The 57,474-nt window shown below is 48.0% G+C and overlaps 4 protein-coding genes across 5 annotated transcripts; 3 read left to right on the forward strand and 1 right to left on the reverse strand.

Moving 5' to 3' along the window:
- Nucleotides 1-31,511: 31,511 nt before the first annotated feature.
- On the reverse strand, nt 31,512-36,011 carry Psmb9 (proteasome 20S subunit beta 9). The gene is made up of 6 exons (XM_003473937.4): nt 35,691-36,011; nt 34,168-34,235; nt 33,291-33,422; nt 32,586-32,715; nt 32,215-32,356; nt 31,512-31,690 (listed from the first exon to the last, which is right to left on the reverse strand). The coding sequence occupies exons 1-6, from the start codon at nt 35,748-35,750 to the stop codon at nt 31,563-31,565; spliced, it is 660 nt and encodes a 219-aa protein (XP_003473985.1). The 5' UTR covers nt 35,751-36,011; the 3' UTR covers nt 31,512-31,562.
- A 57-nt stretch (nt 36,012-36,068) lies between these two features.
- On the forward strand, nt 36,069-42,898 carry Tap1 (transporter 1, ATP binding cassette subfamily B member). The gene is made up of 11 exons (XM_003473718.5): nt 36,069-36,772; nt 37,176-37,290; nt 37,433-37,563; nt 38,328-38,533; nt 38,849-39,046; nt 39,779-39,907; nt 40,040-40,228; nt 40,729-40,902; nt 41,081-41,243; nt 41,495-41,631; nt 42,302-42,898. Exons 1-11 carry the CDS (start codon nt 36,232-36,234, stop codon nt 42,506-42,508), a joined length of 2,190 nt encoding a protein of 729 aa, XP_003473766.3. The 5' UTR covers nt 36,069-36,231; the 3' UTR covers nt 42,509-42,898.
- A 1,206-nt stretch (nt 42,899-44,104) lies between these two features.
- Nucleotides 44,105-46,953, forward strand: Psmb8 (proteasome 20S subunit beta 8). Of its 2 annotated transcripts, none has more exons than XM_063239092.1 (6): nt 44,105-44,282; nt 44,817-45,118; nt 45,265-45,376; nt 45,783-45,912; nt 46,221-46,425; nt 46,653-46,953. In XM_063239092.1, exons 2-6 carry the CDS (start codon nt 45,028-45,030, stop codon nt 46,739-46,741), a joined length of 627 nt encoding a protein of 208 aa, XP_063095162.1. In that variant the 5' UTR covers nt 44,105-44,282; nt 44,817-45,027; the 3' UTR covers nt 46,742-46,953. The 2 variants fall into 2 exon arrangements, with proteins under 2 accessions (XP_063095162.1, XP_003473768.2); XM_003473720.5 differs by having other exon boundaries at nt 44,134-44,282; nt 44,971-45,118.
- A 1,397-nt stretch (nt 46,954-48,350) lies between these two features.
- Tap2 (transporter 2, ATP binding cassette subfamily B member) lies at nt 48,351-57,229 on the forward strand. The gene is made up of 12 exons (XM_003473721.5): nt 48,351-48,506; nt 48,668-49,172; nt 49,248-49,362; nt 51,145-51,275; nt 51,488-51,693; nt 53,334-53,531; nt 53,678-53,806; nt 54,963-55,151; nt 55,330-55,503; nt 55,677-55,836; nt 56,149-56,285; nt 56,618-57,229. Exons 2-12 carry the CDS (start codon nt 48,680-48,682, stop codon nt 56,795-56,797), a joined length of 2,112 nt encoding a protein of 703 aa, XP_003473769.2. The 5' UTR covers nt 48,351-48,506; nt 48,668-48,679; the 3' UTR covers nt 56,798-57,229.
- The last annotated feature ends 245 nt before the right edge of the window (nt 57,230-57,474 follow it).

Genomic DNA, 57,474 nt, shown 5'->3' on the forward strand with positions numbered 1-57,474 from the left:
CCGGCTTTGAGCTTGTGGCAATCCTGTTGCCTCAGACATCTGAGGTTGCAGATGTGTCCACCATGCCTGGCTATGTGCTTATATTATTTGATCTTTATTACAACCCTGAGGGAGCCCTTCAGAAAGTCAGGATCAAAGGCTTGGGGGTGTATTTCAGCAGTAGAGCACTGGGAAAAAATGAGAAAGGAAGCCAGGATTCAGCAACTGATCTCAGATTTCTGATTCTAGCAGGTTGTTTCTTCCATAGTCTAACTGGGAAGGGGACGTGGCCAGGTGCTTACAGTGGCTCGGCCATGGACCAAGTTGCTTTTATGTTTGCATCATTTTTGTTTTCACGGTGACCCCATAAGAAGCTGATTATTTCCTTTCATATCACAGATTGAAAAGAATAAATTCTTTTTAGGGACTTTTTCTAACTGAGCTGGAGTAAGCAGCATGCAGGTGAGTGACACCTCTCTGAAAGGTCACCTTTCCATCCCCTGCTACCCCAAATCTGAGGGACATCTGCTGTGGGGATAACTTTCACCCACAGAGGAGAGAAAAGCACCTGGTGCCATTTTTTTCCCCAGTGCAGATGACTGCTGGGCACTGAAATTTGGGTTGTGGAATTGCTTTTGGAATTAGAGTTGGGAACTCAATTGCCAGCAAAGAGAAGAAACCAGACATGAGAGAAAAAAGAAAAAGGAAAAGAAAACATGCATTGAATCAACTTGAGACTGAGGAGAGAGAAAAAGGGATGTGGATGGGTTTGTGTGTTTGTGGGTGCTGGAGTGGGAGCAGGTGAGATTAGGAAGTGCGTGGCCGGGGAAGGGATCGGATCGCGTGTAGAACTTCCTGTGGTTCTTACCATGGGAGGTTGGGTAGCAGGGTGTCCACGGGGATGACAGCTTTCAGCCCCTAGACTGTTTCTGTGCCTGCAGGGCCTGGAGGGAGAGTGGGCAAAGCTGTTCATACAAATTGCATTCCGAAGATGTTCAGTGCTTTTCCAGGCAGTGACCTGCTCTCCACCACATCCGTGGTTTCTTTAGCAGGATCTTTCTGATTAGGGCAGCTCTTCTGCAAAGAGTTTGGGAAGAAGTCAGTGTGAGGGAAAATGCTCAAATAGTTATTCTCTGAGCATGGCCAAAGGGCCTAGGAAGAAGCAGAGTGATGTGGGGAAGTTAACTGCTAAACATAGTATCAAAATTAATCCCTGCAAAATTTTCTGGCTCTCTATTACATTCTCTTTCTCTGGTCTTGGTTTTGGATTTGAGAAAGCAAGTTGCTTTTGAACTTCAGGGTAGGGCTTTGTGTCTTGTCTATACCTGGGCAGCTTTGAAGGTGAATCCACACACAAGAAGGGGTCTGGACACAGCCTTGGACATCAAAGGGACAGAATCCTTGGGGGACGAGATAGCTAATTGGACAGCTTCCAGTCCACAGGTGCCATCAGGTCAGCCATGAAGATTATTCTCATGGGGAAATCTTACCCTTGCCTTGGAGGAGAAAGGAGAAAGGGTTCTAGGGGATCAATAGGACAAAGTGCTAGGTAAGTGTCCTGGGACCTAGAAAGCTGGATTTTCTTTAAGTGCAAAAGGGAGCCCCAGCGCCATTCCACAGTGGAAGGAATGCTGGAGAAGGGAGGTGGTAAGGCTGGGCTGACTCCAGGACTGTGTGAGGGGGTGGGATGTGGACCTGAAAGGTGCCCCACAAAGGGGGTGGCTGTGTGTGTGTGCATGAGGAAGAGAGGGAGAAGGTGGGTAGGAAAGAGTGAGAAAGGGGGCAAGCGGAGGGAGGAAAGAGAGAGAGAGAGAGAGAGAGAGAGAGAGAGAGAGAGAAAGAGAGAGAGCGCTTTTGTGTTATACCTAATCCAAGTGGCACAGGAGTGGTTCTCCCCTCTCATGTCTTGTTCACTTAGAAGCTGAACTCTAGATGAGTGGACTTTGAGGTCATCGAGCCCAACTGTCTGTCCATGCGTGAGAGAACTGAGTCTATGCCTGGGCAGGAACTTCCTGTAACTCTTGGGGCAGATAACAGTGCCTTAGAGAAAGGGGTTGATCCCAAGTTTGCGGTTCTCCTTTGACCAACAGGGAAAGTGGAAGGAAAATCCAAATACATGGGAAGGCACAGTCTCTGATATTTTGCTGAAGGAGAACATGATTGTGGGTTCCAGGTTCATGCTGGCCGCCTGCCCATGCTCACATTCATGTGAAAGGAACAGACAAGGATTAACACTTAAGTTCAGCGCAGTTGTTTTCAGACCACTTGTTTGAACAATTCTGTTTCCAAATAAAATTCGGCAAATCAGATGACAGGTGAGGGCAGAGTTGTACCTAACTCCTCTTTGTTTTGGGGAAGAGTGCCTGCCGCTTCTTAGAGCCCCCACGATGCCATGAAGTGAGGCGTAGGATTTCCTCCTCAGAGCTTTCTGCTCTTCTTGGTGGTCCCCAGGGCCACTGAGGTGGAGGACACCTACATCACAGAGAGTGCTCCCAGGCAGGAGCTCTCAGGCCCTGACACTTCCACTTCACGGGAGGCTTTGGAGAGCTCCTGGCCAGCCTGGTATGGGGCGAATGAAGAAAAAGCTTATGACCTGTCTGAGACTTTTACAAAACTAGATGGCAGGCTGGGCATGATGGCACATGCCTGTAATCCCAGCACTCAGGAGGCTGAGGCAGGAGGATCATTGCAAGTTTGAGACCAGCCTGGCTACAAAGTGAGTTCAAGGCCAGCCTGAACTGCATAGTGAGACCCTGTCTCAAAAAGACAAAACAAACAAGCAAACAAAAACAAAACCAGAAAACCCATCAGATGGCACACTCAAGGTAGGACACTTCAAAGAGAATTTATTTACAAGGTAGTATTTACAAGGAAGTGGGTGGAGCACAGTAGCCTGGCACTGGTGCAGCCAAGGTCAGGCTAGGGCCAGAGCTCAAGGGAGAGCAAGTCCTGCATTGTGGGAAACTCACTGGGTGCAGTGCCCTTCTGTGCAGGGACTTCAGACCTGGGGTCAGCACAGACGGGGTCAGCACAGGTGGGAAACCCTGACCTCACCTGCCCTTTGCTCTCTGGCTGAGGCTGAAAGCAAGCAGCACCTGTCCTGGTTGCATGGGCAGCACGGTGGGTGAACAGAAGGTGGACAGCATGAACAGTGGTGTGCAGCAGGTGGGGGCACAGAGCACTCACAAAGGGAAGAAGCTAAGGTTGCTGGGAGCAGAGATGCACTGGGTGGGCTTCCTCAGCCTGCACAGAGACAACAACTAAGCAGGAGGGGAAAGTTCTCGGACTCCTGCTGGGGACCCCGGGAAGACTCTCCCCACCAAGGCGGGTGCAACTCTTCTTGGGTCTTTAATTTTTAATACACATTTACATACTTTGTACACGTTTTACATTTTACATGTGGGATTTTGATTGAGGTTAAACTGAATTTATGAAGCAATTTGGAGAGGATTGATTTCTTTCCACATTAATTCTGCACAAAAGTGGAGACTGTTTTATCATTTATTAAAGGGGTCTTATTTGCTCAGTATTATGGCTTTTAAAATATACTTTTTCACGGTGGTTCTTTGTAGGCTCAGCTAATTCTTAGACACGTTATAGATTTTGCTGGTATGGCATGTTATTGTAATTTTATTTTTGAATCTTTTTCTAGTAAAGGGAAAAATAACCAATTTTTAAAAAATTCTGGTAAAGCCATAACAAATGTACCATTTAACCATTAAAGTGCACAGTTCAGCAGTACGAAGTGTGTTCAGATTTCCATGCAATCCATCTCCACAGCCTTTCATTTTGCAGAACTGGAACTCTCAGTAAATGACTTCCTATGTTCTCTTCAGCCCAGCCCCTGGCGTCACCTTTCTGCCTTCTGTTTCTGTGAATTTGACTACTTCAGTACCTCATGTAACTGTGAAGTTTTTGTTTCCTTGAGACTGAGTTATTCTGCTTAGCACGATACCTTAAAGTTCATCCGTGTGCAGAATGAGAGGGTACTTCCATCTCTGAAAGGCTAACTCATATCCCGTGGTAGGGAGCGTGTGTACTCTGCCTGCCCCCTCGGATAGCTTCATCTGCAAACTGCAGTGTCAGAGCGAGGGAGCCTCGGTGCGGTCAGGATCCAGAGTCCCGTCACCAGGTGGATTTCTCGTGCTGCCCTCTCCCTGCGTTGCCAATCTGCTCTCCAATCTTTAACTGCGTCATTTCAAGGCAAGATGTTACCATTTCAAGGTAACATATTTCTAAATGAGACCACACAGTTTGTAACTTTTTAGGACTGTCTGTTTTTCTTCTCTGAATGCTTCCCTGAGGATCACACAGACGGTGCACATCTCTAATACCACGTTACTGAGCTGCACTGCTCGGCCCAGCTAGAGCACTGTTGATTTAGGAGCTCACGCACTATTTAACCAGCTGGCTCCGGTTTTTGACTGAAATCAGTAAAGCTGCTATGCACACATGTATACAGGTTTCATGTGGACAGAAATTCTTTTTCCTCTGGGACAGATGTCCTGTTGACTTTTTCTGCGTCACTGCTGATTTTCTGTTCTATCAGCAGTCACGAGAACCGCGTGGAAGTCTCCACTTGTAACTGTGGGTTTGTCTATTTCTTCTTTCGGTTCTCCATACTTCAGGTGTTTTGCAGCTTGGCACAGAGCATAGGCACGTGTGCCTGCCATAATTCTTGGTAGATTGACCCTTTTATTACTGTAGAGTGTCCCTGGCTTTCTCTGATAACTTTCTTTGCTCTGACATTTACTCTGATAGTTGTATATGAAGTCTTATTTCCCCTTAATCATTGCATGCTTTTCCACCCTTTTGCTTTAACTCTGCCTATTTTTGACCTGCAGTTGCTTATCTTTGTAGACAGCGTATCTTTATTTCACCTTTTAAAAATACACTGCCAACCTCTATCTTTTAATTGTTGTACTCAGGCCATCTGCATTTAATGTAATTATTGATAAATGTGTTAGTTTGCTCGGTTGCTGTATCAGATACCACAGACCAGGTTATTTCAACAAGAGGAATTTATTTTCTCACGGTTCTGGGGGCCAGAAGTCTGTGACCCAGGCACCAACATGCTGGGCTCCTGCTGAGGGCTTTCCTGGCTCGCTGAGCTGCTGCCTTCTCACTGTCTTCATGTGAGGGGGCGAGAGACACCCTGTCTTCCTTCGGTTCATAAAGGACACTAATCCTATCAGGGTCATAATCTCAGGACTTTCACCTGGGTTACTTCTGAAAAGGTTGTGCAATTGCTCCAAAGAAAACCCCATTGAAGGTTAGGGTTTCAATGTGTAACTCTCTGAGACTAGTTAAATCTGTAGCAGTAGGGTAGAGCTTAATTTTCTCATGTTGTCATCATTGTTATTATTCTTTTAGGTTTTTGAGATAGGGTCTCTTCATAGTCCAGGCTGGCTTTGAACTTGGGAGCCTCCTGCCTCAGCCTCCCAAGTTCTTATATTACAAGCATATGCCATCACATCTCACAAATTTTCTTTTTTGCATGCCCTACTTATAGTCTATATTTTTTCATGTCTTTGTGCTTTGTATTTATCTATGACTTACTTCAACTTTTTTTCACCTAAACTTTTATAATTCCATTTTAACATTTGTGCATTTTGTATATGTGTGTGTGTGTGTATATATATATATATATATATATATATGTATATATATATATATATTTTTTTTTTTTGCTTGTCACTATCTCTGGTGTCATTATTTACTATTACCCTGTAGAAAACTTACCTCTCTTTACATCTCATTCCTTTACTCCACTTAAAATGTACATACCTTAAGTATTTCTTCTGTGTACATATATTTTTATTTTGTGATTGGTTGAATCAGTAGCCCAGGCTGGCCTCAGACTTGCCCCCCTCCTCCTGGGCTCCCTGCATGTGGGGTGGACAGACGTGAGCTTTCGTCCCAGCCAGTGTTGGGATTTCTGCTTTCACCGTCAAAAAAAGATTAGAAAACAGAAGCATAAGAAACACTTACTGCACTTACCCTACATTGCTTACCTTGTGCTCTGCTCTGCGTTCATGAGCCACACTATGGTTGTATCACTGCTGTTTTGTTTAGAGAACTCCTGTGCCATTTCAGTGTTGCAGGGTGGGTGCCCTTCCCCGTTTCCATGGACACCCCGAAGACAGGGGCCTCGTTACTGGTTTGCAAAAACCAAACTCTGGGGTTTCTCGCTGGTCTTGGGCACCCCTGTAGGTGAGTTTGGGGCCCTGGGTACAGCTCGAGGGGTGGAAGTCCAGGCTTCGCATTTGGTCTTTGTGGCGGGAGTAGGAGCCGGGTCACAGTTACACGGGGTGTTGCCTGGAGCCCCGCAGCTGCTTCCTTCAGTTTCGTCTCTGTGCTGCTCTGTCCTGGTCTCGGCCTGTGATATCAGGGTTTTTGCTCCAGCTGTGGTAGCTTTTCCTGTGTGTGCTGCTTGTCCAACTTTCCAGCTTCTTCAGCCCCCAGTCTGGGAGATACTGAGGCAAAAGAACGCCCGAAGCGTTCAGCATCGCTTCATGCCCCCGTGCAGAGGTCTAAGCTCCCCATCCCCAGCTTGTGGTCTTCTTTTTAATTTTGAGAAAGTGTCTTGCTAAGTCATCGGTTCTCCAGGCTGGGCTTGAACTCTCCATTCTCCGGCCTCAGCCTTCCAGAGTGCTGGGATTACAGTGTGCACCACCATGCTGGTCTATGCGTTTCTCTTTTACTGGCATAAAATAACTGTCCGTATTTATGGAGTGCAGTATGATAACTTGATGTTTGTATACAACATATAATGATCCAACCAGGTAACTAGCATTTCATTCATTAAACACCTTTTCCTTGTGTTGAGAAACTTTTGACTTCTCTTTTCTAGTTCTTTATAAAATATATGTCAGTCGTTGTGAACCGTAATCCCCTACAGTGCTGTGGAAGGGTTGAACTAATTCCTCGTTGCAATGTATCTTCACAACCTTTATTCACATTTGAAAAAAGGGAAAACATACATAGGTGTTGAAATATAACAAAAATAGCTTTCTAGCATTGATTTATTTTATGGTATCTAATTTGCCTTCTTCAAGTCCTAATATGATGGATTATATTGAGATGTTTTTCATGTGAACACCTTTGCATTCCTAGGCTAAATTCTATTTGAGCATTCTATGGTTACCTATTACTGTTAGTTTTGTACAGTTAATTTTTTACCTACAGTGTCGTATATACTTTTGTGAAGCATAGATATAAAACTTGTTTTTCTAGTATTTCCTTGTTTGTTTTTGTAATAAAAATTCCCCGATGCAGCAAGCATATTTTGTTTTTGATTCTATTTTTTTTTGGAACAACATAGGTAAAGGTCTTTTTAAAGTGCAACTTTTGTTTTCATTTAATCTCTTTTATTACTTTTAGTTCTCTATTTTATTGATCTCTATTTTTATCATTATTATTTCCTTCTTTGAGTTTGCTCTGTTCCTCTTTACGAGCTAAATGCCTAGCTCATCTAACTTTCTTTTTTGTTTCCTGTTAAGTGTATTAAAGGTAAAAAAATTTCCCACTGAGTTCTGCTTTAATCAGATCTACTACTCTTTCACACAGTGTTTTAATTTTCATTTAGTTCTAAATATCCTGAATTTTTAAAAAAATATCTTTCTTTTAGCTCAATGGTGATGGCATTTAAAAAACTTTTCATTTTGAAACATTTCAAAGTTGCAGAACAGTTACAGTAGTACCAAGAATTCTTACTACACTTTACCCAAATATGTTACCTTTTTGCATTACTTGATTTCTTTTCCTTTCCACACCTTAGAGTTAGGTGCGTTGCGCCTGTTTGCTGTTTGTATCCAAGAACAGGGACACACTGTCCGACACAAACACAGGAGAAGGATCGGGTTCAGAAGGTTTCATTTGGACTCACTACTACTATCCAGTTCACAATATTCAAATTGCATGAATTTCCCCAACAGAGATTGTCATTTCCGCCCTACCCCAGCCCTGCTTCCCTGCAATCCAGAATCATGCATTCCAGAATTCCCTAGTAATTTTTAATCTGAAACAGTTTATCAGTTTCTTATTTATTAATAAACTTGAAATTAAATAATTTTGCTGCTGTTAACTTTGGGATCTCTGCTTTCTTGGTCTGGACTATGTACAATGTTTAAATCATTTGCAGTTTTTTTTTTTTTTTTTAAGAAAATCAACCTCTATCTGTAGTTTTTCGGTTGTTCATTGTGATCATTACTTGTAACAAATTATCAATCTGTTGTTGAGTCTCCATGTCTTCATGATTACTACATCTTTTAGCTTTGTTGCTTCTTTTTTAGTTTTATAAATCTCTTCTTTTATGTGCTCTATTTTTAACCTTAAGTTCTATTTTGTTTTTCAGTCTTTATACGTTTTTCTGATGTCAAATTATTTGTTGAAAAGCACCTAGTTTGCTTCTTTCATTTCTCCTCCTTTGGAGGCTCTGTCTTTTAACTAGATGCTGATGATGAATTAAGACTTATTTATGTAATTAATCTTACATTTTGTTTTGTCTTTTTTTTTTTTTTCAGTGTCAGAAATAGTACTTACAACCTTGCGCTTACCAGGCAGGCGCTGTGACACTGAGCTAAATCCCCGGCCCCTCACATTCTGCTTTGAATGTACATTTTTTTCCTTTTCCTTGCTTTCTATTTGATAAATAAATTTTTTTCAACAGATTAAAAATTGTATATACTGATTCTTTTCTTATGATGATTGCCTTTAATTTTTAAGTTTTAATTGGCTCATGCTGATTAGATATATTTTTAGGGTATAATGTGATATTTTCTTATGTTTGCATAATGTGTAATGATCAGACCAAACTGATAATGACATATCCCTTGTCTCAAACTCTGGGTTGGTATAATCAAAATTGTTCCAAAGGGACGAGCGGAGAGTGCTTGTCTAGCTTGTAGAAGGCCTTGGGTTTGATCCCTGGTATTGTAAAAACAAAAAACAAGTAAATGAAAACCCCTATCACCTATATGAATGAAATACATTACTAACGGCTTCCTGGGATGTTACTTGCTGTGCTATAAAACACTTGAAGTCCTTCTCCCTGTCTGCATCCCGAGTCTGCTGGCTGTCTCCTTTCCCTCTCCCTTCCACCCACCCTTCCCAAACAGCTGGCTTGGAGACACACACACCTTTGTTTATTTATCCTTTACAAGTGTCTTAAATACTTTAATATTTATTTATATCTTGCTCCCAAGTTTTTAAAAATACTCTTAGGTTTTTTTAGTGTTGTCTTTCCCTTACCAAATACTACCAATTCTCTCTCTCTGTGTCTCTCTCTCTCTGTCTCTGTCCTGTCTCTGTCCTGTCTCTGTCTCTCTGTCTCTCTGTCTGTCTGTCTCTCTCTCTGTGAGTAATAATGAGGATTGACCCGGGGCCTCATGCATACTGAGCATACACCTAAGTCACACTCTCAACCCCAGTGTATATTTTTAGGTCTAGAGATACATTTACACCCTTAAAAAATACATATGGTCCTGAATTTGATGTCACCCATATTTCTGTATTTCTGTTGTAATGTCCTTGATTTGACTCCTCTTTTATTTAAATACTTCCTCCAAGAGTATCTCTAGTATGAATCTCTCCATTGTAGGACTTTATTATTCCATCTTCTTTGAACAAGTGTGATAAAAATATGGTGTAACTTCTGCCATCAGAAGGCTTGCCTCCCAAGGGCAGACAGTGTGAGCAGGGAGAAACAGCCAGACCTGCCCCTGTGCACCCACAGCCATCTGGATGCTTGCTTCCCTCAGGTAACCAGCATGGGCAGGGAGAGGCAGCCAGGTATTCACTGTACACCTGCAGGCCATCAAAGATTCTTGCTTCCCAGAGGCAGCCATTGTGGGCTGGGAGGATCACACAGGCACACCCTTATGTGCCCGACACCATCAGTGGAGTTTCTGTGTAGCTACACAGGCTGAGAGAGGAAGCAGAGCCACCGTCACACACTGGGAAAGCTCAGTGTGGTGTTATGGGTCTGGAGAAGCCTGCCTCATAGCCCACTGCCTCCCTGGGAACCGGGGTCAGAGAAAACCAGGTGCCTGGCCCATTCCCCTACACTGCAGGGGGCAGCCAGCATGGGAGATGCCTGGGACCTGGCTTGTTGGGAAGAACCAAAGAAAATGCCAAGATGAAGGCATGAAAGGCAACCTCAAACCTCCAGCCCACACAGAACAAGTCTGGGAGATAGAGACATGGAAGAAAGTGGAAGTCACACACCGGAAATCTCCAAGAGGACGGCAACTGAAGTAAAGAAACAACTTCATGAGGTGTTAAAGTAATAAAATCAGAAGTAATGTCTCAGATAAAAGAAAAAATCACAAACATAATGAAAAAACTGCTGAGCATTTTTTAAAAAATATAGATAAAAAAGAGGAGCGTAGGAAAATGATGGAAACCTTGAATGAACAATATAGGAACGAATTACAATGCATGAAACAGACTCAAAGAGATTCAGGAAATTAAAAACTCCACTGAAAGCTGGCAAAACTGCTTGAAGAAAAGTGAAGATAGACTTTCAGGCCTTGAAGACACAATTGCAGCTAGCAATTGTGAAAGAAAACCTGTTAAAAATGACAAGGAACCAGGAAATAACAATCCAATGGGGGATGATGCAAAGAAAAATAATTTAAGAGTGATAAGTGTCAGTGAAAAGGTGGGAACCAACATAAATGACATAAAAAGCCTGATTACAGAAGTAACAGCTGAAAACTTCCCAAGGAGGGAAAAGGACCCAACTTACAGATAAGTGAGGGATATGGAACCCAATTAGCCATGACCTAATTAAATCTACACCCAGACGTGTAATAATCAAGATCCCAGAAATTCAGCACAAGAACAGAATGAATTAAAGGCTGTTAGAGAAAAAAACATATCACCTATAAAGGAAAACTCATCAGAATCATGACAGACTTCTCAACACAAACCATCAAATCAAGAAGAGCTTGGAGTGAAGTGTTTCCAGTCCTGAAAGAAAACAAATTTCAACCCACACTGATGTATGCTGCAAAATTATATTTCAAAGTTAATGGAGAAACAAGATACTTTCATGATAAAGGACAACTGAAGGAATAAATGATCACCAAACCAACCCTACAAAGAGTGTTAAAGGATGTTCTAGAGAGAGATAAAGATGACCATCGTTCCAGGAACAGGAAAAGAGGGGCAACAAGCAGAGGGAAATGTGGGGGCCCAGCGGCAGGAGGATAGCATGACAGAGATGAGCCAGTGCATGTTGTCAGTAGCTATTAACATAGACGGCCTCAATTCACCACTAATAGAAACACAGGGAGAGTGGATCAAGAAACAAGATCCATTAATATGCTATATACTATAAGAAATATATTTTACTTGAAAAAATGCATAGACTGAAGTCAAAAGGAGAAAAAACAATGTTCCATGAGACAGAGAAATGGCAAAAAAGCAGGGATAGTTGCCTATCAACCAAAGCTTTCATACAGTGGAGAGCTACTTGGCTGTAAAGAAGGATAATCTCGAGGCTCTTGTAGGTAAATGGATGCAACTGGAGATCGTGCTCATGGGTGAAATGGTTTGGACTCGTGGGTGAATACCAAGTTATCTCTGTAGCATAAAAAACAGAAGGAGTTAGTGGGATCCAAAAAGCACAGTCGATATTATAAAAGTGATAGAGGAGGAAATGTCTAAAAAGGGAAGGTGGTGACCATTGTTAATTTCCTAATATCTTGTTTTGAATTCCTGTATTGTTTTCATAGTTTTTTAGGTTTGGTTTTATTCTGTCTTGTTCTGTTTGACGGCATGGGCAGCTATTTTGAAGATAATGAAATGCGTTATGGTAGCCATTGTTGATTTTCTATTATCTTCTTGTGAAGTCGTGTATTGTTTTCATTCTTTCGTTTTGGTTAGTTTTCCTCTGTTTGTTCTGTGTGACTTTATTATATTATGTCTGATGGCATGGACAGCTATTTTGAAGGAAACAAGAGACATGGTGGTACTCATTGTTGATTTCCTATTTTGTTTTGAAGTCCTGTATAACTTTCATTTTTCTGTGTTGATTAGCTTTATTCTGTTTTGTTTTGATTGGGTTTATTCTCTTTAAAATAAAAATGGTATATGTTTCATATTTTTAAAAAATTATGACAGAAGACACATTACTATAACCTTTCACTCAGGACACACTTGTTCTTACCACCTATGATGCAGCTCTGGGAGTCCTCTCTCCTGAATGTGTTGAGTTGTACTCTTATGGCTGTCCTGAATCAATTCAAAACATTTTCCTGTGTAGAACTTGTATGGGAACATAGGCCCTGGATTCTGTGCCTGCGGCCTGAAACTGAATGCACCACTGAGCTTATGATTTGCAAGATTCTCAGGCTTTTAAAAGATGTGGCTCCTGTCATGTGTGAGGGTTTCCTGTTCTAGGATGGCTCCCATCCACCCCCGAGGTCTTGTCTTACAACAAGGGATATACTCCTTAGAAGCAGCACTAGACTTTTGTGAAGAGCCCCTATGAAGATGTTTCTGGTGCTATTAGGCTGCTAAGCTGTGTAGCATACACTACAATCTTCTATATTACCTCTTGTTAGGTAAACCAGCTGCCAGGTTCCAGCTGATTAGGCCTTTGAGTGTGTTTGTTAATCTGGAATCAAGATATGGTTGATTCGTAGAGTGGGCATTGAAGTTTTTGTTCTTTTTACAAACTAGCCCCCTCTTGTTTGCTGAAACTTTATTACAAATAAATAAATAGTAACTAGAAGATCATGTAATGTTCTTTGAAGCAAGCCTCAAAGTTCTGAAATAGCATCCAAATTTACCAGAAGGAATTGGAACCAAAATGATAGAAATAAAATGGTTTGAATTCTCAAAATATTTGATTCTGTTTTTCTTCTCTCTGCTGACTAATTCATCACGATTTCTCTTGCATACCTACCAAAAGATGCCTTCAGATTCCACTTCTCTGGTGTTGAGCGCATGACTGTCCTCATTACCCACATATGTCGCTATTCAAAAAAGAATAAAGCAAATGAAATGACTCAGATGAAATCAACAAGATGGAAATCAACAAAATGAACTTTGGAGTACGCTTGATGGGATCTGAAGGCTGATTAGAGCAAGTTTTCCGGCTCACGCAGTTGAGTGGACAGTGCTGAAATTCACTGCAAGAGCAAGTTCAGGGGAGGGCGTGTGGGGTGAGACCTGGGCGTTCCTTGTCAAAGATCTGGGGAGATGAGTCTCAGCTGTTGTCACACCAGGGTGCCTCACCTTGCCCTGTGATGCCTCCTGTTTTATCTGTTAGGGAAGGAAGACAGGAGAGGCAGCGATGTCTGCTCATGGGTAAAGAAGGAGCAACCAGGTTATGTGGAGTAGCTCAGGGTTCAGGAGGCTCAGGCCTGGCCATGTGTTTACAAGCAAACACAATGCTCCACTGACATAGTGATGGCCCGGGTGTGGCTGAGAGTCTGGTCTTGGCAGAGAGCTCGTCACCTCCTCTGTACTCTCCTCACAGCTGTTCAGAGTTACGGACCGGAGGGTGGGGTTTTAGGTCAACTTTGACCAAATTTCACAACTTTGGGCAAGATAGAACATGTCCTCCAGGAAATTCATTTCAAATTTTGTTACAGCCCACATTAGAATCTTCTGAAATTCTTAATGAAAATGTGACTTTCTAGACCTGCTGAATCAGCTGGAAGCCTAAGAATTTATATTAAATCCCTCATGATTGGTAGTTATACTAAAGCTTAAGATGCACAGCCAAACTGGTTGCGTTGTGAATTTTTTTTATTAATGACAAATTATAGCAACTATGAACATGGGGAAAGTGGACGGCTCTCTGGTTTGAGGACGCGGGTGACTTCAGTATTTTTAATTGCTTTAATACTTTTAGTATTACCTTTATATTTACTATGGAAGGTTTTTCTCCCATTAAATCTGCTGGCACAAAGAAAAATAGCTTTTGTCCTCTTTTAGGTTTATTTTTAATAAAAAGTTTCTGACATAGCCTTAGTTTTAGTGAATATATCTTTAGAGCATATTCAAAAGATGGTCACTAATTGATGGCTGGAAAATGAAGTATTTTATCAATGGAGTTCAACAACTATTTAGTGTCATTTTTCTGTACAGGTCCGGTGGACAGAGGAATAGAATAGCATTGTTCCCTGGATGAACATGCATTCTAGTTACGCAGATACTTATTCTGGGATTCTGAAGCTTTTAGGGAAGTCTAAAGTTTTCTCAGCTAAAAAAAGTGAATACTTATCTGTGTATGTTTATTTATAATTACTCACATGTACCAGTGTATGACTTGATCATATCCCCTTAGTACACATAACAAATAGAAAAATTTAAAGTGACTCAATAAATAAAAATGAAAATTCTAATACTTGCTTCCTGTACTCCAAAAAATCATTTGTGCATTTCCCGCAGTTGGCCCACCACTCTTTGGAAACCAGTTCTTTAGCAAACAACACATGTGCTTGTAAGTCTAATAGTCCAAGAGACTGAGGCAGGAGAACTGCAAGTTCAAGTCCAGCTTGGGTGACTTAGAGACCCTGTCTCAAAATAAAAAAAATTTTTTTAAAAATTTATATCTTGTTCAATTCTCAGTACTGCCAACCAGCAAAAACAGACAACAACAACTACAAACCATGGGCCTGTCTATGACCAAAGAATATTTTAGAGAGAAACAAGAACAAAATGAGACTCCCAGGCATCAATAAATTGAATAAAATTCGGGAAACAAGATATATTCAATAAATAGGGCAAGCAGTAGAAAACATTTGCTTTGGATTTGTGTTACAGATTTTTAAGACAGAGATACAGGGAATGCAAGATGAAAACAGGTATGCAGAGGGGAAAGGAACAGAAATGACTAAACGCCGTTTCCTTCTGGTGAAACGTTTTCCTGCCCTTCGTAAGTATTTGCTGACACCTACAGGCTGCAGTTTGCCAGTGATTTTCTTTGAGCTCATGCAGTGAATGCTTATTATTTTTATTAAAAAAAAGTAAATAAAAGAGAGAAAACGGTAAAATGCTTGTTTCAAATTTCGCTGTTTCATTGATTTATGCATTTATTCATTTTTGTTTAACAGTCCCTTTTGATATTGGAAGTGCCTCTTGGCACTGTGTTAGTGGATTAGTCATGTTCCTGAGAAACTTGAATTACACTTAAAGCTGGCTGTGAGCTTCGTGAAGCACGTATATGTCTGTCTCATCTCTCCAGGGCCACACCTGGTGCTGGGCTTGCCCGTCATAAGACACATGTAAGATGATCTTCTAAATGGATGAAATACACTCAGAAATCTCATTTAAAGAATCTCTGTGAGGAGTCACTTAATATAGTTTAAAACCAAGGAACATTTGGTAAATAATAACGTTGATAAAACAGTACTGTTCATAAATAGAGAAAATTCTTTTAAAAATTTGAAAATAGACAAAATTATCTTCTGTGTAAATCGGTGGGGATGTCTAAGCTGGATAGTTCAGTACAAATTTATATCCGGGAGACAGCTCCAATATGGTCTGGGGCCTGTTGTCACAGATAAGGAAAACCCAGAGCTCAGAGAAACTGAACAAAGAGCCCAAGGTCACACCACCACTTAGGGGTGGTTATTTTCTTTCTTTTTCTTATTAAAAATTTTTTTAAAAAGGAAGGAGATTAAGATAAAAGAGGACATAACAACATTATAACAAAGGTCAGGACAGAACAATTTAAGCAACATAGTGTTTCACCACAAGATAACCTGACATAACAGTAGCTACCATAGTGTGTCTTTCCTTGAAATATTTGAGTATAACTTCATATATTATAGCACCAAACACAACATGACAGTGTAAAACCATTCCAGAGAATAAAAGTATTACAGGGTATTTAGAACCAACTAACAGAAAATGAACAATGGTTTCTATATTATCTCTTTGTCTATAAAAATTTTTGTTTGTACTCTCACATATAATAAAATCCAATAAGATACAACATGATAAACCGATGGAGACAGAAGAACAAAAGATGATATTAAATAAGCACTAGCTATTATATTGTCTTGTTTTCTTCAAAATAACTGTTCATACCATCACAGACAATAAAATCAAACACCCCAAAATAAAACCATTCCAATTAATGAATGAAAACATTATAAGGCTTCAAAGCAATATAATGGGGAATCATGATTACCACATACTTTTATGTATTCTTACCATTTCTTACACTAGGGAAACTATTTCGTATTTATACATGTGAGATTGATTTATTTCGCTTATGGGGTGTTTATTTTAACAGCCATGCACGATTATCCTCTCAACAAGGGTTATTCTAGGTTGTTCCAAAGTAACCGTCTTTGCGTTCTCTAAAGACTATGCAAGCTCTTGGTTGCTTTCAGTAAGAAGAAAGCACACCTATAGCTAGTTAGCATTTTTTAAATTTTAAAGGGAATAAAACAGAACAGTAAAATGCAACAAAACAGTAACAGAACAGTAGGAAATCCAGTCCTGACTACACTGTGTATTGTTATCCTCTAGATAGTTACCAAACCGCCAGCCCCAGGCCTGCCAAGTCAATCAAACAGCATAAATGTCAGGTTGCTTCTCTCCTTTAGTTACTTCATCTCAGCCTGTGATGCCTCTCGTTGCTCATCGGTGGGGCTGGGCCAGGCAGGGGCGGCATCTACGCTGGTTCTCCCCAGCCATTAGTCAGGGCCTCCGGCATACAGGGAGTCTACAGTGATTCCGTGCTGCTTCTCCCCGGCCATCAGGGCTTCCACCGGTGCACGGAGGGTGGCGGCTGTACTGCTTCCTTGCTGGTCTCCCTGCTGCCAGCAGGACCTCTGTTGGTGCACGGGGTGGGGGGCACATTGGCTAGGGAACATTCTATAAAACTTAAAACTCTACATTTACTTTATAAGAAGCCATCAGAATTTAGTAAAAATATTAAAAAGATTCTACAGTTTGGATCTCAGGTGTCCCCAAAGGCCCATGTGGAAAGGTTTGGTCCCAGCTTGGAGCTCTTGGGAAGTGGAGGGCAATTTAAGACGTGGTCCCTGCTGGAAGGCCCCACTGGAGGTGGCTGTCTGGGGCTTGTGAGGTCCCAAACCTTCCTATCCCTTTGGCTTTCTGGCCATGAACTGAGTGGTTCTGCTCTTCCATAGGCCCCAAGCAAGGGGGTCACTGCTCATGGACTGAAACTTTTAAAACTGTGAACTAAAATAGACCTTTTCTCTTCTTAAGCTGAATATGTCAGATACTTGTTATGGTAGAAAGCTGACAGTCTGGTGGTCAGGTAATTCTAGCCTTTCCTTTGCTTTAGTTTTGGTTTCTATTTGTTGCCTTTTTTATCTGTCTTCACTCAGTTTGAGCCTTTCCTGGTTCTTCATAGCACAGATGTTTTTCATTTGAAACCAGAACATGGCACTGTGTTGTGAGACTGTGACTTTGTTTAAGCTCTTTGTGTCCGCTGGTCACTACTGACCACTCCACCACAGTGGCGGGCCACCTCCATCACGTCCTGCACTCAGCTTCCACGGTACCCAGAGGGCCCTCATGTGGGGATGGGAGTTTGGGCTCATCATGAAGTATCCATCGACCTCTCCCTAGTGTGTGTGGGTGGGAGCATCATTACTGTTCCTCACCGGACCCTGCTGGCAGCAGGATGGAGGGTGGGTGGAGGGGTGAGGAGTAGGAGTCTGGGGCCGCTGCCCGACTAGCTCTGGGTGCTGGTGGAAATCCCGGGTGTCCCCCTAGTCTTGGTAGCTTCACCTCTGAGGGGTACATTTTATTGAGGCCAGAAGGGGTGAAGCCTTGGTCTGCACCTACACTACAGGGAGCAGGACTGGGGACTCCTTTGTTCTGAGAGGGGATGAGCATGCTTGCCCCTCGGTCCCTTTCTCCAATTGCTGTGTGTGTGTGTGTGTGTGTGTGTGTCGAGCAGGGTTGGTTCCCTCATTATACACTGGTGAGGATGAAAAGCTAGAAGTTTTGCTTTCTCTGGTGGGGATGGAGTCAGTTTTTTCTGTGGTATTTGGAATGCAGCCGTTTCTGGATTGCTGGCTTCTTTTGGTTTCAAATCTGAGATTCACAAGGCAAAAAGAATACCAAAGAACTCACCGTTCTCTGTGGGCCCCGAAGTCTCCAGCCAGTCTGTCTTCTCTACCCCTTCCAGAGTCTTCTGATGCTTGTTTTATATAAAATGCTCAGGGTTTTTAATTATACTAAGTAGGGAGAATAGAGAAGGATTCCTATGGTATCTCTTGGAATCAGAAGTCTTCTCAGATATTTTGGAGTTAAGGGCAAATTTTTATCATAAGTTGAAATACACAGAAGTTTGTGGTCAATACTGGAATTTGAAACCAAACCATTCCATCGTTTAAACAAATGTGTGCCGGATTTTATGCTCTCCACCATCTGTTTCATAAATGTAAGTTTCATTTTGTCTTGTTCCTCTTTTCTAAATTCTATGTGTAACTGGTCTACCAGAATTACATCCTAAATCTATACTTGCAAAAATATTTTTGGCCAATCATTGTATCAGTTAATTTTTCTGTTGCAGGGATAAAATACCAGACAAACACAACTTACAGTGGGAAGAGTATGTTTTGGGTCACGGTTTCAGTCCACAATCTGCTGGCTCCAAGACAGAAACATCACAGTGGAGGGCTAGGGAGGAAACCCTCAACCCACCCCAGCCAGGAGGGGGCGTCAGGGACTGGACTGCACCCTTCCAGGTCACCCACTACCCCAGGGACCCACCTACTCCGGCCACGCTCCACCTCCAGCACACTGGGCTGTGAAACCATCCTTGGGTTACTCTATCACTGGCAGTACCCACGACCTCATCATCTTTCAAAAGTGCCACCTCTGAACACCTCTAAAGGAATGCTTTTATTCCCCCATACTGAGGATTGAAGCTAAGCCCTTTGCCCTGAGCTACATTCCCAAGTCTTATTTATTTTTATTACAATATCTTGTTAAGTTGCTAAGTGCCCAAGTGGGCATGAACTGGGATCCTCCTGCGCAGTCTCCTGAGTGCTGGGGTTACAGGTGTGCACCATTGTGGCTGCGTGAGGAGCATTTGTGATACAAATGGTAACAATTTATCATACTTCTCTGCAACAGTGTAGTCAGTATACAATTAAAATTTCTGGGGCCATAAAGTTCTAAGAGCTAACGTGCTTTCTTTGATCTGTTATTGCATTTAAGGAGAGTTTACAATAGATTAATTTATTATAAATTTTGATAAATAATTGCTATAGAAAGTAAAACTATATTGACAATGGAGATACATTGGGATTTTCTCAATTAATTTAATGTGTCTGTGGATGAAAATACTTTTAAAATTGGTGTAATAATTTTATTTGTTCATTAGGACAATTTTGTTCTATATATTTAAGGTATACAACCTGAGGCTTTGGGATGCATAGAGATGGGGAAATGGTTATTATAATGAAACAAGTTAGCAAATCCACCATCTCACATAACTGCACTTTTCAAACTGTGGTAAGAGTAGCTAAAATCTACTCATGTAGCAGTCATTTGTGATTTAGCTTGAATTTTCCTTTTGTAAGCACTTGGAAACTGTGCATATAAGGAGACAGTACTGAATAGAATTGTGTCATTACAATTTCGCTTAATAATTTAAATTTCTGCAGAATTCTATTTCCTAAATCATAGTGAATTATAATAAAAATTATTTTGAATGATGACCTAGGTGACAATTTGAATAGATGCTCCTATTTTTGTCAGAAGTAGAGAATTGTAGATCTAAATGCAAATGTGTGTGTTTTAATCTAATTAAACTATCATGAAATGCCTATGGCAAGCTATTGGGTCTTTGAATTTGAGAAAGTGCTGAAAGTCACTTGATTTAGTTACTTTCTTTTCAATTTTTTTGGGGGGATATGGGGGATCAAATTCATGACCTTGCACTTGCCAGGCAGGCACTTATGCCACGGAGCTAAATCTCCAGCCCCTTCTCAAACTTTTGAAATTTTCTCTCTCTCACCTTTAAAAAAATGTTTGGACAGGTCTCCCTTTGTAGTTCAGGGTGGCCTTGACCTCACCTCATAACCCAGACTGGCCTTGACCTCCTTGTGAGTCTCCTGCTTCAGCCCCCTGAGTGCACCATGGTGCTCGGCAGCATGCTACGTTTAAAAGGAAATGGAAAAAGGAGGATTTTCCCACTAGTGTCAACTGACAGCAGATGATTCTTACAGAACTCACTTAGTATCTTGCATTGTTCGTCTTAAATTGTTTTACAAAGCAAATAAAAGCCTTTTAAAAAAATCTTCAGAGTCCTAAAGTTTCTGATAGTTGCCCCCTTCTTTAAAAAAATGTCTCCTCACTTTAGTTATTGAGATAGCAAAAGGTCACACACCTGTGCCCTTATTTTAATTAAGTGATCAGTTTCTCTTGGTGCATGTGTGCATGCATGCATGTGTATATGTGTGTGTGTGCGTGTGCATGTGCATGTGTGTGTGTGTGGCTACTTACTGCCTTCCTCAAACGTACATGTGGAATTCAGGATACAACCGTCAAGAAATTATTTTTTACACCCCCATATCTTACATGTGATCTCTTACACCCCTAGATCTTACTAGCCACTTCACCCGTAGGTGGCGCCAAAGGTTTACGCTGTCATTTAGAAGGGCACCCCAGACAATCAAGCGGGTTAGGCGTGTGGCACACATTTTAGCTAACTTCTACATTATCACAAGGGCTATCTTGCATATCAGACCCACAGTGTGGAAAAACATGATCAAATAATGGGAGATTAGCCTTCCGGATTTGTTTTTACTGGGTAAACTATATTTTAGTGATTGTATATGATTCAGGAAAGATAAAAGCATACTTTTCTTTATTACATGCCATGTCTGCCATGGTGACAGTTAATATATTTATTTTTTGGAATATTTCGTTTCTGGTCATAAAATCCCCTCGTCAGTGGGTGTGAACCCTAAGATGCCCTTCACAGGCTGAATCAGGAGACCATGAAAGGCGGGCAGCGCCCTCACCAGCTGGGTGTTATTTCTGAAGCAGTGACCTGAGAGGTTTGTAAAACAGCGGCGTGTGAAAGGCTGCTGTTCATTCTGACGTTATTGGCTACTGCAGTGAACTAAACAGACCTGTGCTATCTTGCCGAAAACAGATGCTTTCTGCTTTTTCCCTCCCTGACCAGAGACTTCCTCTGTAAACTACTCATAAAACGCTGGATCTCTGAGGGAAACGGCAGGAAGGCCCACCTCAGAGGCTCCATGGAGGAGCCCCACCAGGTGTTCCTGACTCTGGGTGTGTGGGAAATAGAATAACAAGAGCAAACCTATGAGTTTAAACTGGTGCTGATCAGATCGCACTAGGGGACTCAATAACTGGAAATTGTAGGATTACTTTAATACAAAGATGAATTTATTAATTTGCAAGCCTGCAAGAAATAAGGATGGGTGAAACTGTTAATAAGTGTTTAATTATAGTGACTTATTGTAGATATTATTTAAAATGTCGAGATTATGATTTTCTGATGAGAATGTGAGATCACTGTTGTATTTTCTTCTTGCTGTATCCAACACTTGACTTTAGCCTACACTTGTGGAAACTGAGTCAAATGTTCTTTGAATGCCTTTTTCCAGTGGAACTTGTTTTTAGGAAAAAATATCCTTAGTAAATCTTGGAATAGATGATAACATTTAAATATTTCAGAGAAATTAGGGATGATAATGATGTGATCAATTGAGATTTTGTAATTTCAGCTCAGGAAAATCTCACCTATTCTTTTAAAGGGACCTAGGTAAAATTCTGCTTTTTTCTAACCTCCCTAGGTCCACAAACAAATATTTTTGATGGAATAAAAGATGGATGTTCAGAAAATCTATTGTATACTTTCTGCAAATACCATGCAAAGTGGCTCTTATGAGTTGCTTTACATTTTTGTGGCAATGGTAATATTTCCACTTACAAACCAAAGACCATGATAGCACTAGCGAATCTTTTTTACTTTAAAATTATTGAATAAATTCAGTTGCATAAATACAGAATTTTCCCCAAGGGAATATGAACACAATACACATAGTCAATAAACAAGTTAAAAGCTCAGAAAACATATTGATCAAGTATCTCCCAGACAAAGGCCTAATTTGCTTAATATTAAATGACTCTTGCAAAACAGTAAGAGGATCACTAACCCAACATAAAGGTGAAATGGAAATAAACATCCACCAAACAGGAACTGTAAGTGGTTCCTGAAACATGAACAGATGCTCCACTTTATCCTGAGTAACAGAAATGCAAGTTAAGACTCCAGCAAGACACCATTTTTACCTGCAAGTGGCAAGAATCAGTAATAGCTGCTACATCAAAGTCTTGCCCCGCTCACACCTGAGTTCCTCTAGCTCCAAAGACAGCAATTGACAATATCCACCCAGATTTTACCTAGATGCTCTCTGTGACCCAGAAATCACACTTCTAAGAGTTTCTCTTATGGACACATTCTCACACTTGTCAAGAAATCTGAACAAGAATATTCTTGAAGCATTGTTTCTGTGGATTGAAAATGATCTAAACAGTGATGCTTACACGATGAAATCCCACCTTACCCCTGAAAGAAGCTGAGGAGGACCCAAGGCACCTCAGCCCATCGTGCTAGCATGCTAGCCACCGTAGACTTACAAAGGGGACTTGAAGAAAGGAGCCAAGAGAGCTGGAGGGAGCTGTTCAGCTGCTGGATGCCCACCACCATGCACCGACACCTACAGCTACAGGTACAGTGCGGCCAAGGAGCCCAGAGCAGCAGGGCCTTTCTTGCGGGGACCTCTGCCGAGGCCCTGGGAGGGACGCCAGCCGTGTGCTCAGAGAGTCTCACGCTTTTATAAAATTTTTGTAAGGCTGTGATGTCTTTCCCTTCTGACATCCCCTCGGCCCCGCTTCTCCTGTGTCTGGAGGCCCCGGGGCAGCCGTGGGTATTCTGGGGATTCCGCTGAGGGGAAGGTGAGCTGAGCCGCAGGCATCACAGGCTCAGTGGAATGTACTCACGGGCTCACGGCAACCTGTATGCACAGGTGAGTTACTGCTTGCCGTGCTTGTGCTGACATGCCTTCCAGAAACAGAGAATTGTCCTATTTAACAGAAAATTTCATGTACTTGGGCATTAAGTTATGAGAGAGGATTGTAGTTCACGTGTAGAATACGGGGTTCCCACCCGACAGTAGGAAAATATGTTCCTTCCAACACGCCAGCACTATGGGTGGGCTGGGCATCTCAGAGATCACAGGATTTCCTCTGTTAAGTAGAGACTGCAAGCAAAATTCAGAACATCATAGGAGAGTTTTCAGAATGACTAAGCTGATAAGTGGCAACAAAAGAGATTCCTGTGGGCAGAGGCTGTAGCTCCTGTTGAAATCGTGAGGCCCTGGCTTCACCCCCAGCCTCCAAGAAAAAAATCTTGGCTATGTCAGAAATGACTGAAATTATGTTTCTGCAGGCTAAGTCCTTCTAGATGGATGTGAACTCTGCCTTTAATATTCTGAGACCTCTGCTCTAGCTGCTGTACAACAGGGAAGTCTTGTAAATACCCAAAGGGGCCAAATATGGGATACTATCACATTAATGACCCTGGATTAGAACACTTCTCAAAACTATTATATGCTCAACTCTGTGCTTTAAAGATTCAGTTATATGGGGAAAATGTTCCAAATTAGAAGGTAAAATGGTTTTTGCTCGATTATTTAATAGCATCTGGGGACATTTTCTCAGGATCCTGCCTGGTCCACATCTTGGTGTCCAGGGAGTGTAACCTGCCTCAAAGGAGCCCATTCCCATGGCCCTGCGCCCTCTAGAATTACAACTTGGCAGGACTCTGGTAGGCAATGGAGCTAACACCAGGGCTGTGATTTTATTATCTGATGGTACCTCAACCATTTCCAACGTGGCCCATTTATCTCTGTTTTGCAAATACTCTTTGACTCCAGTCTGTCATATTCCCTCAGCTCCCTCATTACTGAGTCTGGTACAACACTGAAAAGTCTAACAAATGTTTCTCTCCAAATTAGGCTTTTGGAGCAGAAATGCTGGGACAAGCAACTAGAGGCTCCTTTGCAGTAGGTGAAGCCCCGAACCTCGGCAGAGCGGCCGAGGAATGCACCCCACCGTGCCTGAGGCTCTAGATGCCTGGCCTGCTGTTCGGTGGCACAGGACTCTCCCGCCCACACACCTGCTAAGCCACTTCTGCTCCGGAACTTCGCCTTTTTACCACGGCTTCCCCAGAGCCAGGGGCTGCTTCTTCCTCTTCCCACTAGCGTCGCCAGCAAAGGACCTCAGCTTGGATCCCGTTTCCTCCCGTTGCTCGCTTTTGAACTGGACTCTCAGGTGGATGAATCTGACTGACAGAACTCAGTTCCTGTATTCCAGCCCTAACTTCAAAGATGACCAGGGGAAGTGAGCTTTGTGAGCTCCCCTCTAGAAGGGAGGGGAAGCTCCACAGTACCCTAAAGGTATCCAAATCTATGGAAACCCCCAAAACGTGACCCATGTCCCCACACCAGGCACTGTCGGAGCGGCCGCTCTGACTAAGGCGTCATGGGATAGAACACTGCTGCTTACAGCCTGGCCAAACCCACAGACTTAAAAGAGCTAATTAAATGGATGCTTTTGTTTTAAGCCACTAAGTCTGGGAGTGGTTTGCTGATGGCAATAGATAACTAAAATATATACACCATACGTTGTGTGTGTGTGCACATGTGTGTCTGGCCTCTTCACTGAGTGTTTTTTCTGAGCCTCCCTCTGCTGTATTGAGTGGATCATTAGTTTTCACTGCTTATATGTATTCTGTTGAATGATTACATTACATTTGACTTGTTCACTTACTGTTGGGGAACTTTTCTGTGGAACTGTTGAGAATAATCTGTGAACAGTGTGACACTTCACCTCTAAATTCCTCGTGACATGCATTTTAAGGCTAAGGACACTTTTCCTGTGTGATCACAATGCCACTGGCCCTCCCTGGATGGTTAAAATTGATAATGTCTTATCAAATGCCAGTCCATATTAAAACTTTCCCTTTGACCTCAATAGTGCCAAACAGAAAATGCGTGCAATGCTGAGCTGCTGAGTTCCATTTGTTACACAGCTGTGGATAACTGATATTGGGGTCTCCTCCCAGTGAGGACGTGCAGGGAGTTGCTCATTTGTGATTCCAGACTTCCCTGTGTCTGCTCCTGTGTTCCTGTGTTCCTGTCTCGTATCTCAGGGCCCAGGCCTGTGGGAGCAGTGGTCTCCCCACTTTTTCCACAGTCCTTGGTTCCCCGTGTGTGCATTTAATGCACTTTTTTTAGTTCTCCAGATTGTGTTCACACTCCTTCCCTGCTCTCTCTGGGTGTAGAAGAGGATCACCTTGATTTCCTCCCTCTAGAAAGGAAGCATGTGCTCACACAGGTCTCCTTAGGGACCTATAGGACAGTGAGAGGGAGAGGGACACATAGCCAGGAGCGTAGGGTGTTTGTGAACACATTCTGATCAAGATGCTCAGAATTCTCTCCAGAACGGCTGCGTCACTTCCGTTTTCACTGGCAGTGGTGGGGGTTGTTTTACCCCTGCTTCCTCACCAACAGTTTGCAGCATGAGATGTGAGGTTATAGTTTTTCATTATGCACATTGCCGTAGATATTTCTGGACTATAACTCTTACAAAATATTTTTAAAAAAATGTTTTGATTCCTGGGTCCAAGATTTATGAATAGATACCATGTGAAATACCTTTAATAATCAATTGAGAAAAGCAAATGAATTCCTTGTCAGTCTATAAATATAGTGCATTTTGGGAACACACTTTATTATTCTGGCTTATCTGCATTTCAGGATTTCCTCTTTGATCCTGATATATTATTGACACTATTGAACTCAATGCATAACTACGCTCTCTATCTGTGTGCAGGGTAAAACAGGCCCATTCTACTCTTCCCATGAATTTTCCATCCTCAATTTAGAATCAAGATTATACAAGCCTGATAAGGTTGGCTTGGCAGCTTTTAATGTTTTACTGTTTTCTGGAAACAGTGAGAGGCACTGCATGTTCCTTGAACGTTTGATATGACTCATCTGTGAGACCACGTGGACACCTTAAAAAATAACTGTGTATTACAGGACGCTGACAACTTCTCCTGTTTTTTCAATATTTATTGATATAGTAAAGTTATGCATATGAATATGTAAGTTATGATGTATGTTTTATATATACATTTATATACATATATGTAAGATTTTGGTAAACTAGTGCAGTTTACCTACCTCACGTAAGTTTTCCAATCTATTACTATATACTTACTCATATTGGTTATGTTTGTACCTCTGTTTTACCTGCAGCTATTCTGTCTTTTCTGCTCTGTACGCTGAGTATTACTAGGAATGGAATGCAGGGCCTTACATTGAGATACACCTTCAGCCCTTTTTAATTTTTAAATTTTGAGACTGAGTCTCGTTAGTTGTCCAGGCTGGGCTCAAGCTGGGATCATCCTGCTTCGGCCTCTGAGGTGCGGGATCCAGGCACCTCCCTGCCAGGTTTTCTTTTTTCATTATTTTGCTTTTTCAATTTTCCTTTTATTCGTGATCAATATTGTAAGTTTGCATGTCATAAGAAATTTTTAGGAAGTAGCTTTTGAATCTTCTCTGTCTAGTTTTTGTTCTCTTATTTGTCACTACTTTTATATCTATAATTTCTCTAAATTTCTGCAATGACTCTTTTTCTCCAAAGTTTTTGAGGATAATTTTAGGTAATTTATTTTTAACTTTCTTATTCTAGCAAATGTATTTGAGGCCATACAATTCTTTCAAACTACCTGCTTTACTTGTATTCAACAAAATTTGACACACAACATTTTTATCACCTGCCACCAAATGAGTTAATTTCTTTTATGGTTCTCTTTTAAAGTTACATCAATATCTTGTTAATTTATAAGTCATGAGAGTTTTAGATATCATTTCATTACCAAACTCTAATTTTATTATGGTGTAGCTGCAGAATATAAATGCAGAATCTGCCAAAGAATGTATACACATTTCAGGAAAAGAAAAGTAATATGATGTTTTTTCAGCACATGCTGTTACTCCCGTAGGGGGACCCTCAAGGATGCTGTATATCACAGAAATCCCACTGCATTGCTGGCCCTTAGAGAAGAAACTGACCATGCATGTGCAGCAATCTCAGCGACCAAGGTTACCAAAACAGCAGTTTGCTGTACTAATAAGTGTCTGGAATTTCATCCACCACTTTGAGCACCTCTTGTAATTGTAGAGGACAAAGGTAACTTCTATTAACCTTGTGATGTCTTAGTAAATTTAGGGTTAAAATATTTGTGCGGTGGGCCCACTGACCACCATTGCCAGTGGGGGCCAGTATCCAGTGGGCTGGGTAAACCAGATAGCAATGCCCCCGCATGCCTACTGCCATCAGGAGTGTAGCTTCATGTGTCTGGAGAAGCCCACCCTGCACCCCACTGTCTCCTCAGGAACTTAGGTCAGGAGCGAGTGCCTAGCCCGTTCCCCTCCACCACAGATGAGCTGCCAATGAGGGAAGTACCTGGGACTCCACAACCGACTTGTCCAGAGGAACCCAGGAAAATGTCAAGATGAAAGAGCAAAAGGCAATCTCAGACCTCCAGCCCACACAGAACAAGTCTAGGAGACACAGCCATGGAAGACTTCCACAGCCGTGGAAGCTGCACACTTGAAATTTCTGAAAGGATAGCAACTGAAGAAACTTCATGAGGCCGTAAAAGTAATCAGATCAGAAATAATATCTCAGATAAAAGAAGAAATAAAGCTGAGGGTTTAGCTTAGCAGCATAAGCGCCTGCCTGGAAGGCACAAGGTTGTGAGTTCGATCCCTAGTAAAAAACAAAACAAAGCAAAAACATAATGAAAGAATTTTTAAGCATATCTAAAGAAGACATAGATGAAAAATGAAGCAAACCTTCAATGAACAATATTGAAAAGAATTACAATGCATGAAACAGACTCAAAGCGATCCAGGAAATTAAAAACTCCATTGAGAGCTGGCAAAACTGCTTGAAGGAAACTAAAGATAGACTTTCAGACTTTGAAGACAGCATTGCAGCTAGCGATTGTGAAAGGGAAGATTTCTTAAAAATAACAAGGAACCAGGAAATAATTCAATGGCTGCAAGATGACACAACGGAATATAATGTAAGACTGATAGATGTCAGCAAAGAAGCAGGGTCAACACAAATGACATAAAAAGACTGTTTACAGAAGTAACAGCAGAAAACTTCCCAAGCATGGGAAAAGGACCCAACTTACAGATAAGTGAGGCATATGGACGTTTAATAATTAAGATCCCAGAAATTCAGCACAAGAACAGAATATTAAAAGCTGTCAGAGAAAAGCAACAGATCACCTATAAAGGAAAGCCCATCAGAATCATGACAGACTTCTCAACACAAACCATCAAGTCAAGAAGAGCTTGGAGTGAAGTTTTTCAGGTCCTGAAAGAAAACAACTTCCAATCCACACTGATGTATGCTGCAAAACTATCTTTCAAAATTAATGGAGAAAAAAGAAATTAATGGAGAAATAAGATACTTTCATGATAAAGAACAACTGAAGGAATTCATGATCACCAAACCAACCCTACAAAGAGTGTTAAAGGATGTTCTAGAGAGAGAGAAAGATGACCGTGATTCTAGGAACAGCAGTAGAGGGGGATTACTGAGCAGGGCAGGCAACTGAACAGAGGGGAAAAGTGGGGCCCAGTGGCAGGAGGATAGCATGGCAGAGACGAACCAGAGCATGTTGGTCATGACCATTAATGTAGGTGGCCTCCATTCACCAATAAAATGAAACATGGGCAGAGTGGGTTGGGAGGCAGGATCCATCAACATGAAATACATACAAGAAATACATTTGTCTCAAAAGAAAATTCATGGACTAAAGGTCAGAGGAGAGAAGACAATGCTCCATGTGATGGGGACTCAGAAACAAAGCAGGGGTAGCTTGCAGAACGGATGAGAAAGACAAGGTATTTTTTTTTTAAAATTATTGGTACCGGGGATTGAACTCACGACCACATGCTTGCAAGGCAGACGCTTATGCCACTGAGCTAAATCCCAGCTCTAAGACAAGGTATTTTTATACAATGGAAAGCTACTTAGCTATAAAGGATAACTTACAGATTAATGGATGCAATTTGAGATCATGCTCATGGGTGCAAGGTTTGGACTCACATGGGTGAACATCATGAGGTCTTTCTAGTATAAATAAGTGAAGGAGTTAGTGGATCCCAATGTGTAATAGATACTATGAAAGCAAAAGGGGAGGAGATGTCTAAAAAGGGAAGGTGGTAGCCACTGTTAACTTCCTACTATCTTGTTTTGAAGTCTTGTATTGTTTTCATTAGGTTTTTTTGTTTTGTTTTGCTAGATTTCATGGTATATTGTTGACTTCCTATTATCTTAGTTTGAAGACTTTGTATCACTTTGTTTTGTTTTGATTGGCTTCATTCTGTTTCATTTAGTTTGATTTTATTCTCTTTAAAGTAAAAAAAAAAAAAAGAAACAATTTGTACAAGTTTTTCTTTTCCTAAAGTGTGCATACTTTTTTTTTTTTGGCAGATTCTGTAGTTTCCAAAATATTGATACTTTGACATTTAGTAGAGTTTGCTTCAGGCAATAAAGCAGTAAATGCTCTGTGTGACTTAAGAATCTGTTACATGCTAGGCATGGTGGTGCACACCTGCAATCCCAGCACTTGGGAGGCTGAGGACAGAAGATCATTGAGAGTCTGAGACCAACCTGGGCTACACAGTGAGCTCAAGGCCAGCCCAAACTGCATAATGAGACCATTTCAAAAAAAAAAAAAGAAAACTCCATTATATGTATTTTTATGTGCATATGTGTGTATGTGTATGTTTTGGGGGTCATAGTTTTGGATGGTTTTTTGCACCTCATTTTATTCCCTTCTTAACTTTCACTATTTTGTGGCTGCTGCCTGGGTTTTCTCATTGGCAGCTGTCAGGTGGCCTGACCAGGGAAAACACAAGTACTGACTCGTGGCCTTGCTGACTCCCACGGTCAGTCCTGAGTGTGGCTCGGCGGCCTTGCCTAATTCCTGCATATTTCTGATCTGATCTTATAAGCCAGCACATCATTTCTTTTAGGACACTTGCATTCTGTATTAGTTTTAGTATTTGGATTCACGTACTTTCTTATGTCATACTAAATTTTGTGGGTACAGATAAGGTGGTACTTTAAAAGAATTTTATGGTTTCAAATACATTTCAAATACTTCAAAGGTAACTGACCTAAAATTACCCTTTAAAAAGTTGGAGGAAAAGAGCAACTGAACAAAATAATGGGAAAAATTACAAAGACAAACATAGCAATGTGATAGAGAACAAATTGGCCAATTAAAAAAACTGAAGCTTTCCAACTTTCATAGCTTTAAACAGTGTTAAATCTCGGTTTCAGTTCTCCAAGTCTTTTCTGTGCTACTTAGGGTGGGTCTCACAGATGTGTGTCACATGTGTACAGTTCTAGGGTGACAGAGTCTTTGTGAGGTGCTCCTAGAATCAGGGAGTCCCTGGGCTCTCGTTTCGGAGATTCCCTTACATCCTCTTGCCCCTGGACACCCATTTTTGTCTGCTTCTCCCCTGAGTGCTGGCTTTGTGAATTTAGGGCCTGCACTGAGTTGCAGGGCCGCTCTGCACCTGGGGCTGACCTTAGGACAGAGCTGTGGGACGCCACACCTGGGGACTGGTGTCTTTCGGTTTTGACCATCTGCTCTTGTTTACTTCCAGAGTCCTCTGAATATTCAGGTTTCTACCCATGATCAGCAGGAGAGATTGGCTTTTAAGCTATTATTTTAAAATTCAAAATAAATAGCAAGGCTAGAAAAATATCTTGAGACTTTTGTGCGTAGATTTTTCTCTGGCACTCCCAAGGGCATAGGGAACTACAAAGTTCTCGGGAACTTTGTAGATTTGGCCTGAGATCCTACGCACATCTCTCTTGAATGGTTCACTTATTAGCAAGAGTTCACTTGCTGAGAGTTCGCTTATTAGCAAAGGCACTGACTCCCAGAGCTGTAAGCTATCTAGGAAATCTCTCAACGCTTTGACAGAGACACAGCTGGGTCTCACAGGAAGTACGTGGCATAGGCCCGGAACAGCTTTTTTTGACACAGTTCCTTGGCTTCTGCAACAACTTCCTGCCAAACAGCAAATGCGCAGGGCTGCTTTCCTACACCCTCGTCCTTGAGCCTCAGGATGAGTTTTTGTTAGTTTTTCAGTGCTAGGGTTGAATCAAGGGCATGGACTCTCCTGCTAAGCTACATAGAATCCCTGAGAATTCATATGGCTCACAACATTTAAAAGTCACTCAGTACTGGGTGACCTATCACGCACAGGGCTGTTTCTAATCCTAGTGCTGCCCTCTCTCCTTTCTCTGGGAAAGATGTTTCAGACCTGGGGCAAAAAATGAAAATATGCCCGCTGACCTCTGGGAGGGAAGAATTCCCCTCCCCTGAGCCTCACTTCCCTGACACCCTTCCCATCGACCATACCGACTTCTTGTCCCAGCGAGTTTATTACAAACAGGAAGGAAAGGTGGAGAAAGAGTCACTCGTCATAGAATTTGGGCAGCTCGTTCCCCAAGATTACTCGATGGTCCACACCAGCAGCCGTAATAGTGACCAGATAGATGACACCCCCGCTGGAGCAATCCCGGTTCATGGCCAGAGCAATAGCTGCAGGGTGTTCCAAGTTGTAGAGAAGAGGAGAGAATGGCTTAGCTTCAAAGCTTGTTACCTTCCCTTCCTGTCCTCATGCGGACTAACACTCTCCCCCTGAAGCCCATCTTCTAGAGAGGCAAACTTAATGGTGTGCTCAAAAAGCAAAGCCTCCGTACGTGGCGTCTGCTTGTGTCTGTGGTATGAGCACTGCTGTGGTGGATTTCAAGTCACTGACAGTGGAGTAAGCAGATCCCAGTGCTTGATTTTTAACAGGCCTCTCTCATGAGCTGACTCAAGGAAGCCCAGCACACCACGGTTCTTATGGGGACCACGGGCTTACTCAGACAGTCCTGATTCATCCCCGTGGTCCCAGAGTCCCTGCTAGTCTAGCACTTATCCTGTCCCCCTGTCACTCACAAAGGTGTCCCAGTTTGGACACTAAGTGAAATGGTGACCCACATAGCTCTCCTCCTGTTTCTCCTAGTCCATTTCCTTCCCACATGGAAAGACCCTCCGAGGAGATGCCTGGGGTTAGTTACCATCCGTGGTGAAGCGCCTGCACTCCTCGGGGGACATGCCTGGTTTGTACGCCGCGTCCACGTAACCGTGGATGTAGGTGCTGCCGGAGCCCCCGATGATGAAGGGCTGTCGGGTCAGCATCCCTCCTATGGTCCCGTAGACCTTGGGGAGGCATCTTTTGTCAGTCTGGAGAACCACCCAGCTGCTCTTTCCCTCAGTTAAGCTGGCGGTGTCTGCCCCCCAGGCAGCGAAGTCCTACTCTCTTATCTCCTTAACAGAGGAGACTGTGGCATGCTTTTGGAGCAACTCATTGCTAGCATGACACATGGCCTCTACCCCTGCAGAGGGAAGCGGGGAAACCCCAAGGAGGGGCTGCCTGAGAGGGACTCACCTGGCCCCCTGCACGTTGGTCCCAGCCAGCTACAATGAGATGGGCTGACAACTCCTCCCGGTATTTGTAGGAAACGTTCTTCACCACGTTGGCTGCAGCCAGAACAAGGGGTGACTCTTCCAGCTCCATCCTGGAGGACATGTTAGGAGTAATGGTCCACAGAATTTTCTTATCCTCCTGCCTGCCACGTGGCACTTGAACCTGCAGCTGCAGTAATTCCCACTTCCGGGTCCCTCCCACAGGCACAGGGGAAGTACAGTCCACCCCTCCCAACCAGTAAGAAGCTTCACTCGTTGGGCTTATTTCTCTCTGCCCCCCACACCCACCTCCTAACGACACAGCCCTCTCCTGGCTGCAAGGACCTACTTCTCTGCCCTGACCTGGTGGGTGAGGCAGATAAGCGACCTTAGCACTGCATGTGACAACTGCCTGATAGTACGGTGGCCACACCATCACTTTCTCCCTGATTATTTATATTAGGGTAGTGATTTACAATTTCTGAATGTATCATTGGACTTTCAAGACAGCCACCTGGCAAGGGAGGGTAGGTACAGTTATTGTACTTTGCAATGCAGAAAGCAGCTTACTGAGATCCAAGTTCGAGTTCAAGGCTAATGAATGCAGAAGCCCAAACAGTGCCCCTGGGATGAAACACTGCAGGGCTCTGTGGCTGGGGAGCTGGAGTCAGGACCCCAAGCTTCGTACCCATGCAGCTCCAGCTGGTAGGCAGCCAAGTCAACCATGGCCTGGGCGTCAGCGGCTGACCCAGAGAGGGCGCAGTAGATGTGCTTGTGTAGCGGAGACAGCTTGTCAAACACTCGGTTCACCACGGCCTGCCTGTGGGAAGGAGCCGACAGTCATGGACATGGAATGGTGGGCATGCTTGAGGTTAATCACACCAAGCTGCCCAAGTTTATTGAACAAGAGAATAGCAGGAAATTTAATGCTTGGAGGAAGGTGGAAAGCAAACGTCTCGGATAAACTAATCACTCCATTAATGCAAGTTAGACTTTCAGACCCAGACCTTTTCAGGCTTAGATTTTCAAACAAAACCAAAAGCATGGAGTTAAGAGAAATGTGCTTCTTAATCAATCAATCTTTCATTGCCATTGGTCATCCTGAATTATGTTATAGTCTATGGAACATAGTGTAACACTGACCTAATCCCACACACTCTTTTATATGTGAGGAACCTGGCTAGAGAGCAAGAAGACACAAAGCTGGTTCAAAATGTGGTAAGTGAGAAGCAAGATATCTGCTTGATGGAAACTTTTTTAAAAAAGAATCTCTAAACAGGTGGAAGCAAAAATCCACCTCCAGTGCCACTTCCAGAACCTGCTCCTTGCACCCAGCCCCGCTCACAACGGGGACGGGTTACACCAGCCCCCAGACCCAGGTCCTTCTCCATGAATGCAGACACCAAGTGTCTCCCAAAATCATATTACACTTGCTCCTCTGAAGGGTCAACTGCACGTCCTGAAAGGTCCAGTGTAACCAATATTTCATAATTTTCATAAGAAAAGTTTGTGCTGGGGGCCATCAGCATGATCCCCCAGGGGCACCCATCTTTGCTGGTACTCACCCCGCAGATACCCGGGAGTCAGAACCCAGCACGACGCCTCCGTCAAACTCCACCGCCATGATGGTGGTCTGCAGAGACAGAGTATGACCTGTCTGCTCAAGAAGGGCCTTGAGCCTTCATGTCACAGAACAGGAAACATTCTCAGAGCGCCCACACTTGGGTGACCAGCTCCAGGACATAGTCATGCAGGCTGGAGCTAACTCCGGTACAGTTTTTTCCCCCCTCTATCTTTTCCCTTTATTGTATGATACAGCTGCAGGGGAATGTCCCAGCCCGCTGTGATGTGACACAGAAAGAATATTCCTAAACTCCAGCTTTGCACTCTAAAGAGGGTTCACATATGGTCTCCACTACTACGGTGGCTGTGTGTGCCCAGGAAGCGCAGCCCTGATGCCACACAACTTCCCAAGGACACGGAAACAAGATCAGCTCTCTTCTAGGCCTGGAATCCTCCACCTGAGCCCCAATTGAATCAGAAGGGAGCTCCCAGATTTTGCAGAGCAATGGAACTCATCAGGGAGATCAGTGCTGAGCATGGACAGGGGTCAGAGCAGCAGGAGGGCAGCAAGCAACACAGGACTATTGAAATGCACCTCTCTCTGAAGGAATTCTTGCGAGGTTAACAGAGGCCTGCAGCCAGGGGAAGAACGCTCTGGCATGTGAAGGTTTGACTGTGGAGTCCGAGCTGACTTTTTCAGGCCAGGAAAGGATTTAAGGAAGAGTGGTGGGAGAATAAGGCTGCACCCCTTCCACTCCTGTGGAGCGGAAGGCCTTAAAGTTCCTACGGTCCTTTGCCGAGGCACAGCCAGGAAATGACTTATTCTGCGGGGCACAGAATTAGTAGCAGAGCTGAGACTAAAACTCAGGTCTAACCCCTCTGCCTGCTTTCCACCGGGCAGGGAGGGAAGGTTTTCTTCGCCAGCCCCTCCCCATGGCACACTGTCCGCCCCAGGATCCAGTCCAGAGTGCAGAAGGGAACGCTCAAAATTTACAGAGGCAGCCGGGGCTGCCCCTGGGAGAGGCTCCATCTGCCCCTGGGAGAGGCCGGGAAAGAAGGGCACACCTGGGCCCAGCAGGAACCTCCGGGTTCCCCCTGGAATGGCGTCGAGGATGCGCCCCAACCCACTGTCAGCGAGGGCGGGAGCTCCGCAGGGCGAGTCCAGGAGGGTCGCATGTTGGGCAGTCGGTCCCATAACCCTCTCCCAGGGCTGCCCGGTCCCCCGGGGCTCTGTCCTTGTCCCCGGGGTCCCCCACCTCTTCTGGCTGACAGCCCCCCTGCCCCATTAGAGCGAAAGCGAAAGCGCCCAGGCTGCTTCTCTTGGCGCTCGCATCTGGAAGCCCGGACTGGCTTCCCGTCCCATGCGCCTATTTCCCACACGGACCCCTCAGCCTCCAGCTTCCCGGAACTGGGGACCCCACGCTTCCATTGTCTCCGCATTTTCCTATCCCCATCATCTCGTGGGGGTCCCGGCCACCCCTCCCTCCGCCTTCACTCCGCTGCAGACCCCAGACCCGCACCGTACCCCCGTGTGGACTTGGCCGGCGCCGGGCAGGTCCCGGGCAAGCTCTCCGGCCTGCAGCATCTCGCTCCCGACTGGGGCTCGGTCAGTGCGCGCAGCACCTGCAGCTGTGGTGTCCCCGCGCCCGCCAGGGGGCGCCGTGGCCCCGCCCCCGCTGACCCGAGAGCCGAGCTGCCCGGAGACCTGGGACGCGGCGTGGGAAAAGCGGGGAAGAGCGGAGCGGGCGAGGCGCGGGCGCGCGGGCACCGGAAGGCGCCGATGGAGACGGCGCAGCCCGCGGAGGTCTCCGTGCGCCCCTCGCCGGGACGGGCCCGGGCGGGGCTCTGGCGACGGGGAGGGGCCCGGGAGCGCGGCCGCTTTCGATTTCCCTTTCCCGTAAAGGGCAGCGCTTCTAGGCAGCGCGGCTGACTGGCTGGGGCTTTCCGGGGGTGCTGGCCGCCTGCCCGCTGCGCCCGGCTCCTCCTCTGCCGCGGCCCCGCCCCGGGGCCACTCCCGGTCCGTCGCCAGCCCCGGCGCGCAGTCCCGGGCCCCAGCAGCCCTCGCCATGCACCCCGCTCGCTGGGCCTGGCTGGGCGCCGCGCTGCTGCTCCTGGCCGACTGGGCACTGCTCCGGCCCGCGCTGCCCGCTGCGCTCTCGCTGCTGCCGCCCGGTGCACCCCCGCTGCTCCGGGTCTGGGTGCTGGGCTTGTGCCGCTGGGCTGTGCTGGGGCTGGGAGTCCGCGGTGTCCTGCGGGCAGCGGTCGACGCCCCCATCCGCGGATGGCTGGGTGCCCTGGAGCCCTTGGCAGTCGCGCTGGGGCTGGCCTTGCCTGCCCTGGCGTCGTTGCGACAGCAAGTGTCCTGGGGAGCCGGTGGGGACGCCGACGGCACTCGAGCGCTGCACTGGGGAAGCCGCCCCGACGCCTTTGTCCTCAGCTATGCTGCGGCCCTGCCGGCTGCTGCCCTGTGGCACAAGCTTGGCAGCCTCTGGGTGCCCAGTGGGTCTGGCGGCACCTGGAGCAAGTTGCGCAGGTTTCTAGGCCTCCTGGGCCCTGAGCGTCGCCGCCTCCCGCTGATCCTGGCCTTGCTGACCCTCTCCTGTCTGGGTAACAAAACGCCGGGTGCAGGGGGAGGACACAGGTGTTCGGGAACCCAGGGCCAAGATCAGAGAGGAAGAGTGGTGTGGGTCCTGGGAAGTGGGGATCCGGAGAAAGCCAGGGAGCCCAGGTCCGAGGGCCCATTTCCGGGTCAGAGTCGGGGAGTCCTGGGCTCCTGTGCTGCCTGGGCTGGGGGGAAGAGCATCCCCTCACTAGGAGTTACACTGCACCTGCTGTCTCTCCTTAAGCCCCTGTGAAGTCTGGTAGGGCCCATGCAGGGCTGAGTCCCCTGGGCTTCTCAGGCCTGGCAGTCTTGCTTTGTTTCTTGCCTCTGGCTCCCAGGGTAATGGAGGTGGCAGTGGGGCCCATTTCAGGCTAGGTCATGTCCGACCAGCCTGTCCTATCTCCCCAGGGGAGATGGCCATTCCGTTCTTCACTGGCTACCTCACCGACTCGATGCTACAAGACACGACAGCCTCTGCCTTCACTTGGAGTATCACCTTCATGGCTGTCATCACCGTAGCCAGGTCTGGGCTCAAGCTCGGGAGCCCTGGGGCTTGCACTTTGGGGGCTGAGGGTGGAGGTGCGCTCCTGCTGGGAGGGTGCCTGGCACTTTCCTCCCTCCCCTGAGTGCACCGTAATCCCCCCATCCTGACTGTCTCTCTCCAGTGGGCTGATGGAGCTCGTCTGTGATGCCATGTACCAGAGCACCATGGGCTGCATAGTCAGCCAGTTACATGCAGAGGTGTTTCAGGCCGTGCTGCGCCAGGAGACGGAGTTCTTCCAGAAGAACCAAGCAGGTTTCCCGCGCAGCTCTTTCATTTTATCACCCTGTGTGCTCCTTCCATACAGCCCCCCTCAGTCCCTCCCTCCGTCCCGCCCACATTCACTACACACAGGCCTTGTGACTTAATCTCAATATACCTTAGGAGCAAAAACACTGTCTTCTTTCCAGTACTGTAGCCTACTGTTTTTTGTCCAGGATTCCCCATTGAAGGTAAGGCCTGTGTCTTCTTAGAAACTACAGAATTTTAAAACTGGGTGTTTTGAGTTCACAAAGTCCGAATGCCTCATTTCCTTAGAAGGAAACTAAGCAGAGACCTAAACTGCTGAAATCTGCATGGTCACACATGGCTGGAGACAGACTTTAGGTTACACTCTGGCATCCTGGGTCCCCATGCAGGGTTCATTCTGGACTCCTCACAGCCCTGACCAGCACCCCATTCTGACCCGTGCCCAAGATTGCTGGTTCGAATTCTCTCTACCTAGCGTACCTCAGGGGACATGCAGGTTTTTAAAGGAAAACAAGAAGTTCCGACAAATGGAAATTACACATAGGTTAATTTCTTCAGGCTTAAGACAGAGGATTTTGGTGAGGCTTTTCCTCTCTGACACTTCTTTTCCTGTATGGAGGTCCCCACACCACCCCACCCCCCAGCCTTATGTGTCCCTGTGCCTGAGAACTCCAGGCTGACGGCCCCACCCTGGCATCATGGCTCGCCAGCTCCTCGAATCACCCCAAAGCCATCTGATTCCTTCTACTTCTTTCCCCCAACCCTGCCAGGTGTCATCACATCCCGGGTGACAAGTGACACGGCCACTGTGTGTGAGTCTCTGAGCTCCGAGCTGTCCATCCTGATGTGGTACCTGATGCGAGGGCTGTGGCCCTTGGTGTTCATGCTCTGGAAGTCACTGACTCTCACCGTGGTCAACCTGGCTGCCCTGCCTCTGCTGTTCCTTTTGCCCAGGAAGCTGGGAAAGTGGAACAAGGTGCGTCCTGGAGCCCCAATGCCTGGATTCGTGGTTCCTTTCAGCTCGGCTTCCTTGGACCTTCCCGGTTCCCTGTCTTCACAGAGCGCCCTGTCTGTGTAGTCTGAGCCCCCGCATGGCTCAGCATTAATCTCCACACTGGTTTCTGCCGTCTGCCCATAGCCATCCTAAGCCTTCTCCTTCTCCTTGCTTCTCTTTCGTGTCCAGGGGCAGAAGTGTCCTGCCCTATCCACCTTTTATCACCTGGAATGTCCAGCTATGTGGCTCCGCTGTTAGTATCCCTGTGGCTGTCAGCTCACGTCCCTGTCTCCACAGTCCCTGGAGGTACAGGACCGCCAGTTTCTGGCAGAGTCCAACCAGGTGGCCATGGAGGCCCTGTCAGCTATGCCTACGGTCCGGAGCTTTGCCAGCGAGGAGGGCGAGGACCAGAAGTTCACAAAGAAGCTGGAAGAAATAAGGATGATTAACCAGAAGCAAGCTATGGCCTATGTTGTTGACTTCATGACCACTAGAGTGAGTGCCCAGATGTGGATGTCCAAGGCCTTGTCCCTGGGATTCCGCAACTCCATTCCCTTCCCCAGTCCTGCTCCTCAGTGCAGAGTGGCTGGTTTCGTGTCTCTGTCCTAGAAGGCTGAGGTTCAGGGACTCTATTCAGTGTCTTTAGCCACCTTCCTCTGTGTGGGGATGTTGGTGGCTTTCACTGTGGCACATAAAGGCCACCCAGCCTTGTGGATTAGAGATGCCCCATCTCCATTCTTTGCCCCTCCCATGAAGTCCTGCTTCACGCTGATACAGGGTGGGTGTGCAAGGAGCTGTGGGAATAACGGGAACCGGGGACGGGGGATGAGAACCATTCTCAGTGCTGCCCTTTATTAGCTCTGTGTGTGCAGCGGTATCATGGAGGACCCTTGGCTGAGACTTTCCCTCGTTTTAAGAGGAGAATTACAGCACCTCCTTTAAAGGGCCCTTTTAATATGAATATCAGCTGCTGACACGTTCCCGAAAGCTGTTTGTGAAGAGTCTGTGTCCCTCCCAGCAAGATGGTAATGGTGTTGGTGATGGGGACACAGAGGACCTGTGTCTCCTCGTGGCCCATTCTTCCTTCTGCTGCCGAGCGAGCCTGCTCCGGGTATTTGGGAGAACAGGACTTTGTATGTCTTTAATGCTAATCACTCTGAGTCTCCTCTGGACTTGTTTTTTTTTTCTTAACCACGATCCTTTTTTTCTTTGTTGGCCTCTTTCTAGGTCTCGGGCTTGCTGCTGAATGTGGGCATCCTGTACATTGGTGGGAAGCTGGTGACAGGCGGGGCCATCAGCAGTGGAAGTCTGGTCACATTTGTTCTCTACCAGAAGCAGTTCACCTCAGCCGTTGAGGTGAGGTCCCTCCCCGCGGTGCTCTCTCTTCCCGTCCTATCCTTGCCAGCGTTACCTTCCTGCTGGACGGTGCCTTCTCATTCACATAATCTGACTGGCCCGCTAAATCTCTCCCTTCGCTGCTTCCCCCAGGTACTGCTGAGTTACTATCCCCGGATGCAGAAGGCGGTGGGCTCCTCCGCAGAAATATTTGAATACCTGGATCGGACTCCTCGGTGCCCACCCAGCGGTTTCCTGAGTCCCTTAAGCCTGGAGGGCCATGTCCAGTTCCAAGATGTATCCTTTGCTTACTCAAACAATCCGGATGTCTTGGTGCTGCAGGTACAGTTTAGCAATCCCTGTGTTCTCCCCACCCCTGACACCCTAAGCTTCCTGCTTCTGCTCTGACACCAAGTCTGGGTACTCATTAACCTCATGTGTTTCATTAATGTCATCCAAATTCAAGCTTGGGTTTCTAAGCGACAGGAATAGAGGGTTGAATGTGATAGCTGTCTCATCCCAAGGGGTTGCCACAAAGAAATCTGTGTCCCCAAGTGTCTCTCGCATCTTTGTGATTTAAGGATGTAGTTTTTTGAGCTTTGAGTTGGTAACGCACCAAGCACGTGGCACAGCGGTGCCTGACTCTGCCCTTGCTTGCCTGCTTCTCACCTTTCTTCGTGAGGAGGCATCAGACTAGGGGTCTGTGTGTGGTGGGGGATGCTGTGTTTCTCCATCCCTCCTTGATGTGCTGGGGAGTGACGCCATTCTGTGCAACAGAACAGGAAAATGTGGAGGGTGGAGGCCTCCAGTGGCCTCTTGTTTTGTGATTCTCTGGCATCCAGGCATTGACATTCACCGTACAACCTGGAGAGGTGACAGCCCTGGTGGGACCCAATGGCTCTGGGAAGAGCACGGTGGCTGCGCTGCTGCAGAATCTGTACCAGCCCACGGAGGGCCAGGTGCTGCTGGACGGGAAGCCCCTTCCCCAGTACGAGCACCACTATCTGCACAGACAGGTGAGCGGTAAGGTAGTGGGGAAGGGACCTTCAGGCAGGACAGTGTCCTGCTGTGAAAGGAGGGCTGGGGATGTGGGAGACGTGGGGTGGAGGTGGAGCAGGGTCAGGGGAGCACGTGGGGATTTTTGAGGTAACTGTACCTTGCATCCCTTGTTCTGCTCCTCGTACCTAATGGCAGGTGGCTGCTGTAGGGCAAGAGCCTCAGCTGTTTGGAAGAAGCCTTCGGGAGAACATCGCCTATGGCCTGACCCAGGAGCCAACGCTGGAAGAAGTCGAAACTGCAGCACGGAGTTCTGGCGCCCACGGTTTCATCTCTGAGCTCCCACAGGGCTACGACACAGGTATTCACCCCCGCGCCCAGGCAGCTGCGCTCTACTGAAACCCCACAGCTGTGCCTCTACTATTCCACGGGCACCACTGGAAGCTTCTGCACCCACATCCCCAGAGCTCTGCATCCTCCTTCCTATGACCTCCTCGACACTGTGGCATCCATCAGCCTTGGTGTGTGTGTGCACTTGTATGTGTGCATGTGTGTTCACACCAGAGCCCATGCGTGGCTCTCCAGGTCTCATCTGGGCTCTTGTCTCTGCAGATGCAGGTGAGTGTGGGAACCAGCTGTCAGGAGGTCAGCGCCAGGCAGTGGCTTTGGCCCGAGCATTGATCAGGAAACCCCGGGTCCTCATCCTGGATGATGCCACCAGCGCCCTGGATGGGAGCAGTCGGTTACGGGTGAGTAAGAGGTCGTCCTCTTAATGTCTGGATCCTGCCGAATCTATTTTTCCTGATCCTGCGTAGTTACATCAATATTATAATTATCCCAGCTGGTCCTTGGAATTTTCAGTGCCCATTAATATTTCCCCAAAAGACCCCAAACTGGGTGACAGAGTCTTAAGTATTGATTCTCAGCCTTCGAAGCCAAAAATAAAGTGGGCTGTTCTAACGCTGTTAATGTGGAGTAAGGCTATGCGTGTGCTATACACATGCCCCCGGGGCCCTTCCCATGTGTGTTCCACGCCCTCTCTGTGAAGTGGGTCCTGTCACCCTTGCTCTTTGGATGACCGTGGAGACTGAAATCTGCTCCAGTGTGGAGTGGCAGAGCTTCACCCCCACTGCAGGTCTGCAGAGTTCAATGTTGGTGGTGTCACTCCTAGGAAATTACGTTCTCTTAAAATCCTCCTTGGCGAGGCTGGGGATTTAGCTCAGTGGCATAAGTGTCTGCCTTGCAAGCAGGCAGTTGTGAGTTCGATCCCCGGTACCGATAAAAAGAAAAAAAGAAAAAAAAGAAAAAGAAAAAGAAAAAAAAATCCCCCTTGGCAAGAGAGCTCGGCAGCAGGGCACAGGGAATGGGCCTCTCCGCTGTGCCCGGTGGGTGCTGACTGGCGTGTGTGTCTTTCCACAGCTGCAGCAGCTCCTCTACCACGGCCCCGAGCGCCACTCACGCGCGGTGCTCCTCATCACCCAGCAGCTGAGCTTGGTGGAGCAGGCTCACCACATCCTGTTTCTGAAGGATGGCACCATCTGTGAGCAGGGGACCCACCAGCAGCTCATGGAGAAGAAAGGGTGCTACTGGGACATGGTGCAGGCCCCTGTGCGCGCTCCAGAATGAGAGGCCTCTGGGATCTGCACCCCACCTTCCTCCCTTCCGTCCACGTCTCCAGCTCTCTGTGATGCTGAGCTCAGCCCTGGAGCAGGAGTAGGAGCAGGAAGCTACCTGCTGCCCAGCTGTCAGCTGAGCTGGAACCCAACTGCTGGTGTGGTTGAAGTTTGCCAAGTGTTAACGCCCTGTCTCAGCTTCTTGTGATGGTTCAGGCTTCAGTGTAACTGTTCTGTGGCCAGGGTGGATGCTTTGGTTTGAGACGCACTCTGAGAAGCAGAAGAAATATCCAGGGCACAGAGAGGGGAAGACCCGATGCCCTCAGTGTGACCAAAGGTCTGAGCTGGCTGGTGAATGTCCTGCCAGGGTTCCTGATATTTATAATAAAATGGCTGTTTTGCACTGCGGTTTCTCCTGTTTCCGGCAGCTCCCAGTCCCCCAGTGTTTCACAGCCAAGGCCTTATGGCCAGACCTGCCCTTCTCCACCCTACCGGGCCAGCTCTAAGGCTCAGGGCGGACCACAGAGCCCCGGCGCCTGCAGCTGGGTGTCCCTGCCGTGGCCCACCGGCGAAGGGAGCTGGAGAAAGTAAATGCGTGGACTGAGAAGTTGCTCGGATCCCTGTCACGCAGCTCCCGCGTGTCCCAGTCCGGTCCTCTCAGGGAAACGGGTGGGGCTATCTGCACATTTCGGCCATTCAGGGAGGGCCAGGGTTGTGTGACGTCAACAGTTGCTGGGCAGATGGGGACACTACAGGTTGCAGGGAGCCAGAGGCGGGGTTTAGAGTCATTCATCAGCGCTCGCGGGAGCCGGGCGAGAAGGGGCAGGCAGGAAGGCGGGTTCTTGTGGTTGGCTGCGGTTTGGGGAGACCGTTGCACCGCGAGAGGCCCCGCAAAAATAAAAACGAAAAAGACAAAAAAAAAAAAAAAAAAGCCAAGTGGAAGGATTCAGAGCCTGCGCCCTCTCCTTGGCGCCCCGCTCCTCCCAGGCTGGGGCGTGCTGCTCTTCAATTATCCCAGAAGCGTTTTGGGGGGCGGGGTGGGGCTGGGGTGGTCCCATCCTTCTTATCTGTCCCAGATTTTATAAAAGGCTTCCGAGCCAGCGCAGAGGCACAGGCCTATCATTCCAGCATTTGGGAGGTTAAGGCAGGAGGATGGCTGCGAGTTCAAGATCGGCTTGGGTTACAAATTGAGTTCAAGGCCAGCCTGAACTGCATAGTGAGACCCTGTCTCAAAAAGACAGTAAATAAATAAATTAAATAAATAAGTGGGTCCCGATGCCAAGACTGTCCCCGTCCACAGCGCCCACTGCTCTGTGAAATTGGCCCTGTCCCTGGCCCCTGCCCCTTGCCCGCCTTCTGGCTGAGGCTGCTCTGGGGCCCGCTCCTAGCACTGTCTGGAGGGTCCCCGAAGCGGCCCGGACGGGGGCTCCCTCGCTGTCCTCCAGGCGGCCTGGTCCCCGAGGACACAGAGCGGGCAGAGCAGGGCGGCCTCCCCGTAGGACACTGCAGGCTGGGACACCCTCCAGCCTCTTCTCGGGAAGGGCAGGGGGATGCGGAAAAATTTTTGGGTCCCTCCCCTCGGGTGCCGGAGCTTTCGCTTTCGCTTCCTCCTGCGAGAGCAACCGGCAGGCGGGTGGCGCTGCGAGACCATGGCGCTGCTGGACGTGTGCGGGGCCGCGCGGGGACAGCTGCCGGCCTGGGCCGGGGGGAGCGCGCGGGGCTCGGACCTGGGGCACTACAGCTTCTCCGAGCGCGCTCCGGAGCTCGCCGTCCCCAGGGGCATGCAGGTGAGGGCAGAGGGAGCAGGGGGACGAGGGTCGGAGGCTGGAGAAAAGAGGTCCACTTTGAGCCTGCCGTTCCTGAGGCTGGGGTGTCCGCAGTGCAGGGACCCCTGTGACCTTGGAGGGTCAGGATGGTGCTGATGAAGACAAGCGATTAGAGGTGGGGGGGGGGAGGAGAGGGCTTCCATGTGTCACCTGCCCAGGTGATCTCAGGGAAGCAGGTGGGGTTACTAATACAAGACAGCCCTTTCTCCACCACGTACAAATCAGAGCCCCACTCCCTGGGGTCATCGTAAAGACCCTGAGGTGTTTGGGGAGACCCACCTCCTCCTGCCCCCAGCAATTCAGTGCTGTGACCCAAACAGGTCCCGCGGTATCTATCTCCAGTCCCTTCGGTAAAATCAGTGTAGGTGAATTAGCAAACTGGTGAGTGTTGGATGATTATCAATGAACAAACCCTTAAAAGCAGTTAGACTTTTCTTTTGGTGGGGTTGTTTGTTTTCTAGACACTGGTGCCATGTGCTCTTCCTTCCTCCTCAGAGCACCGTCCCTCCTAGAAGTCCTTAGGAACTGTTCTGGGCATGAGCGGTCAGAGAGCTGTGGCCCATCTCCTCGCCTGCCTAAACCCTTCCCTGCGGAGATCCCGCTACACAAGTGTTCATGGCTCTTCCCCTGCCTCTTCAACTCTCCTCAGCCCACGGAATTCCTACAGTCCCTGGGTAGGGACCAGGAGAGGAATGTTCAGATAGAGATGGCGCACGGCACAACCACGCTGGCCTTCAAGTTCCAGCATGGAGTGATTGTGGCAGTGGACTCTCGGGCCACAGCGGGGAACTACATTAGTGAGTGTGTGGGACCCGGTGGTCAGACCCTGGGGCGCCGGGCTGTCCTTCCAGTAGGATATCAATGTCCCCACCAGAGCCTAAGATTTAGGGAACACGGGGAGAACTGTGGGTCTGTTGCTCTTATCTCAAAACTCTTCTTCCAGGCACCATACGAATTAACAAGGTGATCGAGATTAACCCTTACCTGCTGGGCACCATGTCTGGCTGTGCTGCAGACTGTCAGTACTGGGAGCGTCTGCTGGCCAAGGAGTGTAGGTGGGTGAGGCCTCTCGGGTCCTATTCTCAGCCTTCTGCTTGATTCTTGGGTCTCCCAAGTCTCCGTACCTCGCCTTTGTGCCTTATGGGTCCAGCTCAGTGCTAACAATATTTCACAAAGCAGCCCTTGGGTAATAGATCCCTGCCCCAAATCTTGGTCTGTGCTCCTGCCCTCAAACCAGTCCCTCAGCATGGACCCCATCAGGTCAGCGCTGGTGGGATAATCCCATTTACTAGGCTTTCTCTGTGTGTTTTAGGTAGTTCAAATTCTAAATCTTTTCCTGCTCCTTAGAGTCTATAAAACAATGCCTTCCAATGCTTATCTCTCCCGTCATGTCCTGTCCCTGGGCGTGGGATAACTGACCATCTCCAGCCCCTAAGTCTTCCTCTGCCCCTCCTCACCCAGGCTGTACTACTTGCGGAATGGGGAACGGATCTCTGTGTCGGCTGCCTCCAAGCTGCTCGCCAACATGATGTCCCAGTACAGGGGCATGGGCCTCTCTATGGGCAGCATGATCATCGGCTGGGACAAGAAGGTGGGTGTGCCCCTTCTCCCTCCGCCTTTTCTAGTGTGTGTGTGTGTGTGTGTGTGTGATTTCTCAGTCCAGTTACAGACCCTTGTATGCCGTCCACAAGCTGACTGTTTTGTTTAGATAGCTGAATCCATTTGGTTTCTCTTCTTATATTTAAATTTCTAGATTTTTCCCAAAATGCTGTCCTAATTCCAATGTGTCTGTGGTAGTTTTCACTCTTTTGTCCGCTTTTTGTGATCCACACTTGAACCTCTTAGGCCACCAGTAAAATCTCCTTCCAAATCTAACCTGGAGCCTCCTTTGCCTCCCAGGGCCCAGGACTCTACTACGTGAATGAGGATGGGACTCGGCTCCCGGGACACATGTTCTCCTCTGGCAGTGGGAACACCTATGCCTATGGGGTCCTGGACAGCGGCTATCGGCCAGACCTCAGCCCTGAAGAGGCCTATGACCTTGGCCGCAGGGCTATTGTTCAGGCCACTCACAGGGACAACTATTCTGGAGGCGTTGTCAACAGTAAGACGCCAACCACCCTATCGTGCCTGGGAGGAGGAGAGGGAGATGTGGGATGCAGGCACAGGGGAGGCTGAGGGGCTGGGAGGAGGTTCTTTAGGGTCAGAAGACATTGCAGAAGTCCCAGCAGTGAGGGTTTGGAGTGTGTGCCTGTGTCTGGGTGCACCGTCGCTGCCTGCAGTGGAACCCGGGTCACGGGACCTTGGTGCTGTTGTCTCATTTGCCTGCAGTGTACCACATGAAGGAAGATGGCTGGGTAAAAGTGGAAAGTACAGATGTCAGTGACCTGCTGCACCAGTACCAGGAGGCCAAGCAGTAACAGTGGCATTGGCTGTGCAGGCCTCTTCTGGTGGCAGAAAAGGCCTCCAGACGCAGAGACCTGGACCACTTTCCATCTCTGCCAAGACACAGGGTGGCCTGGCGGCGGGTGTCGGTGGGCCACGTTCACCCATTTTCATGCTCTTCTTTCAGAGAGCTTGTCTCCTAGGAGCCCTCGGGTGCTCCCTAAGAATAAAGGAAAACGGTTATGAATGCTTCTGGTGTGGCTAAGTGCGTTTGGGGGCTGTAAGGGCTGTTTGTGGAGTAGGGGCAGGAAATCAAGAGAAATAACTCAGGCTTCTATATGCCCAGTGAGCCCCTCCCAGCCTCTCCCCGGCCTGTGATCCTTAGCACTTGGGAGTCTGAAGCAAAGGTCAGAAGTTCCAGGCCAGCCTGGGCTACATAGTGAGATTCTTTTTCAAACCAAATAAAAGAACAACTAGCCTTACTAAATGTTTCTTCCACACTCATCTCTCCAGAACCTCAGGGGGACTGATCCTACTTGTCTCTGGACAGTATCTGTAATTTCACTCAATCTGGAGACTCCCATGTGATCCACTGTTCATGGTTAGCATGAGTTGGAGTGCACCACCACCACCACCAGCTATCTTTGACTTTGTAGAGTGGATGGAACAGCTTCCATTTCACTGCGTAACACTGTCCTGTTTACCCCAAACCACACCTTGAATATATGGGATATGGAATGTGAAGATGGTCAGGGTTAGATCCTGGGTCAGGTTAGTCCCAGGGTCAGGACTCCCAGACAAGGAGAATAAGAGGAAAAAATAAAAGATCTACATTAGAAAAAAGATGATAAGATTCTCTGAATCACGAAGCAGGTACAGGAAGGAATGTGGACTGCGTCATCTCTCGGTGATGTCTGAGAGTTGGAAGCAGCTGAGCCTAGAGCTTTGCTCCTTAGAGAGAGATTCTTAACATCCCAAAAGGATGGAGCTGGACACATTTTAGTCCTCCACGAACCCTCTACCTCAGTCCCCCTACTACTGTTCAACGTGGAGTGACTCTTCGAGAGTCACACCAGTGACATTTGGAAAGGGCCATGTGAAATTCAAGCAATGAGCCCTCTGGAGGTTTTGTTTTAAAGGCAATTTTATCTGGAAGTCATTTCTGAAATAACTTTGCAAATTCCTAGGGCAGGCTGTCGCCCAGGGCGATCTGAACTGTCAGCTGTTCCTTCAGGGTTAAATTAGACCAGTCCCGGGCATTTCCTACAAGTGCCAGGGGATTCCCAGGGTGAGCCCAGCGCACACAGAGGCCCCATTGGGGTGGACACGTGGATCCAGGCTCGGGGCCTCCAGATCCTGTGGGTTTCTCACCCAGCACTCAGCACCTTTACCTGGAAACCCTAAACCTGAATCTTGCCTAAGGGAAGAAGGTGGGTAAAACAGATAGTAATAGAAAATCCAGGTTCCGTTACCTGGCATCTCCGTCCTTGAAATCCTCTGCAGTCTCCTATCACCGAGTAACCGAGTAACCGACCGCCAGGAGGGCGAGCGGGAGCTTGTTTGGGGCCCCAGGGCGCGCGGGCGGATTTGGGGTTCAGTGTTTGCCAGCCGCAGGTCTCGGGCGCCCCCTTCCGGCTGCCACGCGCAGCTCCGGCGTGGGCTGGGAAGCGAAAGCGAAACGGGCGAGGCCAGGACCGCCCCGTGGGGCGATCTCCCCGGAGGACGCGGGACGCGAGGAGGAGCCAGTGGGGCTCGCGGTGCGGCCCTGGACCGGGAGCCCTGCGCAGTGGTCCCGGGCGGGTGAGTTCCGAGCGCACACAGGAGGCAGCCTCCCCGCGCCCCGCACTGCGCGGCCCTTTGCTCCCGGGCAGTGGAAGCTGCGGGCTGGGTGTGCCCGGCTCCCCGGAGATCTGGGGGTGGGGACCGGGCTCCATCCTCATTTCTCATATTCTGCCCCCCAGATCCAGAGCGCCATGCGGCTTCCCAACCTGAGGCCCTGGGCCTCGCTGCTGCTGCTGGACTTGGCCTTGCTCTGGCTGCTGCGGGGGACTCTGGGGGCGCTGCTCCCCCCGGGGCTTCCAGGACTGTGGCTAGAGGGGACCCTGCGACTTGGAGGGCTATGGGGGCTGCTGAGGCTGGGAGGGCTGCTGGGGTTCGGGGGCGCCTCGCTGCCCCTGCTCTGCCTGGCCACCCCCCTGTTTCTCTCCCTGAGGGCCCTGGTGGGAGGGACCCTGAGTGCCCCCCCTGTCAGGCTGGCCTGGGCCTCTTGGAGCTGGCTGCTGGCGGGCTACGCGGCTGCAGGGCTGGGCTGGGCTGTGTGGGCTGTGCTGAGCCCCTCAGGCACCCCGGAGAGGGAGCCAGGCCAGGAGAAAAACAGAACCTTGATGTGGCGGCTGCTGCAGCTGTCCAGGCCTGACCTGCCCTGGCTCCTGTGCGCCTTCTTCTTCCTGGCGGCAGCAGTGTGGGGTGAGTGTGGAGGGGGCCTGGCAGAGGATGGGGAGGAGGAGGTGCGGCTCCTGCTGACCTTCCTGCCTCTTTCAGGGGAGACGTTGATCCCACACTATTTTGGCCGCGTCATTGACATCCTGGGCGGCGATTTTGACCCCGACGCCTTTGTCAGCGCCATCGTCCTCATGTGCCTGTTCTCTGTCGGGAGGTAGGTGACGGGCAGGTGGGGTCCTTCCCGAGCCCCAGGCCTCTAGCGAGCCCTCAGCTTCCTAGGTCCGCTGTTGGACACTGAAACAGAAGTGTGTGTGTTTATTGCTCGCTGTGTTTCCCCTGACAGTTCATTTCCTTGTGCACATTTACGCCTCCTCTTAGAGTTTGTAGCGTGTATCGTGTGTCAAATGCACAGTGAGTCGCCTCTAGTCATTTCTGTCTCTATGAAAATCCACATCTTGCTGCTGGCCCCCAACCCTGTGGCCTACAGCAACTCTCGGTCCTCTCTTTTCCCTGAGTCTTTCCACCTTGCCAGTTGCCAAAGCTCTTACTCAGAGGTTGCAACCCACGACCCTTGTTCTGGAAGTCACTCTTGAACTCCATTTGCGCCCGGTGCTCAGGGGCCTGCTGCCAGGCTGCACTGGGACCAGGATGGGGCACATGCTGCAGCTGGGGTGTAGAGTTGAAGGGGATCCTCGCTCCTGGCCTCAGGGGGGCTCTCTGCTGGACACCGAGTCTTCAACAGACTTACTTCGATTCCAATATCCTGGAGAACCAGGGCCTGTGATCTGTCTCAGCACTCAGGAGGCTGAGCCAGGAGGATCAGATGTTAGAGCCCAGCCTGGGCAGTTTAGTGACTTAGGCAGACTCTGTTTAAAAAGGAAAAAACCCAGAAATCAAAAAAACCCAAAACATAACAAGGTCAGGGGACATATCTCGGCGGGAAAGCCACGCGTTCAATAGCAGCACTGCAAACAGAAAACAAAACCAAAGGAAAATCTGGGTGCTCTCGTGCCTGCCTTCCATGCTTGCTTCTTTCCATTGAAACTCACTCCTCAGACAGCAACTTTTTACTAAGCAAACCACCTGTTGGGCTCAGCTCAGCTCTGTGGGTGATTCCTGGATCCGCGTGTGCACACCCAGTGCTGATCTTGTGATCCCAGTTGTCTCCATGGTGTTCCTGTCACACAGCCCACTCTCACCTCATGTGCTGGGACCCCAGACTCCCAAGTCAATTTCACCCCGTCCTGGGCGTCCTGAGGTGGAGAGCGCCTTCCTCTGCTCTGATTCCTGAGACCTCAGTATTTGGGGCTCCATCTCCCCCACACTCAAACACCAGCCCTGCTGTTCCCTACTTTAAAAACGTTTCTCTGCTTGGCTCCTCCATTCTGCTGTGATTGCCAGAATCCAGAACTCTCATGATTTCATGTGTGATTATCACAAACACCTTTTGAATATGCTGACTGAATTTGCATTAGAATCTCATGTTATGCAAAGGGATGGCTCATGCTTTGTATATTTTTATCTTTAAGTTTTATAAAACATTGGTTTGTCTGGGAAGAATTGTCCAGGGATGAAAGAAGGGAGCATTGTGTCTCTGAAGTTCTGGAGAATGGGAGGTCAGGGAGTTTTTCCTGGTTCCCATAGTGAAATATCTGTGACTACACAGGAGGGCTTTGCTTCCGGGAGGAAAAGAGACCAAGACAAGAGGAGGGACCCGAGAGGGAAAACCCATGGGGAGGCCAGGCCGGCAGTGAGCCCCTTGGTGCCAGATTACTCTCCCCGTGTCTGTCACAGGAGCTCCATGAGTCTCATCACCACGTCTACTGTTTCTTCTCTCGCTGTGTCTGCCTGTCTCTCCCCCGCTTCCCTTTATTCATGGTTTGCATTCTCCACTTTGCTGTTTTATTGAATTCTGGCGTCTCCTCTGCTTCTCTGACCTCCTCCTGTGTGTCTCACTGCCGGCTTCCTCCTCCTCCTCTCTCCTCCTGGCCCACAGCTGCTTGTCCGGAGGCTGCCGCGGAGGCTCCTTTACGCTCGTCAAGTCCAGGATCCACCAGCGGGTCCGACAGAAGCTGTTCTCCTCCCTGCTGCGTCAGGACCTTGGTTTCTTCCAGGAGGTTAAGACAGGTGGGTCTGGGGTCCAGGTCTGGGATTCCCCTGGCCATCCCTGTCCCTCCTTACCTGTCCATTCTCCATGTTCTCTCCTGGGACTCTGTACTCTTACAGACAAAGCGCCCACGGCTCTGTAAGCGATGGTGGAGATTTAGAGCCAGGGCCAGGAGGACCCTGTGGGCCTCTGCCGTGCAGTGCGCAGTTCCTCATCTGCTCTGTCCTTGCAGGCGAGCTGCATTCCCGGCTGAACTCGGACACCTCCTTCATGAGTAACTGGCTTCCTCTAAATGCCAATATAATCCTGCGGAGCCTGGTGAAAGTGCTGGGGCTGTACGTCTTCATGTTTAGCGTGTCACCACGACTCACCCTCCTGTCTCTGTTCGACCTGCCCGTGATGCTCGCTGCTGAGAAATTGTACAACACTCGCCGTCAGGTAGTCATGGACCTCAGGGACCCTGAAAAGGAATAAAACTTAGGGGCAAGGAGACCTGCATGTTCCTAGCTCTAGGATACCTTAAAGACGGGTTCCTGGTTCCGGCCCATGACATCTCTGTACATGGACTACTACTGTCTATCTTTGAAACTTTTCTTCCTAAAATGAAACTGTCCCCACGCCACAGTAACTGCCACCGCACTCACATTCTCTGTCCTATGTCTACTTCTATGAATTCCATTTTTCCAGTTTCCACGCCTGCGTGGGAGCTTACGGCCTTTGTCTTACTGATCAGCTTATTCCACTGGCCGAAGGTCTCTGAACTGCCTGCATCTGGGTTATAGGATGCATCAGAATTTCCTTCTAATCCAGAATGATGTGTGTGTGTACTACAGTTTGCTTTTTTTTTTTTTTTTTTTTTTTTTTTTTTTTTTTTTTTGAGACAGGGTCTCGCTGTGCAGTTCAGGCTGGCCTTGAACTCGCTTTGTAACCCAGGCTGGTCTCGAACTCGCAACGATCCTCCCACCTCAGCCTCCCAAGTGCTGGGATTACAGGCATGAGCCACCATGCCCGGCTTGCAGTTTGCTCTTGTAGCTGATGGACATTTGAGAGGTTTCCAGCTCTGGCTACACACAGATATCTGTCTGGGGCCCGGCTTTCAGTCCCCCTGGGTGTGCAGTATCATGAGAAGTATCATGCTGGGTGGGTCTGTTTGTAACATTTGGAGGAACTGCTCGGTGGCAGGTGCCTCAGTGACTCCACCGGCAACACACAGGCTCTGCAGTTTTTTCACTCGCCTGTCGCCACGCATTGTTTCTGTTGTTTTTCCATAAATATGAGTCCCTCTAATGCTTGCAAAAAGTTTATTGTGGTTTTTATTGCATTTCCCCAATAATCAGTGGTGTCATGCAGGATATCTTTTTTCCAGCACTGGGGATTGAACCCAGGGCCCCATGGGCAAGAGCTCTGCCACGTAGCTGCCCCACAGCCCCTTATGGGACACCTTGTTATTTATTTGGACAATTGTGGACTGATTTTCCAGGCCCACTTTAGAATTAGGTTTCTTTATGTTGAATTGTAGGAGTTCTCCATATATTTTGAATACTAATCCCTTACCAGAATTTTAATCCCTTATGATTAAAACAATTTCCTTTTTTGTATTTTGTGGCAATCTCTCCACTGTTGATAGAGGGCTTCGAGAGCCCAAAACTTTTAACTTTGATGAAGTCTGGTTTATTTAGCTTTTTATTGTCTGTATTTTTGGCATCATAGCCAAGAAATCACTGCCAAGTGTCTCACAAAACTTTTCTGCTAGGATGGTTTTGATGTGTTTTGAGTTACATCTCGCTGCAGCTGGCTGTCCGTCCTCCTCCCGAGACTCTGGGGCGGGAGCATTACCTTAAACGAAGGTTGGACAGAAAAAAAGCATTTATCGCCTCCACTGCCTCACAGCTTAGTAACATGTTCCTTCCTTGCTTTTGTTCTTCTTCCTTCTGGTAAGCAAAGGAGGAACAGCAGGATAAGAGATCTGTGTGCTGCTCCTAGGTGGGGCGGGGGCGTCCCAGGGCCGGCTCCCTTCTGCTGCGTCACCGTCACCGTCACCGTCACCGTGGTGGACATCCGCCTCCCCACTCTTGCAGGCCTTGCTGCTGGAGATCCAGGACACGGTGGCGAAGGCAGGGCAGGTGGTGCGGGAGGCAGTCGGCGGGCTGCAGACCGTGCGCAGTTTTGGGGCGGAGGAACAAGAAGTCCACCGCTATAGGGAGGTCCTGGAGCGATGCCGGCAGCTGTGGTGGCGTCGAGACCTGGAACACGGCCTGTATGATCTTTTCCACAAGGTGAGAGCCACGTGGTGGCGGATGGCCGGCAGGGGAGGGCAAGGATGGGGAGCGACTGCCAGTTCTGGGGTCCCGTGCGCTCAGTCTTAGGCAGGGAGGGGAAAGGATGGGAAGACCCCCAGCCTCACCACTTCCTGCCCCCACAGCTGCTGCCCCTGGGCGTGAAGGTGATGATCCTGAGCTGCGGGCGGCAGCAGATCCTGGCGGGCGAGCTGACCAACGGCTCGCTGCTGTCCTTTCTGCTCTACCAGGTGGACGTGTGGCACCATGTGCGCGTGAGTGAGGGGCCCACGCCAGCTCCTGCCTTGCCCTCCTGTTCTGTCTCTGGGTCCTGGGGTTTACTTATTTCCCTTAATGGTGCAGGGCGAAATGTAAGATGCCACCTAATTTTGTCAAACGTAATTCAAATTCAAGAGTATGTAGTAGCTGTAAAATAAAATCACCCAGCATAATGTGTGATATCATAGTCATCATAACCCCTAAAAATTGACAACAGTTCCCCAAAACTGACCAAATACAGTCATTGCTGTTTTCCGTCTGCCTTGGCCATGGTGCATTAGCTCACATCAGGATCCAGTGAGGTCCGTGTGTTATGATTAGCTGCCACCTCTCTGAAGTCTCTTAGATTTTCTACTTGTATTTATTTGGTGAGGAAGTAGGTTGCTGTCCTGTAGGCTTTTTGACCTGTTGGAGTTTTTTGGTCAAATGCTGGTGGTATTAATATGTTCCTCTATTTTAAGAATATTTCCTGTCTACTGATAGGTAAATTGGGGAGTTTGTGGGAGTCAAACTTTTCCTCCTTTTTTGGCAAGTGACTCCCTAGATGATGGGGTGTCCTTTGGGCAGGAGGTACCCCGTGTCTTTTTGGTGGCAGCAGCCATTGGTGCTCAGTGCCCAGGCCTTTAAATTGTGACAGCTCCATGTGCAATGGTCTGGCATTTGCCATGAGGTAGCTAGAACACTTCACCCAAGGCAGACTTGTCCTCCTCTCCCCTCGGGTTCCCTGGGGAACTTTGATGAGAGGTAGAATGCATACTTGTTCTTTCCCTGAATTTCCAGTCATTTCCGAGATCCTGATTCACCATCTTTTATGTGTGAAGAGCTCAGGCAGGCAATCTGGTGGCTGTAAAAGTGAGTCATGCACGCTGCCCGCTTTGTAGGCCTTGCCCGTCTAGTCCCGGGCTGTGCAGCACTGCAAAGGTCTCCAAGGGTAGTGTTAGTGCCGTGTGGTCTGAGTTTGGACCTCACCTTTTTCCACCATGAACTGGGGCACTGAGGACTTGTTGGCACTTTAAAGCTCTGCCCAGGTTGCACATCGAAAGGCAGAGAGTGCTGCTTTGGGTCAGGAGGAGAGATGCGTGGTTGTAAATGGTGTGGAGTTGCTTCTGGGGAGACATTTGTTCAGCCGACCTGTCCGGTCCTGTCTTCCAGAGCCTGATGTACATGTATGGGGACATGATAAGCAACGTTGGAGCTGCCGAGAAGGTGTTCTGCTACCTGGACAGAAAGCCCAGGCTGCCTCAGTCTGGCACACTGGCCCCTGCCACGATGCGGGGGCTCGTGGAGTTTAGAGATGTCACCTTTGCATATCCCAGTCGCCCTGATCAGCCAGTGCTCAAGGTGCCTGGGAGAGGCCTGCGGGTGGAACCTGGGTCCCCATGCTCTGCTGCAAATAGGCAATCAGGCCTTGCATCTCCTAGATCACTTGCCTTAGAGAAGGTCTTGCTTCAGCTGGGTAGCAAAGAGAGGCATCCTGTAAGCAAAGTCTCATGGCCTTAATTCCTTCCCGTTTCTCCAGGGGGTAACGTTTACTCTGCATCCCGGGAAGGTGACGGCCCTGGTGGGACCCAATGGCTCTGGGAAGAGCACGGTGGCTGCGCTGCTGCAGAATCTGTACCAGCCCACGGAGGGCCAGGTGCTGCTGGACGGAAAACCCGTCTCTGAATATGAGCATCACTACCTGCACAGACAGGTGGGCTCAAGGGAGCTGGCAGTGGGTCCGAGGGAGGGAAGGGGTGTGCAGAGGTGGAGGATGTGGGTCCATGGGGAGGCAGGGCAGTCCGCGTGTGGGAAGGCAGTCGAGGAGGAACAGGGTCTCTGCCCTGCGGGTCACACTCTGCCCTCCACCCCTTCCCCGCTCTGCAGGTGTCTGTGGTTGCCCAGGAGCCTGTGCTGTTCTCCGGCTCTGTGAGGGACAACATTGCCTACGGGTTGCAGAGCTGCGAGGATGACAAGGTGGTGGCCGCTGCCCAGGAGGCTCTTGCCTATGACTTCATAAAGGAGATGCCGGATGGAATACAGACAGGTATCTGCTGCAGACCGGACCTCAGCCCTGCCCTCAGACGAGGACATGGGGCTTCCCTGTGGGTCCCTGTGCCCCCTTGTGAGCTTTGCTCTTCTTCCCTTTGCTCCCCACTCCCTGTGCTCCCCTGCTCCAAGCACTCCTCAGCCTGCACCTAGCTGCAGGGTCTTTGTTCCCAGAGGGCAGCATGGAGGCTGAGTTTCCTCCTCCATGGCAGCTGCAGTGCCCGCAGCCCTCCTGACCGCTGGCATAGGAGATGGGGCCGCAGTGGTTGTGAAGCTGTGTCTGAGCAGGCATTTCCCCCGGTTTCCTCAGTGGTAGGTGAGAAAGGAAGCCAGTTGGCTGTAGGACTGAAACAGCGTCTGGCCATCGCCCGGGCCCTGGTGCGGGACCCCCGCATCCTCATCCTGGACGAGGCCACCAGTGCCCTGGACGTCCACTGTGAGCAGGCGGTGAGTAGCGGGCAGTGAGGAGCGAGGGACAATGGGGTCTGAGATCAGTTTGCAGCATCATTGGGTGTGGAACTGGGAGGAGGACAAAGGCCCCTTAGTGGAATGATGACTGCCCTTGCAGAACTGGGAGTGGGATGGACAACAGGCGGAGGAGGCCGCCTTGACTGCTCCCAAGCTGCTTCCCATCCTGGTGAGGAGCAGTTCAGCCCAGAGGGAGCAGCAGGGCTGACGGTCACTCCTGCTCTTGGCCACTTCATGCCTTCTTCACCGCCTGTTGGGTTTTGGTGCCCTCCAGCCCCCTCTTACATTCTGAGGCCCTGTGATCCCTTCAGCTGCAGGCCTGGAGATCCCGCGGGGACCGAACCGTGCTGGTGATCGCTCACAGGGACCACGCAGTTCAGATCGCTGACCAGAAACTGGAGCTCCAGCAGGGCCAGCTTGTGGACCTCATCCCGAACAGGGAGGGGTCAGGACCTCCTACCTCGCCTGTTGCAAGTCAGCTGGAGGGCTGAGACCTCCGGACAGGGGCCCTGCTCAGGGCCGTCTCCCAAACGCCAGCCCCAAGCACCTCATGCTCCTGAGTTTCTCTGGGGCTGGGCCCTGGGTACTTGTTCCTGGGGCTGGAGGTGTGATGGCGACTGGAGCACAGGGGCTTTGGATGTGCTGAACTGTGTTGGAATGAGGGGTGGGGCGTGGCCTTTGGGGTGGGTCGGTGTCCTCTGGGCTTACAAAGCTCATCACTTAGGTGAGTAGTGCTTGTGGTGTGATAAACACCTGCAGCAGGCTTTGCTTGGCCGTGTATGTGCGCGTCCATGTGCAAATTTGGAAAATACAGAGAAGTTCAAAGAAGAAAAGTAAAACTGCTTGTGTTAAACTTCCCAGAGACAACCGTTTGTCCCATTTGTTGAGATGCTGATTAACCAATATGATACAAAAACTTACAAGGTTGCCTTTCTGTGTCCTTCCACATTGCCACCAGCGCCTGGTGCTTCGGGGGAAGATGGGGTACCACCAGACAGAACACAGCGCCCTGGTAACGATGTTCATAACAGCATCACTAATAGCGACCCTTTAGGGAGTTTAAATACGAACAGGAACTATGCTTAGTGGTTCTTAGGAGTCCTCATTTTTAGTCCTCATCCTCAGCCTACGAGGTTGGTTATTCTATATGAATTTCAGTTTATAGATG

This window comes from Cavia porcellus, unplaced genomic scaffold (genome assembly GCF_034190915.1).
Source record: "Cavia porcellus strain 051 isolate PalLab524CR breed Dunkin Hartley unplaced genomic scaffold, mCavPor4.1 scaffold_28, whole genome shotgun sequence".
NCBI lineage: Eukaryota > Metazoa > Chordata > Mammalia > Rodentia > Caviidae > Cavia > Cavia porcellus.

What these genes read in the sequence shown, in the direction of transcription:
- Psmb9 (XM_003473937.4), bottom strand. Translation starts at nt 35,750, where the DNA reads ATGCTGCAGGCCGGAGAGCTTGCCCGGGACCTGCCCGGCGCCGGCCAA. An exon ending in CCGGCCAAGTCCACACGGGG is followed by an intron (nt 34,236 to 35,690) that starts GTACGGTGCGGG and finishes CTGTCTCTGCAG; the next exon opens with ACCACCATCATGGCGGTGGA. An exon ending in CAGGCGCTTCACCACGGATG is followed by an intron (nt 31,691 to 32,214) that starts GTAACTAACCCC and finishes AACACCCTGCAG; the next exon opens with CTATTGCTCTGGCCATGAAC.
- Psmb8 (XM_003473720.5), top strand. Translation starts at nt 44,145, where the DNA reads ATGGCGCTGCTGGACGTGTGCGGGGCCGCGCGGGGACAGCTGCCGGCC. An exon ending in CACAGCGGGGAACTACATTA is followed by an intron (nt 45,119 to 45,264) that starts GTGAGTGTGTGG and finishes CTCTTCTTCCAG; the next exon opens with GCACCATACGAATTAACAAG. An exon ending in TCATCGGCTGGGACAAGAAG is followed by an intron (nt 45,913 to 46,220) that starts GTGGGTGTGCCC and finishes TTTGCCTCCCAG; the next exon opens with GGCCCAGGACTCTACTACGT.
- Tap1 (XM_003473718.5), top strand. Translation starts at nt 36,232, where the DNA reads ATGCACCCCGCTCGCTGGGCCTGGCTGGGCGCCGCGCTGCTGCTCCTG. An exon ending in GCTGTCATCACCGTAGCCAG is followed by an intron (nt 37,291 to 37,432) that starts GTCTGGGCTCAA and finishes GTCTCTCTCCAG; the next exon opens with TGGGCTGATGGAGCTCGTCT. An exon ending in ATGGGAGCAGTCGGTTACGG is followed by an intron (nt 41,632 to 42,301) that starts GTGAGTAAGAGG and finishes GTCTTTCCACAG; the next exon opens with CTGCAGCAGCTCCTCTACCA.
- Tap2 (XM_003473721.5), top strand. Translation starts at nt 48,680, where the DNA reads ATGCGGCTTCCCAACCTGAGGCCCTGGGCCTCGCTGCTGCTGCTGGAC. An exon ending in TGTATGATCTTTTCCACAAG is followed by an intron (nt 53,532 to 53,677) that starts GTGAGAGCCACG and finishes CTGCCCCCACAG; the next exon opens with CTGCTGCCCCTGGGCGTGAA. An exon ending in ACGTGTGGCACCATGTGCGC is followed by an intron (nt 53,807 to 54,962) that starts GTGAGTGAGGGG and finishes CCTGTCTTCCAG; the next exon opens with AGCCTGATGTACATGTATGG.